Genomic DNA, 72,089 nt, shown 5'->3' with positions numbered 1-72,089 from the left:
AACCTGGACGCCATTCAAGGTCCTTAGAACAATAAACTCCTGAAAACTTTCCAGATGTAAAAGCTATCATAGCTTAAGTTAATCCGAACATTACATCAGAGAGCGAGAAATTTAATACAGATTTTAAGTTAAAATACTTTTTCGAACGCTTGTCTCCAACATTTTTCAAAGTTTTAAAGGTGTTTATAAAAACTATTGTGTTTAGAAAAATAAGTTTCTGAGGTAAACATTCTTTATCATTTGTTTAACTGAGCTAATAGACTTTTCTTTGCACTCATCAGACAAATCGAAACAATCTAGCTCGTAGTCATTAACTTTCCTTTTATCAATTGAAACAGGATACCCTGCGGTACAATTAAAATAAGTTGTTTCAGAGCAATACTTTTCGTCAGACTGGTCATTACAGTAAAAATTAAAGTTGCAAGCTTTTTTAATCTTTGTGAGCTCATACTTATTAGATTCGCACCGAAAATACCAAGGAAAGTTAAGTCTGTTATCTTTACATGTTTTGAACAAATTGTCTTTGTCCGAACCAAAGGCGACTTTTTTAAACTTGTCAGTGAATGACATTTTACTGTTTCCAACAGTTATTGTCTTGTTCAGATCAATTTCAGCAGAAAAATTTTGTCTGGAAAAACCAGATTTTAGTTCTGAGTTATCAAAATAAAACTTGGAAGTTTGCTTTGAACTCAAGTCGTAAGTCTCATTTACAGGGGAATCGATTTCAAGTGAGGGTCCTATGTAGTTTAAATAAAAAAGTTCCGAGTTAGTGAAAAGAAAATTAAAGCATTTTGTTAGATGTAAAAACTGTGAATAAAAAAAATGACGTATCCGTCTGACTTTTCGCACGCACATTCGTCCGACAAGTCCTGGAAATCTACTGTTCCATCGCACACTTGACTTTTGAGGACAGTTGTTCCATCAAAGCATCTAAAACACGTAAGCTTTCCATACCGATCGAAACAGCTGTCTCCTTGATTAATACAATACGTATTGTTTTTGTAGAAGGGAAATTTAGGATGGGGTACTATGAAGTTTTTAAAAATGTAGCCAAGGTCTAAAATATCCTTAGTGATTGATTCACACTTCAAGCCAAATATGTTCGTTGAAACAAACTTTTTGTTTCTTTCAAGCATCTTGCTTTGGTCTAAACGAACTATATCAGAAAAAGACTCATTAGTAAACTTTATTATAAAGCTAGACCAAGCATAAATAAAAGCCTTGTTAGATGCAAAATAACGAAGATATTGTTACGTTTGGTTGTACTTATAACCTTCTATTACGTCGGATCCATCAATGCAGTTTGCGTATCCGTTGCATTTTAGTTTCTTCGGTAAGCAACTACTTTGATCTATGCACAAAAACAACTGGTCGTGCGTGCAGTTTGTTATAAATAAATATGTTTCTTCTATTCCAAACGGGTAGTCGGAATAAGCATCTCCGACCATTTCGTAAGAAAGACACCTGTTGTGTGTGACTGCGTGGTATTTTCCTGTTTTTAAACCAAAGTAATTTTATTACAACTAATATAACTGATTTATAAGCTAATGAAATCGTATTTTAACCTCCATTTAAGTCTGCAATTAGATCATTGTTTATTGTACAACTAAACTCGTATTCAATCCACAAAAAATTTTCAACGTTTTCATCCGACCCGTCACTGCAGTCTTGTATGTTGTTGTTGACGGAACTCCTAAGAACGCACTTTGTTTTGCCTGATTTGCACTCAAACTCGAATCCATGTTCACATTCTATCCGTGAAGCCTATTATTTGACTCTTTTTTGAAGATGTCAATAGCAAATTAGATAAGTTCTTATAAGAATTAACTTCAACAGGTAAGTTTTAAAAAACGATTTAAGCACAGTGAGTTTACTTTTTGTATGATATAAGTTTGATATAAATATTAACTTTGTGATAGTCACAACTTGCTGCAAGTTTGTCTTGAAAAGATTTTTTACTTCCATTTTTGTTAATTTTTTAACTCAATACAGTTAAAATTCCAACGAGATTCCTTATTCTTGCATGTATAACAACTAAAAATAGTTACTTTTAAAATGTTTTCCTAAACAGTTAAATCTAAATGCATACAGTTTGACCGAGTTTGAAGTTTTTTTTAGTATTAAATATACATTTAAACAGCTCTGATATTTGATGTACATATTTACCGAAGAAATTCGGAGCAGTTCACAAAATTTTTGTCGGCAGCCATCTCTGTTATGTACATGTCGTTGCCATCGCACATGCGGTACGGGTATTCCGCACAAGCCACCCGCATTGTTTTTCTTCAGTACAGATTTGTCGTCCGTAAGTGTTCCTGCATCGTATCTCGTTTTCAATTCAATTTCTTTTTGGAATGAAATTTTCATATTTTGTAAAAGTATGGCAAAACTTGGTGTTATTTCAGTCATTATTTTTTGTTCTTTTATACGTTTGTTTTTATGGTAAAGTAAAACTTATTTCGACTAAATATAATACATACAAAGACAAAATTCAAAAACATGGTGTTGTTGCAAAAATAAAAAAATATAGATTGTTCTTGCAATCAATTATCGATAGTTCTTATACTTAAAATAGAATAAATGAAAACTGTTGTTGTTAGGTACTTGGAGTTGGGTAGTACTCAAATAAATCGCACTTTAAATCATTATCTTTTTGTGTTGATAGATAACTTTTGATCAACAAAGTGAAAACTACTAAAAATACAAGCTGATAGTAGGACATGTAAATTTTTATTTCGAGTTTGGTTCCCTTATATGTTTAAAAATATAAAACCTGTAGAATATTTAAATAGTTATAGGATAATACATAACAAAATACTTAATCTATAATTTTTTGTTAAAAATATTTAAATAACTTTTTGAGTGCCAATAAGAATAATACAAAATATATATTATTATATTTCTTGAGTTTTTGCTCATACAAGTAACTGTTTTTACCATTGGTACAGTTAAAAAGTTTCGTAAAGTATGATTTAAACTTATAAAAAATATTTGTAAATATTTATTTATCTTTAAGAAAAACAACTAATAAAAGAATTATAACTACATTGTTATTTTTATTCTAAATTAATTGATATTTAAATCGTAGTTTTTGATAAATATTAAACAAGTTACATAAGAATAAAAAGAAACTAACAATATGAAATGAAATAAAAAAACATTTTCAAGTTGTTTTGTCTGTTGATAAAACTATTTCTACTTAATTCTAATTATGTTAACCAGGGGTCAACAGCCTTTTATAGTGGACGGGCGAGATTTTCTAAAAATTATTTTGCGGTCATAATAAATGAAAAAAGTCTGATACTTTTAGTATAAAATGTTTAGCAAAAATTTTTGGCCCGAAACATATAATTTTAGAAACTTTCGGCTGACCACAGTTGGTCGCGGTCAGTTTGACAACCTTTGAGTTAAAACAAAATGACTTTTTAAAAAGTTTAAAGTTCATTGTTAGAATGGCCTAGTAACATTATTAAATATTTTAGCCGTATATTAAAGTAATTAAACAGGTAAAAACAATGCTGAAAATTTTTTTTAATTTTAATTTTAACCAGAATAAATAAAGTTGTAGCTTGTACTAGTTTTTCTCTGAAACAATATTTATTTTCCAACCATTTTTTATAAAACTCAATGATATAGCTTTGTATAAAATAAAAATTAAAATACATAGCTTTTAGTAGAATCAAATGTAATCAACATTGTTAGATCCAGCGTAAATAACTTATTAACAAAATTCCAAAGTATAGCAAAACTATAATTCAAAAAAATGCTTAGAATATAGACGACAAAATTTAAAGATTAATTATTCCTGTTTACAACCTAAGTTATGTAAACAGAGCTATTTTGACTATAACGTCTCTTTATTTAGTATAACTACTTTCTCACAGTTTGATATTTGTTTGCTATTTGTTGATTAATCATTCATTTTTGTTACAATAAAAAATCTTGTTTGGTTTGTATATATTTGAAGATAAAACAACTCAATGTTCTAGTTTAAAGGAAAAACTTTTTTAAGGTTAAACACGTAAACATGAAACAAACAACTCTAACATATACATTTTGAGCTAAATATTTATTGATATTTTAACTTAAAAAATATGACACTGAGTTAACAAATTACTTTTATCAAACAACCTCATAAAATTATAAAAAGCGTTTAAGTAATTTGAACTTTTTATATAAAGTAATTTTTAAGTTAGCTGTTTTAATAATAATTTTTTTTCATTTTAGTAATTTAGCGTGTGAATTTGAATGAAGTAATTTTGTTCAACAAAAATGAGTCAAATAATTTTTCTCAGAAACGTTAAAGTTTAATTGTTTACATCATTACATTTTAACAATAGATAATAACCTTGTATAGAATTAATTTAATATAAATATATTTTATTTTTATAAATCTATATACTTAGATTTTTGAATCGTGTCTTCGGTTCTTTGTCAAAAGTTAAATTAATTGCAAATAATTTTGCAAAATGTTAAAGTTTTAAATTTAAACTTATTTTCTATACATAACTATACAATGTTATAAAAGTTAAGCTTATAAAAACGCATAGAAAATACGAACTCGAAAAGTTTTAAGTATACAAATTTATCAAAATCAAAAGTGTAGGTAAAAAAAGTATTTAACTAGCTTATTTTTTTTATAACCAGATAACTAAAGATATACTCAGTCTTAAGTTATAGTACACAAAACCTATTTTATATACAGAAAAAAAGGCTGCATAAAAATAAGTGAACGGCTTAAGTATACAAGTAGACATTATAAATTTGTTACCTTTGTGTTTTGAACTCGGAGACTTTACCAATAAAGAATATATTCTATATGAAGTTTCTATGTGAAGCTTTCAACAGAGTTTGTAACAATTTTGTGATGTTAAAATAAAAAACATCAAAATTATTTAAAAACGTATCTAGAACCTGTTTTAAACGTAATTTAAGTTTAGTAATCGGCTATGGAACAAAAGTTTTACTACATGACTTAAAAACAGTGGTCGAAACTTACACTGTAAGAAGTTCCAATGAAGGTATTTTAAATAATTTGTTTTAGCCAATATTTATTTCTGCCATCATCAACAAAGTTGAGATGTTCTCGTCATCAACAATGAACTATGAACTTCACCACACGACCAAAAACATGAGCATCTGATACTGTCTCAATTGATGTTGTTGTTGGTCGTAATAATTAAAAAATTAAAAAAAAACAATCCGTGCAAAAATGTTAAGTCTCCGTGCAAAATTGTCTTCGTGCAAAAGTGACGCTTCGTGCAAATGAACTTCCTGCAATTTTATCTTCGTGCAATTCTATCCCCTCATGCATAAGTGTCTTCGTGCAATTTTGTGCCTTCGTGCAATTTTGTCCCATCCTGCAACTTTGTACGCTCGTGAAAATTTGACAACTACCCATAAAAAATTTACACTGAAAACTTACAGTCAGGTACAAGTTAAAAGACTATTATTTTTTAGTACCCTATTTCTGTATATTATTAAAATTTTATTGTGCTACGCTGAAACTAGGATCAAAACCTTTGTCTTGTCTAACTGAAATATTTATAACAAAGAGACAATAAAAAACTACATTATTTCACCATTTTGGTTTAAAGTTAATTTTTATAACAATAACTACAACTATTTTAGAATAGTTGAGGCACGAGATAGACTTTGTTCTATATATATATATATATATATATATATATATATATATTAAAGGTTTTATACAAAGTTCTGATCGATAGTGCTCGACAAATCAAATTGGAGCTTAATATTTATTTATTTAATTATAAAAAAACTATAATTCAAACAGCTGTTTCACACATTGAAATGTAAAATTTCATGTGATCTTCAGTGAGTTGTAGTTTATTATAATAGTGAACAGAAATTTCGATTTTAGAATTTTTTATAGTATCCATTATCAAAAATACTTTTTTAACAAAATTAAAACCAACTAAATATTAAAACAAAATAAAATCGAAGCGGCAAACACGAGTATTTTATAGCATTTTATAATATTTTTCCCAACAGCCTAAAAAATTTTTCTAATAGCTTAAAACATTTTTCCAAAATAACCTTTTTAAACTTTCCTAAAAAGCATAGAATAACATTTACAGCGTATTTCAAATTCAACTAATCGTACAATAAACTGTACCATTACTACGTCATAATTACTATAAAAAATTCTAAAATCGAAATTTCTGTTCACTATTATAATAAACTACAACTCACTGAAGATCACATGAAATTTTACATTTCAATGTGTGAAACAGCTGTTTGAATTATAGTTTTTTTATAATTAAATAAATAAATAAATATATATATATATATATATATATTTATATATATATATATATATATATATATATATATATATATATTTATATATATATATATATTAGCAATTTTTTCTAGAAAAACTAGTCAGCAACTTATAAAAGACTGCCAGCTTTTTTATAAAATAGTGCACTTTTTTTAAGTAAAATTTATAACTGTGTTTATCTACGTCAGCGGTTCTTAACCTTTTTTAGGTTTTACCCCTTTTCGGAAGGTTATTACAAAATTTACCCCAATGTACAAAAAAGTGTTGAGTTTTTAAGAAAACAGATTTTTTGAACTTTTAGCGTATTGAATATAAATAATCTTATTTTAAAAGTGTATATTTATTTTAAAGAAATAGAGTTAAATACTAGCTTATAAATTAAAATGGCAATTAAAAAACATTAATTTGCATAACTTGTAATAAAGAAATTTTATCCCTTAAAACAGAGGAATTTACCCCAGCTTAAGAATCGCCGATCAACATTTTTACAACGATGATAAGCAGATTGATTCAGCTATATTTATTGAAATTTGTTAAATTAATCTTAATTTTACTTTCACACTACATAAATAGTTTTAAAAGGTAAAAATAACAACTAAAACTTTCCTATTAGTCAATGTTTTTTAAACATAAATTACAAAAAGGTTAAAATTCATACTTTTTTTTCATTAAAACATGCAAATGTATCAAAAACTACTTCGCAGCTTTAGTAATAGCTTACAAAGTTTCACAACTGACATATAAGTAATAACTTATTTGAAAAGAAATAAGGTGTTTTAGATGCATGTCTTTTTTATAAACAAATGTTTTATAATATTTGTTATCTTCTTATACAAGATAATTTGGTTATAAATGTTCTATTAATTAAGAACATAAAGCACTAATACGACAATAAAAATGGTTTAGTTATTGAGCTTTTATTTTACTTAAAATTTAAGCTTAAAAGCGCTAGTATTTTTATAAAGGAATAAAAACAGTCAGAATTGTGATTCTTTATAGTACCAAAATTTTAATTAATATATAAGCTAAGAAAAATCTTTAAGTTTTACTTAGTATAAAAAAAAATGTAACGATTTATTCAAAGAAATTAATCTGAGGCATAAAGCGATAATTATGTTTTGTTACGTCAAAGACGTCTTTAGACCATTTATCTTTTTCTACGTCATAATATAAAGCTGTCAATGAATTAGGACCAATCGTGACAAATTTACTTCCGATGGAGAAAATGTATTTCATAAAAGCTAATTCTTTTAAGCTGTATGCCATTGAAGTAGGTTATTGCTGCAGAAAAACAAACTTTTTACTGTTAAAATCAAAAATTTCACATAGTTCACTTCCTCTTCCTTCATAACTTCCATAATAAACAATTTAGCAACTTAACTTTCGTTCCACTTAAGTTCTGCCTATTTCATCCACCACAACTTTTCCTTCATATACTGTACTAGCTGAACAAAATCTAGCATTATTCATTCTTGCAACTTCATACCATTTGTTATCTCTTATATAAAATCTTTTACAAGATTCAAAAGGTATTCCTCGTATATCTGTCCCTCCGTTATAAAAATTTGATCCATAAAATCACTAATACAAAAACAATATTGCTCATCCAGCATATAATTACATCTTCCCAAGTTTTAGTCATCAAAGAATACTTTTTAACAGTTTTTACAGATTGAAGATTTTTATCGGAACACTTTTTGATAGGCATTGAATGTTTGTTATTCGTATTAAAACGGCCAAGTACATAAATTTCTCCTCTACAAGAAACTGATTTGTGGTATGCTCGTCTTCTTTTCTTTTGAGCAATATCTCTACCATCGTTAAAGTTTTTAATATAAACTTTTTCGATGCCGTTAGTCTTTTGAATAATACTATTTAGTTTTATAGTGCAATCACCCACTTATGGTTATATTACACCTTTTTTGATTACAATATCTGCTTATACTGTTTTGAACAGAGGTTTTAATGTTTTACAAAACGCTTGTCAGCATTTTAACACAACCATTAATTTTACTGAATGACAGACCACTGTCTAACACACTGTTTAAAACATCAACTGATAACAAATTGAGACGAATTTTTGACAAAAGCCTACTTGATAAATTGCTTCTTTCTTCGAAATCATAATTGATCCAATTGTCAATTGCATTTGATATTTCAATTTCAGAATCAACACATAATTCAAAACTAGGAATAGTTTTTTCCATGATGACAAAATCTAAAGTTTTAAAGTTACATTTTTCACAAACTACATGAAACAACGTTTGATGCAGCATAAAGTATGTTTAGAAAGTTACGTTAAGTTAAAATACTGGCAATTTGGTAAAACATAACCACATTTATATTTCTGATTCTCTTTTTGCTTTGTTTGAAATGTTTGTTTCCCACACCATTAAGTAACAAAATTTTATTTGCATTTAAGATCATTGTTAAACTGTTTTGTCGTATATAAAAAAATATTAAAACAAAAACTAATTTAAAACTGATTTTCTATGTTTTTTACATATAAAGTTCGAATTAAACATTTACAGTTATCAATTTTACTTATAATATTTGACTTCATACAGTTTTATAATTTTCACAAAGTAAATTCTACTTTACAAGGAAAAACTTATTGAAAACAAGCTGACAAACACTTTTATAAGTTTTGAATATTTTTTTTTGGTTGATTAATTTTAAACCAGAATTTCCCAAACTAGTTTTCGTAATTGCCCTTTAGACAAAAGTTAAAAATAAGTAGAATATTCCTCTCTGAATCCAAACTGGGAATTATTTAAAACTTTATTTTTAGAAAAAAATTGTACAGGCGATTATAGATTACTTTTTCAACTATTTTATTTAAAGTAGTTGGAAGAGAAATGAGTCTAGAATTTCTTGGTAATGTTTTTAGTCCTGATTTAAAAATTAGAATTACTTTTGCAAGTTTTAGGCTACTTGGATAAACACATTCATAAAATGTTTGGTTAATTAATTTGCTTAGCATTTGGGATATAAAATTATTTACTTTCTAAAGAATCTTTGCAGATATACTATCCTCTTCACTGGCTTTGTTTGGATCTAAACTCTTAATAATATTAAATACTTTAGTTTCCGTAACATTAAAGCTAAAAAAAAACTATTACTAACACTTTTTAGATTGCCAGTAAAACCTAGTGGGTTACATTTTTTTGTTGATGTTTGTTATCAAATTCCAATGTTAGAAAATTAATGTTAAGTTTGTTTACTATATCTATTGGTTTTGTATAAGATTTTTGATCCACTCCTTGTCTATGTGAAAAATGGCTGTCTTTTTTCTTTCTATTAGTAATTTATTTATTACTTTCCAAATTTTAGATGTATTTTTGTAAGAATTCTTATAATATAGTATGTTATTTTAGAATTTGTTATTGATTTTGTAAGTTTATTTCGTTTATTTGTAAAAACAAATAAAAAAGTTAGTTGCTATATCATAAATGAACACAATAAAAACCTCAAATGTTCTTGATTGTATTCTTTTTATTTTTATTTTCAGAAATGGATTGCCAAGCTCTTATATTAATTAATCTTTACTATAAACTCTACAAAAATATTTTTTTATAAAATTGCAGTTGTTAAAGTTGAATCAATAGTTCGAATTTTATAAATAGATTTTAAAAAGTTATATTTTAAAAATATTTGTTTTCCTTTTTAAACTATTTTAATACGTTTGTAACATTAAAAAGAAAACTGTCTTTATATATTTGGTAAAGGAGTTTGACTGAGAAAAATGAAGTTATAAATATAAAATGAAAACTACAACTTTAATGACAGATTAATAAACAAAAAATAAATGCACGAACCATTTTTATAAATCTTTTTTTTTGATTACAACTGTACAATATTGTGTACATCAGCTTCAGTATGGAATACCGTTTTTGATTTTATGTAAAATTAGCTAAACTCTATGACCTATTAGTTAATTCCTAACACTTTGGTGTGATGTGAAGTTTAAATAAATTAAATGTTTTAAATAAACTTTGGTGGGTCACTTTTGCACGACGTCACTTTAGTACTGTGGGTCAATTTAGAACGGAGAGTCACTTTCGCATGACGTCACTTTAGCACGTCTTTATTTTAGCACGTTGCGTCACTTTAGCACACTGGGTCACTTTTGCATAGAGTGTAACTTTTGCACGGCGTCAGAATAAAGAATTGATATATATTATACATAAATTACAAAATCAGTTACTAAAATTACACTAAAAGTCTCTAAAACAGACTTTAAATTGTTTTTAAATAATTTTGCTACTTTGTATTCTTGACTTTTTTTACAAAAGTTTAAAAAGTCTCAGCTTTCTTATAATTATAAAAACATATTATCGTATTGATTAATTTTTATATTAACTATATTATTGTATTATTTTTTAGTTTAAAATGTATATGATTATTAAGTAACTAACTTGAAAATTTTTAGGTTTCATATTAAATAGTGTTAAAACATCTAATACTATTACATCTACAAAATACTAGAAAATATAAAAGTAAGTTTTCCTTAAAAAACTTATAGAAAAATCAAAAAAAATAATCAAAGCCTAAAAATCTTACAAATTTAGAGTATTAACATTTATTTTTCATCAGTCTAATAAAAATTTTGTTAAATCCTCCTATTAAAAGTTTTAGTAAAAAATAAGGCAACGTGCAAAATTGACCCAGTGTGCTAAAGTGACACCATGCAAAAGTGACCCTCCGTGCTAAAGTGACCCATAAAGCTACAGTGACGCACCGTGCTAAAATAATGCCGTACAAAAGTGACCCTCTTGGAAAAGTAACGCCGTGCAAAAGTGACTCACTATAGTAACCCATTGTGCTAAAGTGGCGCACAGTGCTAAATTGACGACCCGTGCCAAAGTGACGCCGTGTTTTTCTGACACCCAACAAGTAATTTAAGGCTGTATTAATATTTTTTGAATATAGGTTCTATTTTCAAAAGATATGTTATTTTTTTAGGAAATAAAAATTGTATATATTTCTAACAATTTATCTTGAGTTAGTACTATTTTAGTAAGTAGTTAAAATTAAATAAGAGTAATTTGTTTCAGTTATTTCTGATATACGCAGTAAACAACTAGAAACTTAATCTAAATTAAAACTTAATATATAATTAATTTCTGTATTATACAAAATATTTATGCAACAAAAAATAACTACCGTTTATTTTATCTTAAAATTTAGTTCATATTTATGTTATTTACTCTTTCAATACTACGCAACTACTGTGTTTTATTATTAGTAAAAATAAATATTTTAAGGTTCAAGTTATTGTAAACTATTAAAGTAACTGTAAAAGGGAGTGACTTTTCATATAGATTTTATAAACATGTGAAAACAACAACAATCGGTAAATATCAATCGATCGGTTTCTACTTACCTCGTTTTAGTTTAATCTTTTTCGCGTTGTGTAGTAGATAACAGACTCGTCACGTTTAAACTGAAAGTTTTTTGCACCACAAAAAACGTGTACTTGCTTATTGAATTAATCTAAACTCATATATGTACTGATGTACTGAACTATAAATTTTTGATTAAAACAATCTATCATTAGTTTTCAATAAACTTAGATTCCTTTTTTGTAATTTATTGTTGATATGACAAACTAGTATAACTTTTTTTCAAAACTATTTAAATGCTCATAGACTATGAAAAACAAAAAATAAACATTAAGTAAAGTATTTTAGTGTAACTCTATATAAAATTTTTTTAATCATAATTTTTTGTTGAAATTTAAAGCGTAAGCAGCTTTTATTTTTTACTATTTTTCATGAAAAATGAATTTGTTTAAAAATAAAAGCTAAAAAAAGTACTTAACTTTCTAATTTTGTTTTAAAAAACTTAAGTTTTTAATAATTCAAATAACTTGAAAATAAAGCTGTAGTTATTAGTGTAGGTCATCTACTTTTTACGCTTATAAATAGTTTAGTTTTCGTCTCTCTAGAATCTAGCTAGATCAATCCAAAAGTTATCAACTTCGAGCTTAAACGATAAACCATTAGTTTAAAATTCTTTTTATAGTTTGAGAATAATGTGAAGTTTTAAAAATCGTTATTTATTATAAACTTAAGTTATTTAAGCAAGATAAAAAATGAAAGTTTAGGTGTTATTAACTGTTTTGAATACTATTTTAGATTCTGATTCTGAAAATTCTGGAAATTCTGATTTAAAATCAATCAACCAAAAAAAAATTCAATACTTATAAAAGTGTGTGTCAGCTTGTTTTCAATAAGTTTTTCCTTGTAAAGTAGAATTTACTTTGTGAAAATTATAAAACTGTATGAAGTCAAACATTATAAGTAAAATTGATAACTGTTATTGTTTAATTCGAACTTTCTATGTAAAAAACATAGAAAATCAGTTTTAAATTAGTTTTTGTTTTAATATTATTTTATATACGACAAAACAGTTTAACAATGATCTTAAATGCAAATAAAATTTTGTTACTTAATGGTGTAGGAAACAAAGATTTCAAACGAAGCAAAAAGTAAATCAGAAATATAAATGTGGTTATGTTTTACCAAATTGCCAGTATTTTAATTTAACATAACTTTTTAAACATACTTTATGCTATATCAAACGTTGTTTCACATTAGTTTGTGAAAAATGTAACTTTAAAACTTTATGTCATTATGGAAAAAATTATTCCTATTTATGAATTATGTCTTGATTCTGAAATTGAAATATTAAATGCAATTGATAATTGGATCAATTATGATTTCGAAGAAAGAAGCAATTTATCAAGTAGGCTTTTGTCAAAAATTCGTCTCAATTTGTTATCAGTTGATTTTTTAAACACTGTGTTAGACAGTGGTCTGTCATTCAGTAAAGTTGTGTTAAAATGCTGACAAGCGTTTTGAAAAACATTAAAACCTCTGTTCAAAACAGTATAAGCAGATATTGTAATCAAAAAGGTGTAATATAACCATAAGTGGATGATTGCACTATAAAACTAAATAGTATTATTCAAAAGACTAACGGCATCGAAAAAGTTTATATTAAAAACTTTAACGATGGTAAAGACAAGCATACCACAAATCAGTTTATTGTAGAGGAGAAATTTATGGATTTGGCCCTTTTAGTATGAATATCAAACATTCAATGCCTATCAAAAAGTGTTCCGATAAAAATCTTCAATCTGTAAAAACTGTTAAAAAGTATTCTTTGATGACTAAAACTTGGGAAGATGTAATTTTTATGCTAGATGAGCGATATTGTTTTTGTATCAGTGGTTTTATGGATCAAATTTTTATTTTAGGAGGAATATATACAATGAATACCTTTTGATTATAGTAAAACATTTGATTAAAGAGATAACAAATGGTTTGAAGTTGCAAGAATGAACAATGCTAGATTTTGTTCAGCTAGTACAGTATATGAAGGAAAAGTTGTGGTGGATGAAATAGGCAGAACTTAAGTGGAGTGAACATTGTTTAGGCTTATGATCATGTAGCTAATAAATAGTTATCAATGTCAAATATGATTAAAATAAGATACCATCACAGTTCAGTTGCTATGATAAATAAATTGTTTATTATGGAAGTTATTAAGAAAGAGGAAGTGAACTATTTGAAATTTTTGATTCTAACAGTAAAAAGTTTGTTTTTCTGCAGCAAAAACCTACTTCGATTGCATGCAGCTTTAAAGAATTAGCTTTTACGAAATACATTTTCTCCATCGGAGGTAAATTTGTCACGATTGGTCCTAATTCATTAACAGCATTATACTATGAAGTAGAAAAAGATGGATGGTCTAAATAAGTCTTTGACGTAACAAAACATAATTATCGCTTTATGCACATTTATACCTCAGATTAATTTCTTTGAATACACCGTTACATTTTTTCTAATTTTTAAGTAAAACTTAAAGATTTTTCTTAGTTTATAGATAAATTAAAATTTTGTACTAAAATCAATCACAATTCTGACTGCTTTTATTCCTTTACAAAAATACTAGCTGTTAAAAAATTTTAAGTAAAATTAAAGCTCAATAGTTAAGCCATTTTATTGTCGTAATAGTGCTTTATAATGTTAATTAATAGAACATTTGTAACCAAATTTTCTTGTATGTTTTAAAAAGATAATAAATACTTTAAAATATTAGTTAAAAAAAAACATGCATCTTAAACACCTTATTTCTTTTCAAACAAGTTATTACTTATATGTCAGTTGTGAAACTTTGTAAGCTAATACTAAAGCTGCGAAGTAGTTTTTGATACATTTGCATGTTTTAATGAAACAAAAGTATAAATTTTAACCTTGTTTTTATTCATGACAAAATATATATATATACATTGACTAATAGGAAAGTTTTAGTTGCTGTTTTTACCTTGTAAAACTATTTATGTAGTGTGAAAGTAAACTTAAGATTAATTTAACAAATTTCAATGAATATAGCTTAACCAATATTCTTATCATCGTAGTAAAAATGTTGATCGGCGTATATTAGTTATTAGTGTTACATAACAACTTAGTAAATGAAGAGGTAAAAAACATATCAAAATATAATTTAAAAAAAACTTTTTTTTTTAATAAAAAGGCCGTTTAATATCAAACGACATGAAACACTACGTTTTTTCTTTGTATTGTTGTATAAAATAATAGAAAAATATTTAAGTTTAATAAGTTTAAAAAACATATTTATTTAAGTTACACTAATAAAAAACATTTTTTAATGATCTAAATAACTGATTTTTGTATGCTTTGATTTAATAATGAAAATATCTATACAGATTTTTTACAAGTTTGAAAAATATCTTATGAAATGTCAAAAGACCAAAATACATAAAAATATCTTATGTTATCTTACTATCGATATTAAAAACTATATAACTACCTCCTAAGTTGTAGTTTAATATTTTTTATTCTCACATAACAAATTTAATTTAGTTAAAGTCAACTTATTCTACTAAATTGTGAAGTACAGAAAAACTTAGTGTTTTTTAGTAATAATCTATAAATAAGTTTAAGTAATATTTTAAACTACGTTCTAACAATACGACTGTTTTGTTAAATGTCTGCCGAATTTATAATTGGTCCTTTTTATCTAACCTTGATCAACTTAACATATATTGAGGAATAAAAACTACAAACAATCCTTCGAAAAACTAAGTTTTACAAACAACTTACTTTTTATCAAAATAGATAAATCTCGCAAACGTAAATAAATAATTTTCAAATAATAAAATTGCGTTTATTTTTTACATAAAGATTCGTTAACAAATTGTGCACAATAAACTTATTGTGGAAATAATTTAAAAATATTATATATTATTTTAGCTAGTTTTGTTGCGAGATACTTTAAGAGCTTTTTCGTTCAGAAAGTTGCTGATTTTGAAATACTAAATTGAAAATTATTGGTATTATTTGTAATAACTAAACGTTTAAAAGTAACATTAGTTTATGCTTTGCTTGTTTTTACACTTTACTTTATTAAAGTTAATAGAAAGTATTAAAATATTTATCAAAGGTTTATGTTAAAACAAAAGGACGTTTTAAGTCGAAAATATATTTACACAAAGATATTGATATTTATAGTAAACAACTATATTTTTTATATAATATAGAAAATAATTTTCATGATCCCAGTAATATAAAAATATTTATGGAACTACATAAATGAACTATGTTTTCAAGTTAAATATAAGTTTTATTTTCTTCAAATGTTTTTACTTTTAAAGTAAAAAATCAAGTTTTTCGTTTTACATATTGTAAAACTTAGCACTTTAAGGTTTTATTGATTGTAAAATGTTTAAGCAACTGAAAAGGTCAGGAAAATTCAAAAAGTTTTTATATATATTAAAAGTATAACAACAAAAACAATCGGTAAATATCAATCGATCTACTTATCTCGTTTTAGTTGAATCTTTTTCGCGTTGTGTAGTAGATAACAGACTCGTCATGTTTAAACTGAAAGTTTTTGCACCACAAAAAACGTGTACTTGCTTATTGAATTAATCTAAACTCATATATGTACTGATGTACTGAACTATAAACTTTTGATTAAAACAATCTATAATTAGTTTTCAATAAACTTAGATTCCTTTTTTATAAATTATTGTTGATATTAAAAACTAGTATAACTTTTTATCAAAACTATCGAAATGCTCATAAACTATAAAAAACAAAAATAAACATTAAGTAAACAATTTTAGTGTAACTCTATAAAAAAAAAATTTAAGTCATTATTTTTTATTAAAAATTTAAAGCGTAAGCAGCTTTTATTTTTTACTTTTTTTCTTAAAAACAGAATTTAGTTAAATATAAAAGCTAAAAAAAAGTGCTTAACTGTTAAATTTTATTTCTAAAAACTTAAATTTTTAATTCTTCAAATAACTCGAAAATAAATCTTTAGTTATTAGTGTAGGTCATCTACTTTTTACGCTTAGTTTTCTCTTAGTCAAGAATAGATCAATCCAAAAGTTAACAAATTCGAGCTTAAACAATAAACCATCAATTGAAAATTTTTTTTTTGAGTTTCTTTGAAATTTTAAAAATCGTTATTAATTATAAACTTAAGCTATTTAAGCAAGACAAAAAAATTGAAAGTTTAAGTGTTAATAACTGTTTTGAATACTATTTAAAGTTAAACTTAATTTAAAAAATATAACTGTTTAAGTTATGTTGTTATATTGAAATTAACAATTAGTACATACAGGAAAATATTGTTGTAAAATGTATATACACATATACTCATCCTAATTAAGTACGATGTAATAAGTTTAGCTACTATATTTCACTTCCTATCACGATTTTAGATACAATGAGAATTTAACGTTTTTAGATAGAGAATTTTAATCTTTAAAATCCAAAAAGATTAGTAAATAACAAACGTTAAAAGTACAAAAAGCATATTTTTGATCCTTACCAACTTATTTAAAGTGGTATTTAGTAGGAAACTCAAATAAAAACACAACATCAACCAATTTAACTTAAAACTGAACATTAAGAAAATATTGTAAGAATTTGAGAACTTTTTTTATGAATACAGATAAACTAGTATGTTAACAAAAAATACTGTACTAAGTTGTAAGTTTTTTAAGAAGAGATATTAGTTTATAAATATTTATGATTTTTTTTAGTTCATAAAAATGAGTATTAAGCACATTTTAAAGTATTGATATTGCTTATTTAAAAAACAATTTTGATTTCATTTTGTATAAATTGAACAGTTTAAATTTTTTTTAATGTCTGTACAACAAATGGCACCAACGTATTTTGGATTACAATAGTATTACTGCAAGATAAATTTAGAAAATCGAAATGAATGTATTAACATGCAACAATTAGAACGGATTAGACGATTGTTTCTTCAACTGCTTTTTGCACGTTAAAGGTGTGCGGAAATGAACTCGAGTTTTTCTTGGCCTTCTTGAATACTTGGTAATAGACTGTCTGCAGAATTGAAACTGCCAGGCTCGATAATTTTGTTCGAACCTCATAGCAAGCTCGTTTTAAAACTGGATAGGTTTGAAAATTCTTGAAAAAACGTAAACTCGACACAACAGTCCTTTTTGATGTTTCCACACTAGAAGTATGGAGTTTTGATGGCCAGGTATTGTGTTGCAGTAAACTATCTTGTTTATAGGAATCACGTTTGTGTTCACTTGTGATGGTAGAAAAACTGTCACACTGTTATTTATTTTATCCATTGTTTTCTGTTTATTAAACGTATTGAATATGCTGTAAAGATGGTTTTTATTTCTGGCAACTGGTTTTGTTTGTGAATAGGTTCGTGTGTTGTTTGATGGAACTACTATTTCTTCCTGGTTGACTGTTATTTGAACCTTATTGAGACATTTGAACGTTTTCAAATTATCCAACATTGGTTTAACGTGGTTAAAACAGTCTAAAGGATTGAGTTTGTTAATTTGAAACTCCGTGAAAAACCTCTTAAAGTATTATTCGGCATAATAAAATTTTATTTAAATTGAAAGAACTTTAAAGTTTATGCATTTGTCAGTTATTTTTAGAAGAGGTTATACAAATTTTTTTTTCTTAATAAATAAAATTATACCTGCATTTGTAAACTATATCTTCAAACTTTTGATTTGCATCAACTTTTCCAACAAATGCTTTCTTCCAATTCAAGTCAAATTCATCATGGTTATTGTGCAGCATTACCACTTTGATCTCATTGACAATTTTGTCCAGTTTCTTGCGGATATTGTCGCACAAATCTACAGAAATTTCTCTTGCTTGAGCCAACATACTTTTGTGATATGAAACAAGTCTTCTATCAGTGTAAAACTTATACTTAAAAAAGCGAGAGAATACAGATAAAAAGGCTTACAAGAAATGGAGATATTGGTTGAATTTACAAAATGCAGAATCTACTCTTGAAGTTATATAAGCATTTTACTTACCTCCTGTATTGATAAAATATTTATTTTATTTTCAAGTATTTAATTTCAATATGCCAATATCAATCAACTGCTGAATTAATAATTTTTTTATAAATGGCAAAACATTATATAGGAAAAATTTCTCTTTTCTTTAATTATTGGATATGAATCATCCACTCTTATGTAAAAACTTTAACCTATTTCCGGTCGTTATGTTTATATTTATGCTTTATCTTTACTTCAAATTGGTATTTCAAATAAAAATACATTTTTTATAGTAGGAGTTTTTTAGTGATATAACTTTTAAATTAGAATACTTATTTTGATAAAACCAAAATACAATAAAAATACTTGTATAAAAAACTATTTTATTTATCATCATTCTCAGAACAAAATTTTCTTCGATAATAAACGTTGTTTTTCTATTGTTAATTATTAGAAACATAAAGTTGTTACAAAACTAATAAAACACTTAAATTTAAGACTATTATTTTTGTATTAAATTTACACATATAAATTTCAATCAATAATCAAAAGGTAAGTGTTATAGAATTTAATTTGTTTAAAAAAATTATAAACAAGATGGTAAATAATAAATTTCTAGGCACATTTATAAAATAAATATATATACCAAACAAGTATATTTTATTTTCTTTTTTTACTATCTGGTTTAAAGAACTCAACTTTACTAAAAAAGCAACATATATAAATTAGGTATACCTATTAACAAATACACAAAAATGTTATAAACCTTTTTGATAGTTTAATAAAAAGAATAATTTGAAATTATTTAAAGTTCATAAAGGTGCTACGAATATAATTGAAATATTTTTATTACAACAGCAAATCTAAGACTTTACTAAAGTAAACATGTTCTATTCAATTATATTTATTGAACGCTTAAAATAACAAGCTACTTATTTTAAGTCTAAAGCTCGTTAAGTTGAATGTAATCAAAACATATATTAAACTGTTATTTCTTTCTATATTTAAATGAGTTTTTTAGGTGTAGTCATTTTTTAGCAAGTAGACAATCTTCTACTGTTATTTATTCGTGCGTTTACTTGTTTATTCTGTAGCTTTACTGTCAGCTGCACAAGCAATTATCAAAAAATTGAAGATGTATTATTTTAACTCCTAAACTTTATAAAAAGGTTAGTATACTTACAACTCTCTCCCGCGCACAATCCCCATTCAATTTTTTTTTCCTTGTTAATTTTTTTGATATCACTATTTTTAATTTTTTTGATTATAAATTTTACCCTTCAACCTTAACCTTGGTCGGTAAGCGGTTCTCAGATGTGATCACGTGAAAATTGTGCGGGTGAGAATTGATCACGGATTGAAGCTGAGGCGGTTTCAAAAGGTTCGTACTAACTATTTAAACCAACTTTTTTTAAATTCGGAAAAAAAAAATATAATAATGCTTGTCAAACAAAAAGATTTATCTTTACTTAAAATAGTACTGATAAAATATGCTGTATATTTCATCGACTTATTATCAGGATCTAACGCTAATACTAAGACTATACATTAGTAAGTTGTATTGTAAAACAATCTATTAGTCAATGAAAATCTACTTAAATTATATGTCAAATAAATCTTTAGTACTTGAGTTTTTTACCACTTGTTATTTTTGATAATCACAGTTTTTAAATGAAGTACTTGATTAAATATAAAGAAAAACATTTTATAAACAAGTATCCAACACCTTAGTAAACGGTCTATAATCTAGATCATTAATCTAATCTGTAGGTAAACAACGTTGAGATTTTTATTTCTTTTTTTAAGTATTTCGTTTACGTTAAGTGTTTATAACGTTTTTATGTATTTATTGTTATGTATACCTGATTCATACATGTTGCTTTTTTAGTAAAGTTGAGCTCTTTAAACCAGATTGCAATAAAAGAAAATAAAATTTACTTGTTTGTTTTAAACTTGTTTAGTATATATATATTTATTTTATAAATGTGCCTAGAAATTTATTACTTACAATCTTGTTTATAATTGCTTTAAACAAAATTAAAATCTATAACATTAAGCTTTTGATTATTGATTGAAATTTATATGTGTAAATTTAATACAGAAGTAATCTTTTTAAATTTAAGTATTTTATTAGTTTGGTAACAACTTTATGTTTCTAATAATTTACAAAGTAAAAAAACGTTTATTATCGAAGAAAATTTTGTTCTGAGAATTATGATAAACAAATTTAGTTTTTTATACAAGTATTTTTATTTTATTTTGGATTTATCAAAATAAGTATTCTAATTTAAATTTATATTACTAAAAAACTCCTACTATGAAAAATATATTTCAATTTAAAATACCAATTTTAAGTAAAGATAAAGCATAAATATAAACATAACGACCGGAAATAGGTTAAAGTTTTTACATAAGAGTGCATGATTCATATTCAATAATTAAAAGGAAGAGTAAATTTTTTCCTATATAATGTTTTGTCATTGATGAAAAAAATGTCACTTCAGCAGTTGATTGATATTGGCATATTTAAATTAAATACTTGAAAAAAAATAAATATTTTATCAATACAGGAGGTAAGTAAAATGCTTATATAACTTCAAGAGTAGATTCTGCATTTTGTAAACTCCACCGACATCTCCATTTCTTGTAAGCCTTTTTATCTACATTCTCTCGCTTTTTTAAATATAAATTTCTCACTGATCGCAGACTTGTTTCATTATTGTCATTATATATATAAATTGTCAAAAGACTAAACTACATTAAAATATCTTATGTTATCTTACTATTGATATTAAAAAACTAAACAATCACCTCTCAAGTTGTTGTTTAATACTTTTTATTCTCACAAAACTAATTTAGTTTAGTTAAAGTAAACTTATTCTACTAAATTGTGTAGTACAGAAAAACTTAGTGTTTTAGTATTAATCTATAAATAAATTTAACTTATATTTCTAAAGTACGTTCTAACAATACGACTGTTTTGTTAAATTTTTGCTAAATTAACACTTGGTCCATTTTATTTAACCTAGATCAACTTAATATATAATGAGTAATAAAAACTACAAACAATACTTCGAAAAAATTAAGTCTTACAAACAACTTACTTTTTATCAAAGTAGATAAATCTCGCAAACGTAAATAAATAATTTTCAAAAAATAAAATTCCATTTTTTTTTACATAAAGATTCGTTAACAAATTGTGCACAACAAAATTGTTGTGGAAATAATTAAAAAATATATATACTATTTTAGCTAGTTTTGTTGCGAGATACTTTAAGAGCTTTTTTAATGTTCTAAATTTTTCGATTAGAAAATTGCTGACTTTAAAAAACTAAAATAAATAAAATTAAAAATAAAAATTTCTGGTTATATTTTTCATAATTAAACGTTTAAAAGTAACATTAGTTTATGCTTTGCTTACTTTTACACTTTACTTTATTAAAGTTAATAGAAAGTATTAAAATATTGACCAAAGGTTTATGTTGAAACAAAAGGACGTTTTAAGTCGAAAATATATTTACACAAAGGTTTGATAATTATAGTAAACAACTATATTTTTTATATAACATAGAAAATAATTTTTATGATCCCGGTAATATAAAAACATTTATGGAACTACATAAATAAACTATGTTTTTAAGTTAAATATAAGTTTTATTTTCTTCAAATTTTTTTACTTTTAAAGTAAACAATCAAGTTTTTTATTTTACATCTAGTAAAACTTAGCACTTTAAGGTTTTATTGATTGTAAAATGTTTAAGCAACTGAAAAGTTCAGGAAATTCAGATAGTTTTTATACATATTAACAGTATAAAAACAACAACAATCGGTAAATATCAATCGATCGGTTTCTACTTGTCTCGTTTTAGGTAAATCTTTTTCGCGTTGTGTAGTAGATAACAGACTCGTCATGTTTAAACTGAAAGTTTTTGCACCACAAAATGGTTTTCTTAGTTCATAAAAATGAGTATTAAGCACATTTTAAAGTATTGATATTGCTTATTTAAAAAACAATTTTGATTTCATTTAGTAAAAATTGAACAGCTTGAATTTTTTTTATTGTCTGTACAATAAATGGCAACAACGTATTTTGGATTACAATAGTATTACTGCAAGATTAATTTAAAAAATCGAATGAATGTATTAACATGCAACAATTAGAACGGATTAGACGGTTGCTTCTTCAACTGCTTTTTGCACGTTAAAGGTGCGCGAAAATGAACTCGAACTTTTCTAGGCCTTCTTGAATACTTCGTAATAGACTGTCTGCAGAATTGAAACTGCCAGGCTCGATAATTTTGTTCGAACCTCATAGCAAGCTCGTTTTTAAACTGAGTAGATTTGAAAACTTTTGAAAAAACGTAAACTCGACACAACAGTCCTTTTTGATGTTTCCACACTAGAAGTATGTAGTTTTGATGGCCAGGTATTGTGTTGCAGTAAACTATCTTGTTTATGGGAATAACGTTTGTGTTCACTTGTGATGGTAGAAAAACTGTCACACTGTTATTTATTTTATCCATTGTTTTCTGTTTATTAAACGTATTGAATATGCTGTAAAGATGGTTTTTATTTCTGGCAACTGGTTTTGTTTGTGAATAGGTTCGTGTGTTGTTTGATGGAACTACTATTTCTTCCTGGTTGACTGTCATTTGAACCTTATTGAGACATTTGAACGTTTTCAAATTATTCAACATTGGTTTAACGTGGTTGAAACAGTCTAAAGGATTGAGTTTGTTAATTTCAAACTCCGTGAAAAACCTGTAAAATATCATTCGGTCTAATAAAACTTTATTTAAATTAAAAGAACTTTAAAGTTTATGCATTTGTCACTTATTTTTAGAAGATGTTGTACAAATTTGTATTTCTAAATAAATAAAACTATACCTGCATTTGTAAACTTTATCTTCAAACTTTTGATATGCATCAACTTTTCCAACAAATGCTTTCTTCCAATTCAAGTCAAATTCATCATGGTTATTGTGCAGCATTACCAATTTGATCTCATTGACAATTTTGTCCAGTTTCTTGCGAATATTGTCGCACAAATCTACAGAAATTTCTCTTGCTTGAGCCAACATACTTTTGTGATATGAAACAAGTCTGCGATCAGTGAGAAATTTATATTTAAAAAAGCGAGAGAATGTAGATAAAAAGGCTTACAAGAAATGGAGATGTCGGTGGAGTTTACAAAATGCAGAATCTACTCTTGAAGTTATATAAGCATTTTACTTACCTCCTGTATTGATAAAATATTTTTTTTTTTTCAAGTATTTAATTTAAATATGCCAATATCAATCAACTGCTGAAGTGACATTTTTTTTATCAATGACAAAACATTATATAGGAAAAAATTTACTCTTCCTTTTAATTATTGAATATGAATCATGCACTCTTATGTAAAAATTTTAACCTATTTCCGGTCGTTCAGTTTATATTTATGCTTTATCTTTACTTCTAATTGGTATTTTAAAATTGAAATATATTTTTCATAGTAGGAGTTTTTTAGTAATATAATTTTTAAATTAGAATACTTATTTTTTTTAAACCAAAATAAAATAAAAATACTTGTATAAAAAATTTAATTTTTTTATCATCATTCTCAGAACAAAATTTTCTTCGATAATAAACGTTTTTTTACTTTGTAAATTATTAGAAACATAAAGTTGTTACAAAACTAATAAAACACTTAAATTTAAAAAGATTACATTTGTATAAAATTTACACATATAAATTTCAATAAATAATCAAAAGCTAAATGTTATAGATTTTAATTTTGTTTAAAGCAATTATAAACAAGATTGTAAGTAATAAATTTCTAGGCACATTTATAAAATAAATATATATATACTAAACAAGTTTAAACCAAACAAGTATATTTTATTTTCTTTTATTGCAATCTGGTTTAAAGAGCTCAACTTTACTAAAAAAGCAACATGTATGAATCAGGTATACATAACATTAAATACATAAAAACGTTATAAACACTTAACGTAAACGAAATACTTAAAAAAAGAAATAAAAATCTCAACGTTGTTTACCTACAGATTAGATTAATGATCTAGATTATAGACCGTTTACTAAGGTGTTGGATACTTGTTTATAAAATGTTTTTCTTTATATTTAATCAAGTACTTCATTTAAAAACTGTGATTATCAAAAATAACAAGTGGTAAAAAACTCAAGTACTAAAGATTTATTTGACATATAATTTAAGTAGATTTTCATTGATTAATAGATTGTTTTACAATACAACTTACTAATGTATAGTCTTAGTATTAGCGTTAGATCCTGATAATAAGTCGATGAAATATACAGCATATTTTATCAGTACTATTTTAAGTAAAGATAAATCTTTTTGTTTGACAAGCATTATTATATATTTTTTTTTTTTCCGAATTTAAAAAAATTTTGGTTTAAATAGTTAGTACGACCCTTTTGAAACCGCCTCAGCTTCAATCCGTGATCAATTCTCACCCGCACAATTTCCACATGATCACATCTGAGAACCGCTTTCCGACCAAGGTTAAGGTTGAAGGGTAAAATTTATAATCAAAAAAATTAAAAATAGTGATATCAAAAAAATTAACAAGGAAAAAAAAATTGAATGGGGATTGTGCGCGGGAGAGAGTTGTAAGTATACTAACCTTTTTATAAAGTTTAGGAGTTAAAATAATACATCTTCAATTTTTTGATAATTGCTTGTGCAGCTGACAGTAAAGCTACAGAATAAACAAGTAAACGCACGAATAAATAACAGTAGAAGATTGTCTACTTGCTAAAAAATGACTACACCTAAAAAACTCATTTAAATATAGAAAGAAAAAACAGTTTAATATATGTTTTGATTACATTCAACTTAACGAGCTTTAGACTTAAAATAAGTAGCTTGTTATTTTAAGCGTTCAATAAATATAATTGAATAGAACATGTTTACTTTAGTAAAGTCTTAGATTTGCTGTTGTAATAAAAATATTTCAATTATATTCGTAGCACCTTTATGAACTTTAAATAATTTCAAATTATTCTTTTTATTAAACTATCAAAAAGGTTTATAACATTTTTGTGTATTTGTTAATAGGTATACCTAATTTATATATGTTGCTTTTTTAGTAAAGTTGAGTTCTTTAAACCAGATAGTAAATAAAGAAAATAAAATATACTTGTTTGGTATATATATTTATTTTATAAATGTGCCTAGAAATTTATTATTTACCATCTTGTTTATAATTTTTTTAAACAAATTAAATTCTATAACACTTACCTTTTGATTATTGATTGAAATTTATATGTGTAAATTTAATACAAAAGTAATAGTCTTAAATTTAAGTGTTTTATTAGTTTTGTAACAACTTTATGTTTCTAATAATTAACAATAGTAAAACAACGTTTATTATCGAAGAAAATTTTGTTCTGAGAATGATGATAAATGAAATAGTTTTTTATACAAGTATTTTTATTGTATTTTGTTTTTATCAAAATAAGTATTCTAATTTAAAAGTTATATTACTAAAAAACTCCTACTAGAAAAAATATATTTTTATTTGAAATACCAATTTGAAGTAAAGATAAAGCATAAATATAAACATAACGACCGGAAATAGGTTAAAGTTTTTACATAAGAGTGGATGATTCATATCCAATAATTAAAGAAAAGAGAAATTTTTCCTATATAATGTTTTGCCATTTATAAAAAAATTATTAATTCAGCAGTTGATTGATATTGGCATATTGAAATTAAATACTTGAAAATAAAATAAATATTTTATCAATACAGGAGGTAAGTAAAATACTTATATAACTTCAAGAGTAGATTCTGCATTTTGTAAAATCAACCAATATCTCCATTTCTTGTAAGCCTTTTTATCTGTATTCTCTCGCTTTTTTAAGTATAAGTTTTACACTGATAGAAGACTGTTTCATATCACAAAAGTATGTTGGCTCAAACAAGAGAAATTTCTGTAGATTTGTGCGACAATATCCGCAAGAAACTGGACAAAATTGTCAATGAGATCAAAGTGGTAATGCTGCACAATAACCATGATGAATTTGACTTGAATTGGAAGAAAGCATTTGTTGGAAAAGTTGATGCAAATCAAAAGTTTGAAGATATAGTTTACAAATGCAGGTATAATTTTATTTATTAAGAAAAAAAAATTTGTATAACCTCTTCTAAAAATAACTGACAAATGCATAAACTTTAAAGTTCTTTAAATTTAAATAAAATTTTATTATGCCGAATAATACTTTAAGAGGTTTTTCACGGAGTTTCAAATTAACAAACTCAATCCTTTAGACTGTTTTAACCACGTTAAACCAATGCTGGATAATTTGAAAACGTTCTTATGTCTCAATAAGGTTCAAATGACAGTCAACCAGGAAGAAATAGTAGTTCCATCAAACAACACACGAACCTATTCACAAACAAAACCAGTTGCCAGAAATAAAAACCATCTTTACAGCATATTCAATACGTTTAATAAACAGAAAACAATGGATAAAATAAATAACAGTGTGACAGTTTTTCTACCATCACAAGTGAACACAAACGTTATTCCTATAAACAAGATAGTTTACTGCAACACAATACCTGGCCATCAAAACTCCATACTTCTAGTGTGGAAACATCAAAAAGGACTGTTGTGTCGAGTTTACGTTTTTTTAAGAGTTTTCAAATCTACTCAGTTTAAAAACGAGCTTGCTATGAGGTTCGAACAAAATTATCGAGCCTGGCAGTTTCAATTCTGCAGACAGTCTATTACCAAGTATTCAAGAAGGCCAAGAAAAGTTCGAGTTCATTTCCGCACACCTTTAACGTGCAAAAAGCAGTTGAAGAAACAATCGTCTAATCCGTTCTAATTGTTGCATGTTAATACATTCATTTCGATTTTCTAAATTTATCTTGCAGTAATACTATTGTAATCCAAAATACGTTGGTGCCATTTGTTGTACAGACATAAAAAAAAATTTAAACTGTTCAATTTATACAAAATGAAATCAAAATTGTTTTTTAAATAAGCAATATCAATACTTTAAAATGTGCTTAATACTCATTTTTATGAACTAAGAAAAATCATAAATATTTATAAACTAATATCTCTTCTTAAAAAACTTACAACTTAGTACAGTATTTTTTGTTAACATACTAGTTTATCTGTATTCATAAAAAAAGTTCTCGAATTACTTACAATATTTTCTTAATGTTCAGTTTTAAGTTAAATTGGTTGATGTTGTGTTTTTATTTGAGTTTCCTACTAAATACAACTTTAAATAAGTTGGTAAAGATCAAAAATATGCTTTTTGTACTTTTAACGTTTGTTATTTACTAATCTTTTTGGATTTTAAAGATTAAAATTCTCTATCTAAAAACGTTAAATTCTCATTGTATCTAAAATCGTGATAGGAAGTGAAATATAGTAGCTAAACTTATTACATTGTACTTAATTGTTAGGATGAGTATATGTGTATATACATTAGAACAATTTTTTCCAGTATGTACTAATTGTTAATTTCAATATAACAATATAACTTAAACAGTTATTTTATATATCGTTGTAATAAAAAAACAGTCCTTTATTTAATTAACTTAAGTTTAACTTAAAATAGTATTCAAAACAGTAATTAACATTCAAACTTTCAATTTTTTTGGCTTGCTTAAATAACTTAAGTTTATAATAAAAAACGATTTTCAAAATTTGAAAGAAACTCAAAGTAAGAATTTTCAACTGATGGTTTATTGTTTAAGCTCGAAGTTGTTAAATTTTGGATTGATCTATTCTAGACTTAGAGAAAACTAAACTATTTATAAGCGCAAAAAGTAGATGACCTACACTAATAACTAAAGCTTTATTTTCGAGTTATTTGAAGAATTAAAAAATTAAGTTTTTAGAAATAAAATTAAAAAGTTAAGCATTTTTTTAGCTTTTATTTTTAACTAAATTCTGTTTTTAAGAAAAATTGTAAAAAATAAAAACTGCTTACGCTTTAAATTTTTAATAAAAAATAATGACTTAAATTTTTTTTTTATAGAGTTACACTAAAGTTATTTACTTAATGTTTATTTTTGTTTTTCATAGTCAATGCGCATTTAAATAGTTTTGAAAAAAAGTCATACTAGTTTGTCATATCAACAATAGTTTATAAAAAAGGAACCTAAGTTTATTGAAAACTAATGATAGAATGATTTAATCAAAAATTTATAGTTCAGTATATCAGTACATATATGAGTTTAGATTAATTCAATAAGCAAGTACACGTTTTTTGTGGTGCAAAAACTTTCAGTTTAAACATGACGAGTCTGTTATCTACTACACAACGCGAAAAAGATTTACCTAAAACGAGACAAGTAGAAACCGATCGATTGATATTTACCGATTGTTGTTGTTTTTATACTTTTAATATGTATAAAAACTATCTGAATTTCCTGAACTTTTCAGTTGCTTAAACATTTTACAATCAATAAAACCTTAAAGTGCTAAGTTTTACTAGATGTAAAATAAAAAACTTGATTGTTTACTTTAAAAGTAAAAACATTTGAAGAAAATAAAACTTATATTTAACTTAAAAACATAGTTTATTTATGTAGTTCCATAAATGTTTTTATATTACCGGGATCATAAAAATTATTTTCTATGTTATATAAAAAATATAGTTGTTTACTATAATTATCAATAACTTTGTGTAAATATATTTTCGACTTAAAACGTCCTTTTGTTTCAACATAAACCTTTGGTCAATATTTTAATACTTTCTATTAACTTTAATAAAGTAAAGTGTAAAAGTAAGCAAAGCATAAACTAATGTTACTTTTAAACGTTTAATTATGAAAAATATAACCAGAAATTTTTATTTTTAATTTTATTTATTTTAGTTTTTTAAAGTCAGCAATTTTCTAATCGAAAAATTTAGAACATTAAAAAAGCTCTTAAAGTATCTCGCAACAAAACTAGCTAAAATAGTATATATATTTTTTTAATTATTTCCACAACAATTTTGTTGTGCACAATTTGTTAACGAATCTTTATGTAAAAAAAAATGGAATTTTATTTTTTGAAAATTATTTATTTACGTTTGCGAGATTTATCTACTTTGATAAAAAGTAAGTTGTTTGTAAGACTTAATTTTTTCGAAGTATTGTTTGTAGTTTTTATTACTCATTATATATTAAGTTGATCTAGGTTAAATAAAATGGACCAAGTGTTAATTTAGCAAAAATTTAACAAAACAGTCGTATTGTTAGAACGTACTTTAGAAATATAAGTTAAATCTATTTATAGATTAATACTAAAACACTAAGTTTTTCTGTACTACACAATTTAGTAGAATAAGTTTACTTTAACTAAATTAAATTAGTTTTGTGAGAATAAAAAGTATTAAACAACAACTTGAGAGGTGATTGTTTAGTTTTTTAATATCAATAGTAAGATAACATAAGATATTTTAATGTAGTTTAGTCTTTCGACAATTCATAAGACGTTTTTCAAACTTGTAAAAAATCTGTATAGATATTTTCATTATTAAATCAACGCATATAAAAATAAGTTATTTAAATCATAAAAAAAATTTTTTAATGTAACTTAAATAAATATGTTTTTTAAACTTATTAAAATTAAGTAACATTTTTATTATTTTATACAACTATACAAAGAAAAAACGTAGTGTCTCATGTCGTTTGATATTAAACTGCCTTTTTATTGAAAAAAAAAGTTTTGTTTTTTAAAACTATATTTTAACATCTTTTTTACCTCTTTATTTACTTATTTTTTATGTGACACTGATAACTAACTTACGTGTTTAAGTTCATTAGTGCTGCTTCTAACAGGTAGACTACATATTAAACTGTATATACGTCTATTGTAGACAATGCATCGGTAAAATTGGTGTTAAAAAAATATTTTTTTTAATCTTTATACAAATTTTAAAAGTTGTTTAAAGTTTAAACATTTTTAATATAAAATCATAAACAATTTTGGTTTACTTATGCGTTCAAGTCACCACAAAATTAAGCAACTAGCTAAAAAATAAAGTTTTAAACATAATAATTTCAAACCAACTGCAATTTACATTGCATTTTTTTTTCCATCAATATACGAACATTTACGTGAAGAACAGACAAAACTTTTCAAATATAAATTATCATAAGTATTAATTTAGCATTTTTCGTAAATTTGTGCTATATTTAATTTGAACGTTATATAACAAGGACTATTTCTGGATAAAATCAAATAATAATTTCAAGATTTTATATTTTTTTGTGAACTATTTTAAGGGATAACATACGTCAAACCAAAAGTTTTACTACTTTTCCTTTTCGTTTTAGTGAAAAATAACTTTATTAATAAACTTTCTCGGAATTGAAAATTATTTAACTTACTCTCGCATATGAAATAATTAAAGTTATACAAAAGTATAGGAAATATAGGTATAGTATTATTATTATAACCCATATAGATAAGTTCCTTAATTACCGGTGTTTATACGTTTATGGTGTCTACTTATGCGTATAAAAATCACAATAAATCAGTAAAATTATAAAAAATACCATTTATTTTATATGACATTTTAGTCAAACTTTAGTTTTTATGTCGTTAAGAAATCTTTTAACCGTTTACAGAACTTTTTTATTGTTAATATTTTTCAAATTCCAAAATAGAGTCTTTACTAAATTGGTTAGTTTTTTTGATATATTTATCTAGTTTTATAAAGTACATCTAATATAATATACATATGCTTTCCTTCTATTATGAAGTATTGAGCACTTAAAACTAAATAAAACAAAACATTGTTAGTGTTGTTTATCTATACGTAATATTATAATAAATAAGTTTAAAAGTTTATTACGTTAACATCTAATTACTAATTTTATTAAAACTAAACCAAATTAAGCTTTTGCTGTCTTTGAATCATTTTTAAAACGTTTAATGTGTTTTAACTTAATATAAAAGTTGTTCTTAAGTTTGATTTTTTTTTTCATTTCTTAAAGTTTCAGGTAAAAAATCTAAATTACGAACAGTTTTCTGTGGTATACTGTTTCACTTTGCTAAGTGAATTTATTTAACAAATGACAAAAATTAATCAAGTATTTTTTTATCAAATGTATATCAACTAGCTGCTTTCAATTTTTTCTACAAATTAAGTAACATCAGTGTTTTAGGTTTTGTAAACTGTAGATATATCTAAGATGATCTTTGTGTGCTGTGAGTTTAAAGCGTATATAAAACACAAACTACTAATTGTTTTAAGATTAAATAAAATTACAGTATTTTTAATGCAAAAGTAAAAAAGTTTCAACAGTGTAAAACTAAGATTTTTTTTGAATTAAACTTTATTGTTGCTAAAAAGTTATTTTTGAAACTTTTTCCATCTAAAAACCCTACATTTGCAAAAGTAAAAATAGTGTATTTAAAATTGATTGTTAATTGTTGCTGTTGAGCTTAAATATAAGTTTAAAGATTAAATTTATTCAAAAACTTATACATATCGAAAATATTTTAATTGAATGGAAAAAAATAAAAATAAAAGTTTTACAGCAAATTCAATACTAAAATGCTTGATGAAACATTTAAGTAACAAATTAAAATACTTTATTCTAAGTAGAAGATCTACTCACAAAAGTTTAATCGGTATATGCATAAATAAAAGGAAAACTTTATTTGTAAACAAATAAAAAGCTTTAACTATCTAGAAAACTGGTTAAAATTTTTATGTAATAAACAATAGTGTGACTCTAATGGTGAATTTGGTATAAATTGCAAATTTAACAGACAACAAAACATTTGTACATATATAAATGTTGTTACTAATAATCATTAGAACCAAATTAGTAAACTCAACGAAACTAGTTTTAGGTTATAAAAATATATTTTTAGTAATAAAGCTTTAAATAAATCTCTAAAAAAATTTAATCCGTTTACTTCTAAATATGGGTGTTTTTGTAGGCGTCTTAGTATTTCAAGATATAGATACAATTAAAACACAGAAAATATTTCTTTAAACAAAACAGGTTTATTAATCACTAAAACGATAGAAATTACTTTATAAAACCAAGACTGGTAGAATTAATTTTTGTAAGAAGGTTTTTAAGTTTTATCTATTTTTTAATAATTCATTTTGTTATTTGCAAAATAAAAAAGAAAAAATTGATACTAGTCTTTTACGTAAACAAAGTTAGTTTTAATTAACTTAAAATATTTTTTTAGTATGTATTGTAAGTAAACTATAAGTAACTGCTTGTTTTAAAAGCGCCTCAATCAATTCTGCAAACGAATACTTATCAAGTTTCTTATAAAATACAATAAATAAATCATAGTACCTAAACAGTGTAATCCACTTAATTAAATATTTAAATATAAAACATAAATAACATTTGCTAAAGTTCTAGTTAAAAGTCAAAGTACATGACTTTTAATCATTCAATGTTAATATTACATAAGTTTGTTTTTAAGTATATATATTATAATCTGAAATAAATTGTTCAAAAAAATGAAGGGTTTGTTGATACGTTGTCATTTAACACTTATTACATTTTTAAATTATATCTGAAAAAATTCTTCATAACTTCTTATTTTTATAACAAAATATTGTTGATTGTTATTTTAATAACGCCTATAGTTTAACATTAACTTTTTATCAGGATACTAAATTTAACAAACGTATCAATGTTAAGAAAGTAGTGGTTCTAGTTATAGGCGTCTTATAGATGTAATAGCTTTGAAACATACTTTTAGATATATATTTGAAATATTGGTGAGAATCTTAGGTTACGTTAAGGATAATTTGCGTATACAGAAAGTTATTTTATGTTGAGAGAGGAATTTATTATCATACAGTTTACCGTATGACAATCAAACAACATTTTCAACATTTCACTTAAGTAGGTAAATTTGAGTTTATACATTTTAAAGTTAGATAAGAGTAAAAGAAAGTTATGCTTAAAATACTTTTTATAAATTATTTTCGTATTTCGATTAGAATAAATGTTATATTTCAAATGATTGCTTAAAAAAATAAAAAAGTTATTGTTTTTAAAACTCTTGTTTACGTAGATGAGCAATTTTAAACGGCTTTTAAAACCTAAACAAGCAAAACAAGCGAAAAAACAAAAAATTAAAAACAATTTTAGTGTCAGAAATTTTTTTAATATTTTTTTATAATCTAAATTTTTGTTTACACCAAATCAGAAAATTTTTAAATTTTCTGCAATCAAGTTTAACACATTTTATGATAAACAAATTGCATGCATATATTTTATTGTAAATATTATTCAAAATGATTTATAGTTAAAATTTTAATGTAACTTATTTAACAAAAGTGTAAGCTATATATTTTTTTTTAATTAAAGTGTTAAGAATAGAAACTGTTTAATATTTTTTTTTATCTAATAAGTTATGTTTAAAATTATATTCAAACTTTTTAACTTATTTATACTATTATGATCAGAAATTTTAAAGTGATTTTAAGTTTAAAACCTCTAAAGTATAATATCAGTGTTCTTCTTAGTTTAAAGTTTATGACAATTGAAATAGCTTATGATTTGCTTCATAATCTTTTAAAATATAAATTATTACATATTAAAAACGTTTATTCTTCAAATCTGCATTTCTGAAAATTTTCAAAGATAAAACATTACAAAATATTAAATCCATTACCTAAAACTACAACTGTTTATTAATTGTTTTAAATGGGCTTTAAAAAATTATTTTATGTTAAAAGAATTTAACTAACACATTTTATTGTTTTAAGTAAAAGAGATTTTGGATGAAAAATAAAATTTATCGAATATTAGGAAATAACATTTTATAAGATAAATGTCTTGTTAAAAAATTAATTAACCTATTAAAAAAAAACTGATCAAACGAGCACAGATTATAGTCTAACAATAAGCTGACAATGTCTAAGAAGTTGAACTGTGAATTATTAATCTGTGTCATTTTTTCAACTCTACCAACAAACGTTGCTTCAGTGCTCTTTTCTGAAAACCGTCTTTTAACATCTCGATAGCGGTTTCTTGCGACTATGCCTGTCTTTGCCTGTCTTGCGACTATGCCGTTTTTTCCTAATAAGGACGAAACCGGTCGTAGGTTGTCTCAGATGCTGTTGTTGTTTATTGTTTGGTGAAGTTCAATATTTACTAAATTATATTGCTAAGTTTTATTAAACTGTTTAATTTCTCTAAGTAAAAACGTATGAATTATTTGTCAAATATTTTCTATTGCTAAAATAGTACTTCTGTGTATTATTTTATAAGAGGGGTCAGCTAACTTTTGTAAGTCGGGGCAAAGTTTTCATAAAAAAAAATTTCTGTATAAAATAAAACTTCTGCGGACCGCAGCTTTCTTTAAATAAATGTAATAAATAACAAAACAATTTAAACCAAGATGTGGCAAAATATGCATTATCAGAGAACTGAAGTAGTAAATACTTTAATAAAAGCCTAATTATACTTTTTAAGTCAAAAAATAATAATTAACAAGTTCATTTTTAGCTGATAACTACACCGCGAACACAGTTTTTTGACCAAATTCTAAAACAACAGTTAAAAATTTGTGATATTATAAAAGTTGTAATTGATCTTTTGCTTATACATTGTTTCATTATTAAAGTTAACTAACTAAAGAAAACGTCCCTATTATTAAAAAAGGCTTAAAAATTCTCTTTTACAGCATAAATATAACGAATAGAATGCTTGGGTAAAAGAGTCATTACTTTTATCAATGTATAATTTTTATTTTTTACTTAAGATTAAATCTAATAACTTTCAATAAAATTAATCTAGGGGTAGACAATATATGGCCCGCGAACCGGATCTGGCCCGCAAAGGTAAATACTTTTTTTTTTTCTGTATCATATTTTACAAAACTAAACTGTAAGAGTTTGACTTTAAAAGATGTTTAAAATTTTTTTTTCAATTTAATTTTCTACTGAGAAAAACATCATTTTGTCTTAATATTTTGTGTTGTTCTAACTTAGTTGGAATATACTTTTGTCAAATTACCCCAAGCAAAGTGTTTATTCAAATCTGATATTTCACATACCTACCTTTATCATCAACCATGTCAATTCTTCTGTAGACATTATATAAACATTTGACATGTCTCAATATACATCTTAAGTTGTCAAACTTAAGAAGTTTTTGTGAGTTTGAAGTATTCAGAAAAGCGATCAACCGTATCCATAAAACTTCGGCCGGATCTTAAACCTTTGTTTAAATTAGAATCCGACCGGATCTAGATTTAAAACTAGTATTCAGTCGGATTTGAATAGTATTTTGAATTTAGGATCCGGCATGATCCAGAAATAAAAAGGTATTTCCGGCTAGATCCGGATACTGGATCCGGTAAGTCACTAACTCGAAATGCTTCGGCCAACCAAAGACTAAAATTTTCTGGACCGGGCCCACCGACAAAAAACGGTGCCCACCCCTAAACTAACTAAAAGTTACTGATTTTAGCAAAATAGTTCTAATAAACTGGACTAACTTCAATAAAATGCTGTCAAATGTATAGTTACCGAAAACTTTATAAAAAAAATTCAAACTAGATTACAAACTTTAAAGTGGTGTTTGGCTTTTAGCTAAACCAAATCTATAGAATAGAAAATGTCTTAGAACTGCAGGTTGATTTTATTTGTTTGTTATATGTAATCGAGAATGTTTAGCACTGAATAAAAAGAGATTTTATGATACTTAAGTCAATATACTATGGTTGACAATATAAAAAAAAAAAAAATTATGTTAATTATTTAAAAACATAGTTTTAAAAGATAATTTTGTAGTTTAGAAATATCTTATGACAAAAAAAAAAGAAAAAACTTTTATTTTTGAAACTTAACTCTGAAAAAATGTTCATTAAACTTTTTGTTTTCAGACTTTGCTATAAAAAAATTAATTTTCTTTAAAAAGCAATTACAAACACATGTACTATACATTTTTTATCTAACCTTGTTTATCTAAGGTCATTGACATATTTTCTTTAAAAAAGTTTGAGAAATGTTTTCTGACACACCGACCAGCTTGTACGTGACTGGAAGGTATTTTTTTAAATCTAAAGCTAAAATAAACTTTAAATTGTATTGATTAACCTTAAATAAAGATTTCAAAATATTTTTAACTGTCAACAAGCGTGGCTAATTACTAAATAGAACTTTGTAATTGCATAAAAAACTTTAAGTATAAAAAACGTAAATTTAAAATAAAAGATATCATAAAAAGTACAAAAAAACTATAAAAAAATCAATCTATTCTGAGTTTTGAAATAAACTTTAAATAAGATGACTAATAAAAAAAAAAATATCTTAAAGCAATGTGTCAATGTTTACATTTAATCTATAACTCGCACATGAATTTCAATAATCTTATATTTTTTTCAAACTCTATAAACACAACGCAAAAAAAGAACTGGTAAAAACAAAAATTTTAAGTAATAGTTTCATTAATCTATATTTAAATCTGTATTTACTTCTTTTATATTAAAATCGGAGAAAAGATATATTAACTTAATAAAATACCAGATAAATTAACTAATAAGTTTTAAAACCAATTAAACTTAACACTTAAATATACTACTAACAAAACTCTGTAAATTCATTATGATCATATTATCACTAATGTTTTAAATAATCGAAACCACTTTATTAGTATGTTTTAAATATACTTGAATAAAAAAAGTTTTTGCATCTTATGTTGTTGCTAATAGTTTTTTGGTTACAACTGGTCATTATAAAAATCCATCTGCTGTAATAAAGTTTGACCTGCAGAATATTTCTAATAAAATTTCTTAATTAGTTCCAATTAGTAAAACCAGAAACATTTAATTATATATAGATGTATTCTTTGTTTTATTTCTTTAAATTATTATATTTGAAACAGAATGGCTAGCCTAAAATTTTTGTTTTATACAATAATTAACACTGGCCAAAAAAATAAATACTGTTAATCAACCTTGTATTCTGACAAACTTAATATAAATTGTATAGACTGTCCTGGATATGACGTTATACTGTTCTGGTGTACGACTCGATAACTGAAAAGTTTTTCTGTCCTGGACCAAAATTTATGAGCGTATTTTATTGTCGTTCAATTAACAATACAATTTTTATATTACAACAAAACATGAAGCTTTGAAAAAGTTCATTAAGACTAGCATAAAATTTCAAACATATTCAATATTTGCCATTGTAGCCTGGATTTTAATTAAAAATCAACAAACATTGAGTTTTTTAAGCTTCTTAAATTAAATGAAAACAAAAAGTAAATTTCAATTGTTTAATGAAATCGTTGTTTTTACTTATTTTAGTAGACCTGTTTGTAATCTCGTACTAAAGTTTTTTTTTAGATATAGTGTATAAACAATCAAAAGCCATAACAACATATAAAAACATTAAGTACATAGTTGTACTATTGTAATTCACTTTTGTGTTGTGAGCTGTTAAGAAACAGCTTATAAAAGTTTGAAAAAACAATTTCTTTATGTTTATATAATAAATTTGTAACTTTAAAGAGCTTGTTTACAAAAAAAAACTTTCAACTGATTTATGCTTTATTTTAAACTAAATATTGCAGTTTTACTTTATTTTATATAGTTATTAAACTTAAACTACACTTTTTAAATAGAAGAATAAATGTATGTAAACCAAAGTTTTGATTATTTATAATGTTGAAACTAAAATTAACATATATTAAAGAAGTTTTTTACTTATAATTAAGCATGTTTTTGTTATTCTTTTTATTTTCAGGTTTTGATTCTTTAAATCTCCAAAAACTGCTCATGTCTTTTAAAACCTCTACTACGACTTAATACTGTATTTCAAAAAAATGTCTTTTTAACGTGCTTATTGAGATAGACACTGTTCATGAAAAAATATCTTTATAAAATAACTATTAAAATATAGATACATAAATAAAGAACATGTTTCTTATAGTTAAGGATAAATTCTATGAATACTTACTTACATTAAAATGTTTTTTAACATTTCAGTAGATATTTACATTACTTTTAAAAGTTCCTTATTAGAGGTTAATATGGAAACAACTTATTATTAAACAAAATCAAAATTGTGCTAGCCAAATTAATATACGCCTTTGACATCGGATATTCGCAGCTCTTAAAAAGAAAACACTTAAAAACAAGCTATAAAACTTAATTGTGTTTTTCGCATTAGAATTAAAAAAAACATTAACAAATAAATAAATACACATTAACAATCTAAAAGCTGTAACAGTTCCGTGTTTAAATAGTTAATGAGGTACAGTACAGAAAAATGTTTGATTTATTTCATTAGTAGTTATATTGAAACGAGATAACGCACCGACACTTAAATCTTTATCCTACAAATTTTACTTAAGTCTTTCAGTCTATACCTAGCCTGATAAAAGGGATTGCTATATTTACTCGAACTTGAAGTTACTAACATACAGGGGTTTCAAGTTGTTCGCTTCGGGTTAAAGGGGTAGCAAACCAATTTTAAAACTTCGACAAAGTTCTTTTCAACGACTTTATTAAATTGTTTTAAAAAACTATCAACGAATATCTGTAATTTTATTCTTTGAAGACATAACTCTGAACAACTACTAAAACATTTCTGTAGAAATGTTACCAAGTTATTGGAAGCACAAAATTATTAAACAAAATATGTATGAAATAAAACTTTGAACCCCATTAACCTTTAAAAAAAAATTAAATAATTATTAAATGCAACTAGCTCAACTTTGGTAAGATGTTGCAAGGAAACATTTTCTTTTTGTTGAGTTTCCAAGCTGAAAAATTTCTTAGCTACTACAAAAGTTACATTTTTGAAGTGCCCCAAACGCACTAACAAAAAAATAGAAAGTATAATTCAACCTTAAACGCTAGATCCGGATGATCCTAGTTTCCGAATGAACTCATCGTATGAGTGATAGTGATGTTCTTTAAGGATAATAGATGAATGACATAAAATTTATTATCGTTTTACTAACAATAAAAGTCAGTTTTAACAGGTTCTAATTATTATCAATTATGAACTATGGTATGATCAGCTTATTTTTTTGATGATCCTTTAATTAAATACTAAAACAAATTGTATATATAATAGAATACAACAAAATATCTGAAAAAAAATATGAACAGCTACTCGTCAAACATGTCAGATTTTTTTAAAACTAGGTTCTGTTTTTTAGGAGCCCTTTTCACAGAAATTGTCACAGGTTTTTCTGCCGGCACGTAAAGCTTCTCCCTCTCTCGTTCCAGTCTCATTTTCTCTTCTTTCTCTCGCTTAATTCTCTCCTCTTCAGCCACTTTCTTGTCCAATGCAGCTCGCTTTTCCGCTTCAACGCTTTCCAGAAGCCTCACCATCCTGTCGTGGTCGCTGATGTTTGGCGCGCTTTTTTCACCGTCGATTTCGGCCGTTTTCGATTTGTGCTGCTGGTAGTAGGAGGAGGGAGGGGCGAAGCTGGAGTTCCTGCTTTCTCGGGGGTTTTGCCACGTCATCGGCGCTTTCTTCGGTTGAGCGGGCAGCCACAGAGTTTCTGACAAAAATTAACGTGCGTCAGGTTTTTTTTGCAAGACTTTTGAATGAAAATTAGTTAAGCGCAATACAGAACAATAAAAAATAGTCAAATTAAACTTTAGTAGACTAAAAACAATACTTTCAATAAATGTTATGACTAATACTGTAACACACCGGTTTTGTTTTTGTCCCATTCTCTAATTTCGTCGGGTCCAGTTGTTTTTGCTGGCTTCAAAACGTCACCAACCGAAATGTTTGTTTTAATTTCCACTGGTTTTTCCTGAAAGTATTGTTTTTTTAGTTTTTATTAATTTTTTTTTTATTCACTTAGGTTAGAAAAAATGTTAGAAAAAAACTATTTTAACATAGTATAAAAATATTTTTTGATGAGAAACACGTCTATTCTTGGGTTTTAATTAAACCCATTTTTTAGTTTAACAAATGTTCAATATGACATATGTATCGTATAACATTTATAAAAGCAACTAAGGTTATTAAAATTAAAAATAAGAAATTAATTTATAACTATTAATAAAAAATCAAACCCGAATCAAATCATAACAGTGAAGTTGCTTTATCATTAAATTAATAGAATAGAAACTAAAGCACGACTATTCATGTAAAACAGTATTGTATGTGTTAGGTATCTTAACATTAAAAAACGTCATTAAAACTAACAATACTAACAGCTTTGTATAAAAATACCAACTTAAAAAACATATCCATTTATTTCTCTAGAATACTTGTTAAGGCTTTTGTAGAGAATTTTATAGTCAGTTTTTACGAAAAAAGTTTTGTGTTTAATTCAATAATCAACTAGACAAAAAATTATATTATGCTGTTGCGCAAACAGCTATATAGGACAAACTTCTAGGCATTTAGAAACAAGAATAAAAGAGCACGTACCTAAGTGCGTGAAAGACCATATCAAAAATCAACCGAAGAAAATGAGTAATGCAACCTTAAACGCAACAAAAAGATCATCAATTTCAGAGCACTTAGTAAAAAATCCTAAATGTGGTAATAATTACAGTGAGACAAAGTTCAAAGTTTTAAGAAGTTGCACGAACATTTTTGATTTAATTAAAATAGAAGCTATTTATATTCACTTAAACAAGCCAGAATTATGCAAACAAAGAGAATTTGATTACTCATTATCCTTGTTTAAATTAGACTAATTTTGTTTTGTTTTAAATTGTTACAGTTAATTACGTTTTCCTTGTTGTTTTTAATTTTTTTTTTGTTATAGTTTAGGGTTTTTTTTGCTAATTGATTGATAATTTCTCATATAATTAAAAAGGCTATATAAGTTTAAAATTTGTTTTACCTTGTTACAATTGTAATCACACTGAAGAAAATTGTTGAAATATATATGTGTTGTTGAAAAAGACTTGTTTTATGTATAAAAAATTAAAATTAGCAGACATATGTTTAAAACTTTAAAAAATTATATGTTATTTATACTTTTATAAATTAAATTTTTACATCTATAAATTCTAATTATAATAATACTTCGAATTTGCAAGAACAGTTATAAAATATTGACTCAATTCTTTTTACCAGGTACATAAAAACTGTTTTAACCAGAATTATTCAGATATTCTGATTTTTTTTAGGCTTATATTCTCCTCGAGTTTATATCGATAATGTTTAAAAGTTTGAAAAAAATATATATATTGAGGACAGATTTCATTGTAAGACTAATGATATCATGATAGACTGGTTAAACTCAAAATAGTTTATTTAAATTATCAGTGTTCTAAAAATTTCATAACTTATTTTCAAAAATACTGAATGGTTTTTCTTAATAAAACTTCTAACATTTTCTACGTTACTGCTAGTTAATTGAAAAAAGGCAACAAGAAAAAATTGCAAGTAACACTTTACCAGAAAATTTCAGTATTTATATTTTTTTTGCTCGTTCATTTTTTATCATTTAAATAATTTTTAATGAAACTAAAAAAAAAATAATAACAACAGAAAATAGAGAATGTTTTTTTCTTAATTTTAAAAAGTTTACTATGTTGCATTAAATTACTATGAACGACTTTGATATACAATTTTTAAAGTGTGAGTTTGGAATTTCCTACATATTAAAAAAAACCTTAGACGAAATTGCATCTGATACCTTATTATACTAATCTACCTTAGATTTTATTTTATTGAAAATTTAAAATTAATCAACCATTTATCTCCGAGTATATTTTCTTCCAAAATTTTTGAACAACAAAAACTTTAGATTCATAACTTCTATATTTTTACTATGTTAAAAATATTTTTTAAACTATGCAAAAATACAAGAAAACCATTAAGTAAAATTAATATGAACGTAATTCACAAATTTTGCACATTAAAAATGGTTTTATTAAAATAATAAAGTTTTAACCTCGTCATCATTAGCTTCTTCTTTTATTTCAATTGGTTTCAGCAGTTTGGCTGGAATATTTTTACCAAGCTTTTTCAATTTCTCAATTTTTCTCAACCTTATTTTTTCTAAGCGGGCGCGTAAGGCATTCTGCAGTAAATGATCATTTTCAATTTTAAAGGATTAAAATGATATATTTATAAAATAAGTTAAATTTCAACTACTTACGAATGAAACTTTAGATTTTATTGGTAAAAAATTTAAAGAAAACTGTACCGATAATGTTTTACTTATAAAAAACAGTATAATAGATTATTTTAAAGCAGGGTTGCCGAGAGAAGTAATAATTGTAAGAGAGCAAAGTTTTTTTTTTCTGCCAAAGGGGGCGATTATGAAAGTGAGTTGAAAACCCTGCTTTTAGTCTTAATATAACTTAGTTGCTTACAAAAAAAGTTAACATTAAACATTAAAAAGTAAAAACTATGGTGTTAACAAGATGATGATAAAAAAATTCTAATAACAAAAAATGAATTATATCAACACCATGTAATAATGAACTTTTAAAGTGTGTGCACTTTTCTAGCTGAAACAAATTTTAAACACTTGAGCTATGAAAAAAAACACATAAACTTATATAATTAGTACAACATAGTTTTAGTCATTAAAAACATAATTAATAAACTTGAATATAAAATTTTATATTTTTTTTCTGTATAATAAAACTTAGTACTTTTTTCATTTTAATTTAAAACTTTGTTACAATGTAAGTTTATTCATTTAATTAAGAGCATGATTTTCCTAACTTTCTTTCACAGGCCCTCGATGAAATAAAAAAAGAAATAGCCAATTCAATAAGGCTTAATCTCATTTAAACTAAAAAACTGCCCATTATGCGCCTTAGACCTATTTTTTTGCATTTTATCATAACATCAGAATATCTAGTGTAAGTCTCAAATTATGACCTCTTACTAGTCATGAATTTGGCGCCTTTGCAGCTTATGGCCCACTTTGGGAAACGCTGTTTTATAGCATTGCTTAAATTCCTTTGATAATAACACAAGAATCACAACAGGGTTGCCGCTCGTTTATTTAAAATTTTCTCCAGGTTTTCAAAACTTCCTCTAGGTTTTTAAAAGTACACATTTTTTAGGTCTATTTTTAGTTTAAAGTTAAATTTAAAGTAAGAAACTGTGTTAAATAATATAAAAACATTTAAAAGATACTTTAAAGCTACTTTAAATCTGTTTTTTAATAAAAACATGTTGAAATTGTTAAAAACTTCGGTTTTTTTTTTGCTTAAATTGTCAAATTCCAGGTTTCCAGGTAAAGTGGCAACCCTGTCACAAGTAAAAAAAATGCGATATCTATTTATAATAGATAAATTTTAAAAACTATTTCTTTTCAAGATTAAAAAAAACTTTTTATACCATTTTTTTTACTCTTACATGGTATTCCTTTCATAAACCTTAAAAAACTTAAAACTATTAATCGCTTAAAAAATCTTACCCCTTCCTTTTATCTAAAATATACAATTACAACCACTTTTCAAAGCGTTTAAATATTAAAACAAAATTGTTCAACCTGTTCTTTCTTCTTCTCCTCTTTATGCTTCTTCTTGGCATCGATCGTTTCCTGTCGCAGCTTCTCCAGTCTTTCCATTTCCTCCTTGCGCGTGGCTCCATCTTGCGAAAACTTGAAATAACCAACTCCCAACTCTCGCACTTCTGTTGAACATTTCACGATTTAAATATACTCTTTAAAACCTTCGAGTCAGCTCGATTGTTCTAATAGATTTTCTTTACTTCTGTCATTTTGAATTTCAATCTTTTATCAATAGCCATGTAAAGTAGAAAAAAATTATAAATAAAGCCATAACTTTTCATCATTTATAACGAAAAGCCAAACAAAACTTTAAACGTTTAATTTGGAAAGTTCAATGTTTACAGTTCAATGTTTTAAAGTCAGCTTCTGTGATGTACTTCAAATAACTTTTTGCAGTGAATCAAGGTTGCCAAAGGTTTTTTGATTTTTTTTCCAGGATTTCTATATTACTTCGAGGTTTTTGAAAGTACAAGTTTCTTTTAGAACAGGGTTGCCACTCTTTGAGTCAAAAAATCTTACCTAAGTGACCAGATTCCCTGAGTAACCTTAAACTTTCCCTGAGTTTTTTTTCAAATCCTAAAAAAATTATTTTTTATTAAAAAATTACAATGTTAACACAAGAATATGGAAGAACTAGCCGCAAGGCTAAAAATTTTCTATATAAGTACTTAAAAATAAATAAAATTAACATTTTTGAACAAAATATTGAAGTTGGATTAACTAAATCTCATTTTAGATCTGAAAAAAAAATTCCCTGAGATTTAAAAAAGTATCTTAAAATTTTCCTGAAATTTTTAGAAAAAACCAAAACTGCCTTGAGTTTCTCTGAGTTAAAAAAAAAAAGAATCAAAATTCCCTGAGTTTCCCAGAGATTTTCTACAATTTGAAAATTCCCTGAGTTTTCCTGAACTCCCTGAGTGTGTGGCAACCCTGTTAGAATGAAAACAAACTTAAGGTAAAAAATTATCTTAAAAAGGATACAAATAGAGTGCTATAGTTTATTTTGTTTAACAACAGCTGTTTCGAAAGACATATAGTCAATCTCTTCAGGCTTCAACAAAATAAGAATAAGCACGTTTTAGGCAACTATTAATAAATACAAAATAACTATTCATGCGTAAAAAGAAAGTAAATGAAAGTAAAAAGAGAGAGAAAAAAGAGAGAGAGAAAGTAGAAATGCTTTTTGTTAATTATTTTGATTAGATTAAGTTAGCAATTAGAAAAATATATTGTATTGTAATTATAATAATAATATCAGAATGTTTGATTATAGTTAAAGGTTTTGGCAAAAGGATTGGCTTTAATTCTTAATATACTTCGAAATAAAACAAAACATTAAAAAGCAACATATTAACTAGTAATGGTTAAACACAATGCATGAATTTAAGTTGAAACGGAATATTTAACATTTAACAAAACAAAATAATAAAAAACAACAAATAAAACTCAAAATTCAAAACCCTAATTTGAACATTTGTTATGCTAGCTAATTGCTTGCTTCCAATTCATCAACAGAAATTTGTTCCTATGTCTGCAACTGCCCATAAGTTCGGATTTTTTGTTGATACAGTTGTTACTTGCTTGTAATATCTTGAGGGCTTCTTTCAAGCAAAGCTTGCATGTTGTTTTTCCTGGTTGGTGTTTGTTTACTTTTTCTAGGATCTTCCAATTTAATTTGTAATCCTCTCCTTCGTTTTTTAATTTGTGAATTAGTTTTGATAGTTCTGTTGAATTAACGTATTTATTGTAGTTTCTGTTATCAGGTTTGCAATTGATTGTTGTATTGTGCGTTTAAATTCTTTTCTTTAATTGGTTTGCTGTTATTCCAATATATGTTTTGGTTTCGTTTTTTGCGCTTACTGAAGCTTCATATATGACGTTTTCAGTTCTACAATTGCCACCTTTCAGGGGGCATTTATTTTTGTCCCTGCAATTGCACGTCTCATCTGTGATTTTTTCTTTATTCAACAGTTTTTTGTTGTGGCTTTTGATTGTCATTTCGATATTTGGCATACAGCTGTAACTTAGCTTTATGCAGTTGCTGTTGACATATTTATTTAGTTTGCTTTCTTTGCTAAAATGCTTCTTTATTATTTTTAAGAATTTGTTTCCCACATTTGTTTTCACTGAACAGCAAAACGGTGGGTTGAACCATATACATTTTCTTTTTCTTTTTCTCTTTTTCACAGTTGTTTCATTGGTTATTTTTGTATAATTTATGTCATGACTGTATCCATTTAGTTTTAACGCTTCATTATATTCTTTTTTTATACTGTCAAATAGTTTTTTGCTGCTTGAATTTTTGGCTAATCTATTTTCTATCATCTTTGGGATTTGTTTGATAATTGCTGGTGGATGGTTAGAATTTGCATTTACATAATTGATTCTGTTGTTTGGTTTTCTGTATGGGAAGAAGCTGTGTTTTTTTAGATTTAAGTTTAGGTCCAGGAAGTTTATTTGAAACGCTGGGTTTTCGATGATTATTTTTATTTTTATTGATTTAGCAAATTTATGTAGTTCTTTTTTTATAGTTCTTTTTTTATTTTTTCTATTTCAACATTGCTTGTTGATTTGTCTAAAGCTATTAGTCCATCATCTCTATAGATTCCTATTATTTTATCAGGTAGTGTTTGCTTTAGGCCTTGGAGTATATAAAGTCCAACTAGTTCACTTATTTCAGCTCCATGTCTGCTCCCCATTGTTATGTCAAACAGCTCATTATCTTTCTCACTTATGCTTTTTTTTGTCCAAATTTCTTCTTTGTCTACTAAAACAGATTTTGCAGCATTGTCTATTATGGATTTATCTTGTTCAGTGATTGTTTCGTAGTTGCTTGCAAATTCAATTGCTTTATTTAGAAGTGCTTTGGTTATGCTGGGATAGAAATCTTTAATATCAAATTTCATTAATTTGTATTTGTTCTTTTCCAAATTTTTATAACTTCTTCTGTACTAGTCCATTGGTTAAATTCTTTTGTTCTTCTGATTGATTTGTTGACTTTTTCAATTATAATTTTGCTGATTTGTCCAATGTCTGAATTTGATGGATTTATTAGTCTTGTTTCTGGCTTTGAGAAGAAGTTGTCTTTGTGGTCTTTGAGTGTTACATAACAATCTTTTAATGGTAGTTGGTTGATTAGCTTCTTATCAAGCTTTAATTTTTTGACTATTTGTTTAGCTTCCTTATTTATACTGTCAATTACAGTATAATTGTTCTTTTTGTATGTTTTTCTGATGGAATTTTCCTTTAATTTTATGTATTCATTTTGTTCAATTTATAATAATTTGTTGTTTTGTCTGCGGCCACATAGATTTGCTTGCTGTTTCTTATTGTTTTTACATCTTTTTGAATTTTTTCTTGGAATTTATTGTTTATCCTTCTGAATTTTAATAGTCTAACAATGTCAAACATATCACTTTCAAAAAGTTTGAGTTCTTCTTCTTGTTTTGGTAGGAATTCTGATTTAAATCCAAAAGTTTCTATTTTTTCCTCATTTTCATACATACTTTCATTTTCTTCTTTGTTTGTGCAGTAGAAAACTTTCAATCTAATTCGCCTGCAGAAGTTTCTTATCTTGTCAATTAGCTTAAGCTTGTATTCGTTTTGGCTGCATATAGGAATATTTTTTGTTGAATAATGGAAGTTGATTTTTTCAAAGTGTGCCATTATTAATAGTAAAATGTGTAGTTGGCTCAACAGAGATTTTCTGGGGCCTTGCTGTACTTATTCTTAAAAAGGATAAAAATATTGAAAAGATAGTGCAATGTAACTTTACTTGAATTTTTTAATAAATAAAAATCTAAATGATACAAGAGAAAATGCTGTATATGATTGGTTTATTGTACCTAATGAAAATTTCATCATTTTACATTTGAAAATTGATAAACATTCCGATGTTTTTCGTCATTTTTGTTCAAAATTTGAGGTTTTTGGCCTAAATTGTGAAACTCCAGGTTTTTCCAAGATTCTAGGTCTTTTAGTAACTGTGAGTTAATACTACTGCTACTTCAAAAATATTAGTAGTATTACCAATATATAAAAAAATATAAACAATAAAATTACTCGTTTTAAAAACTAGTATACTGAAATTCAATTATAGTTTTTCAAAAAACATAATGTTGAAAATACCACAACAGCAAAAAAATTAAAAGTAGTATCATAATAACTTTTCTCAAAACTGAATAAATAATTAAAAAGGCTACCGGTACCGAAACTTCATTTTAACTAAACAGAATTTGATAACGTTTAAAGCAGTTACATCATGTTTAATACTACAACACCAAAATTACAAACTTCTATTTTATGAAATAAAATTAATTTTATGTAGACTTTGAAATTTAGTTTTTATGTTTGAAATCATTGACTTACCAAAGTCGTTTAAATTAAAGAAGGCCGCTAAAAATTGATGTGTTAGCAATATTATGTTAGAGAAAAAAAAAAAATAATAATAATTTAAACTTGTGATCAGCAAAAATGAGTTTTAAATTATCAGGGTTGCTACTCATTTTTTCAAAAATTTTTCCAGGTTTTCTAAATTTCTTCCAGGTTTTTAAAAGTACACATTATTAGGTCTATTTTTAGTTTAAAGTTAAGTTTATTGTTAGAAACTGTATTAAATAGTATTAAACATTGAAAACATGCTGTAAAGCTACTGTAAATATGTTTTAAAATAAAAAAAATTCTGATGATGACAAATTATTTTTTATTATTATGATAGATTTTTTGAGTCAAAACGAAATTTTACGACTGAACATTTGAAAATTGTTAAAATTCCAGGTTTTTTCTAAAATATCTCAAATTCTTTGTTTTTCCAGGTTTTTTTCGCCTAAATTGTCAAATTCCAGGTTTTTCCAGGTTTTCAGGTAAAGTGGCAACCCTGAATTATGTATTTTTTTATATAAAAAAACCTAGATGAATCATACAACTTTTTTTAAGTTATATTAGTTGTTTAGCACAAATCTCATTTATTAACTTTCCCATAGATCAAACACTATTAGCTTTTAATTAAACGCATAACAAATATAAAACACTTTCTAAAGTTTTTTTTGATATTTTAAGAAGTATTTCTCTACTTTTCATCATAAACTTACAGTAGAACAGAACATAAAATTATAAATAGCTTTTTCCTAAAAAAAAAAAAGTTAAAACTAACCAAGTAATTAGCGCAATAAATAATCAGTGTAAAGTAATAATTAATTAAACTAAAGTACTACTAAGGGAAACAAAATGGATAACTTAACTAAATAAAGACACTTTTTTATCAAGTTCGTTTTGTTTGCACAATTCTGGTTTATATAAAAACATAGAAATAGCCTCTAACTTAACGAGATCAAATACACTATTACAATGATGAATTATCTTAAATCTGTATATGTCATATTTCCTAGTACAAATTAGTAAAACCTGAAATTACGTGTTGAAATTTATTGAAAAAGAACCTGAATTAAGACAGCGGCAACCAAAAACGCAGCTAAAAGATCTTCAGTTACAGAATATTTAAAAAATAAAAGATATTGTTCTAGGAATATAAGATATATAGATTTAAAATAATTCATCATTGTAATAGTGAATTTGATCTCGTTAAGTTAGAGGATATCTCTATATTTTTATAGAAACCAGAATTGTGCAAACAAAAAGAACTTGATAAAAAAGTGTCTTTATTTAGTTAAATTATCCATTTTGGTTCCGTTGATAGTATTTTAGTTTAATTAATTATTAATTTACACTGATTATTTATTGCGCTAATTACTTTGTTAGTTTTTATTTTTTTGTTTTTAGGAAAAAAAAAACTCACAATTTTATGTTCTGTACTACTGTTAGTTTCTGATGAAAAGTAGAGAAATACGTATTTAACTATTACAAAAAGAAATTTAGAGAGTGTTTTATACTTGTTATGTATTTCCCATAGTTCTTATTTTCAAGAGTTTATTAAAATTAAGTTATAAACAAAACTTTCACAAATTCCCAAAAAAAATAACTCTTACTAAATGAACTTCGGAAACTATTTTTAAACTTTTTAGCAGTCAAATGAATTTTAAACAACCTGAATCACGGAAATCTTCATAAAACATCTCATCTTTTTTTAATCCACCATCAGCATTATCAGGTTCTCTGTCGAAAAAAGACGACTGACTCTGATGAGGTGTTTCTTCCTATATAAGAATATTAACATTAAAATAAATTAAAAACTCATAAAAGCTGTTAAAAAATTTTATTTCAAAATTTGTCATAAAATATCTTTTTTTAAAGCTATAAACACTTTCATCGTAAACAAAAAATTTTTCGAAAACGTAAAATATTTTTTAGGAAACGGAAGGATTTTTCGAGACGCACTAAAATCCAGATTAACCAAGATCTTCTTTTTGGCGAAAAACACTACATTAAAAAAAAATAGCAACTCTTTATTTGTTTTAAAAGAACAATTATCACCTGATTTGGTTTGAGCTTCTCATCAATTTTTTGCAACTTATCTAGTTCACTTTTCTTACAACTTCTAGTTCTGCCCAAAACATCGACATACTCGACCCTTTGATTTTTTTCATTAGTTAGAAACTTAAAATTAAATAAAACTATATAAATTTTTAACTTCGACAAACTAACGTTATGTAAGCTTAACCACTATGTATCAATAATTTTTATTTATTTTTAATTAACAGCAAAATTGTAGTAAATAAAAATTAAATTATTTACTGGAGTATAAAATATTGTACAAGTTGTAAAAGTAATTTTTTTTAATACAAAAAATAACCATTCATCGCCTTTGCTTTTGTCTACTTTTTCAGATTTTACCAGGTCTTTTAAATTCACATCAATTGCTGGTTGTGATGCAGAAATACCTGAAAGTGACTCAGTTCAAGAAATATATTTGAAATAAGTGTTAAGAAAAACTACCACACTAAAAAAAGTAGACTAGTGATCTATAATAATATACAACATTATAAATACCAACAACTCAAATAAAAAAACAACAACCTTTCTCTCTTTTATCTCTCCAAGCATCAACCGATTTTTGTTCGAAGTCAACAAGAAACATCTGAAAACAACTAAAACTATTTAGACTTAACAGTACGTTTTAAGCAATTTTTTTAACCATAATAGATATTTTAAAGATTTATTCTATAAACAATTGTAATACTTACAAAGTTTTAAAACATATATTATTATTGGAGTTTATTGTGCGAAGATGGATTCGGGCATTAAAACCTGAGCCGCTTAAACAGTACACACGAAAAAAGAAAGAAACAAATTACATTCAATGAAAAAACTAAACATATCATAGTAAAAAATTACAAACAAATAGTCCTGTATGATCAAACATAACTTAGTATGCACAAAAAACAAAAACTCCATATATAAACTTATGTATTGACTATAAAAGATTACACATTTACAAAAATTATGTATATAAACTTATAATCTGTAGGGTGAAGGCGTAGGAAAGAAAAATTATATTAGTGATACTAATACTTTAAAATAAGTAAATAAAAAATACTTGAAACCATCATTATAACTAATTTTTATCGACAACCACTGTATTTTACTGGTGTTTATATTATTTAAATCTTTTATTTTTAGTTTTAATCTAAAATGTTCCACCCTCCTACACGAAACCACATCCTGCGGTAACTTATTCCACATATTCATTGTTCTGCAGAAAAAAAGAACTTTGCCACTGACTGTTATTAAATTATATTAACATTTCATTTTTTTATAATTTCCTCTCAAATTATAATTTGCCTGAGGAAAAACAAAAATATAGATTTAAAAATTCTTTATATTTACCATTAATAATTTTAAAAAGTATTATTAAATCAAACTGCCATCTTTTATATTCTAGAGCAGGGGTCGGCAGCCTTATATAAGTAGCGGGCCAATTTTATTACAAAAATTTGCTCGCGGGCCGCACTATACAGAAAAAAGTCTTCGCGGGCCGCAGTTTATAGTAAGTTATTGTAATAAATAATACAAAAATACTATTTAAACCAAAAATTGGGACAAAATAAGCTATACAACAGCACTAGTAATGAGTAATTACTTAAATTAAAACCTATTTGTAAGTTTTCACCACCAAAATTTTTTTTTATATTGTTTTAAAAAAGAATGTTTTTAGCTGAAATGTACCTCGCGGGCCGCAGATTTTGTCTTCAAGGGCCGCATTTGGCCCGTGGGCCGCAGTTTGCCGACCCCTGTTCTAGAGACTCCAATCCGAGTTTTACCAATCTATCTTTGTATGAGGTTTTTTAAATGTTGCATCTATTACAAACAAAACGGGTAAAATTTCTCTGCACAGACTCAATCCTGATAATGTCTTTTTTTAAATAGGGGGACCATATTAAGGTATTGTATTCAAGTTTAAGGCGAACATAGATTTTATATAATTTAGTAATAAAACTAGCAGAATTGGTCTTAAAACTTTCAAGTATTTGATAAGATGAATTTTGAGCAATTTTATGTAAGCAATTTACATGTTCGTTCCATTTAAGATTTCCAGATATATAAATTACTAAGTCTTTAAAAAATATTACTGCTGGTATTTTAGTTTTATTAATTTAAAGGTTAATAGGGAAGAGTTTATTTTTATTGATGGTTAGAACTTGGCATTTTTTCAGATTTAAATCAAGTTTTCTTGTTTTTAGCTATTTGTGAATATTTCTTAATGTTAATTGTAAAGAAGCTTCTGACTTGCTAAATACTTTTGCGTTATATGAAAATAGACTTATTTGCTTTGAATGTGAGTATTTAAAGTAATATCGTTGATGTAAATTGAAAAAAGAAGAGGACCAATGACTCCACCTTGTGGTACTCCACTGTGATTTTCCAGAGGATCTAATAATGTGTTGTTAATGAGCACTCTTTGTGATCTATTATTTTATAAGTAAGTTATTAACCAAGTATGGAAACATACCAATAGTTGAATTCCTTATGATTGGTGGGGAACAAAGCCAAATTGTTTTGGTGTTAATAAATTAAAGTTGAAGAAGTGATTCAATATTTTTTGAGAATTAATGTGTTCAAAAATTCGGAAATATAAAAATTGCTGAAAACGTACTTTTAGTCTAAGTAAGTTGTTCACGATAGTTAGAATAAATTAATTAAAATATATTACATAATAATATTAGTTGTGGTTTGACTTCTAACTGTAAAAATTAAAATTTAAATGTTAAGGTAGACAATAAATTCTTAATTAAAAATTCCAATCTTATACAAATTTAGAGCTTTCTAAAAGTTTATTTAAAGTTAAAATTCAGGACCATTTAGTTAAATCTTATCACTTGTAAATTAAAATTAATCATAATAGACACTATAGAAATGTCACAATTAAAAAACACAATTAAAAAAATCAACAACCTTCACATTTAAAGGAAGTTAATACTTATTTTAATGCAATGTAAATTTCAAATGTGACTAAACGACTTTTTTTAAAGAGAAGCAAACGTTTGATGCGTCAGCTTGGAAAACAAGGACTACTGCATTCAAAATTTTCATTATGTTTTTGTTGTTGTTGCTACTTACCACTGGTTTTTTACAATACTCTGTCGAACTTTTTGATTTTCTTCCAGGTTTTTATAAGTAGAAATTTAATTTTTTATTTATAGTAGAAAATTAAATTTAAGGTTAAGATACTTTTTGAAATTATTAATCAGACAATATAATGCTACTTTAAATGTATTTTATAATAAATCGAATTCTAAATGGTATACTATTTTCAATTTAGTACTTGTTACTTAATCGAAAATTCGTGAATTTACATATAAAATTCCATGTTTTTCAAAGTTTTTTACATGAATTATCAGACTCCAGGTTTTTCTAAATTATTTTTACCTAACTTTTCAAATTCTAGGTAATTCTGGGTTTGTAAAGAATTCCAGGTTAAATGGCAACCCTGTACTTAAGCAATACACTTTTTTTAACTAATTTAGAGAACTAGGTCACAATATTGTGGCTGTTTTTTTTTAACAGTTGGTTCAAAAGTTTAACTTTATCAGTAATCAAGTTCCATAAGCACAAGGAACAAAATAAAAAGTAGTGACATTTTGCTATTTTCTGGCTTAAAAATTATGACTTTTCCTGAAAATTACATAAAAGGGGTGTACAAACTGCTATGTATTATTCAGTGAAAAACATAGTTTTTAAAAACAATAAAAGTGTTGTTTTCGTAAAAATCTTACATTCAATTTAATCAAATTTACTAGTCCTCTATAATTGCTTATTTAATCGAAATTTTAGTTTTAATTAGTATTTATTTATAACGCTTTTTTTCAATAATTGCAGCCTATGAGCGAAATTTTATAGAAAAACTCGACCGCGACTTATAAAAGGTTGTTGACCCCTGTTATATAATATGTCAGTTACAACTAACAGGGTTGCCACTCGTTTTTCAAATTTTTCTCCAGGTTTTCCAAACTTCTTCCAGGTTTTTAAAAGTAAACATTTTTGGTCTATTTTTAGTTTAAAGTTAAATTTAATGTAAGAAACTGTGTTAAATAGTATAAAAAGATTGAAAAGATACTGTAAAACTACTTTAAATATGTTTTTAAGTTTAAAAAAAAAATAATGATGACAAAAAAATTTTATTTATATGATAGAATTTTTGAGTCAAATCAAAATTTTACAACTGAACATGTGAAAATTGTTAAAATTCCAGGTTTTTGTAGTGATTTTTGTTCAAAATTCCAGGCTTTTCCACGATTCCAGGTAAAGTGGCAACCCTGCAACTAATTCTACTTTAAAACTGATTTTTGTAATTAATTGATAAATTATACTTATTTCTAGCTATTGTTGTCCATAGAAATATTGATTTATTACTATTTATAATACTTGGATCCTATGATTATCTTCACTTGAAAAAAAAAACAGTTTTTAGTAAACTGTGGATATTAAAATAAAAATTAAAAGTTATTTTGTGTTTAGAGCAGATGGTAATTTTATAGTTGTAAAAAAGAGTTAAATTTCAGAAAACTCAGCCAATAATTTTTTGACTTAAAAATTTAAGGATTTTGTTTAATTCAACATGTTTGCGTAGGTGGGTTATAAGTAGAAAATTAAAGCAAGACAGTTTTAATTATTAAAACCTCAATTGCTTTAAAGTTTTTTTAATATCAATTCGTGGTCCTTATTAAGACAGTTATTTTTTTTCTTATTAATAATTGTGTAGTTGGTTACTGTCTTCATTATTACACAAGTAAATTTTTCAGTAAAGTAGAAAAAAAACTATTAGTTTAATTGATACATCTTTTTAATTTTGGCTATTTTCATACATATGTAAGCTTAAATTTTAATTATAAAATTCAAAGACAGCTAAATTAATATCAAAACTATTGCTGTATTATATTATGTTTGTAGATCTAGTACAATATATTAAACTAAAATGCTATCATAAAAACTATATTTTTAACAGGAATATCATACAGAAAATTTCCTTTTACTTTTTAACTTAAAATTTATTCTGCCTATAGAGTAAAAATGCATTTCGAATTTGTTTCCTACTTTTCATATATTTCATTAAGAGTTTATTTTATACTTATTTATAATTTTTAAAAGCCTATTTGACTTTAAACAAATTTTTAAGTCGTGACGCCCTGACTATGCTCACTTGAAAACTGATGATGTTGATTTAAATGTAGTTCATAAACATACTAAGACTAGACGTGTTCTTTCGGGTGCTAAGTATATTGTCTTTCTCTAAACAAAGGTCATACTTAACCAAAAAAATCATGTCATAACTCTTATTTTAATATTTATAACGTTATGTATTTTTGATGTACAAGCATTTGATAAAAATTTATATACTATTTGTTTTCTGTACATCTTGGATATTTAGTGATCAAGAAAATAACCAGAGGTCAAACTAAGATGTTCAGTTATAACATTTAAAAAAGCAACCAATAAATTTGTTAAGCTCAATAAATTTTAGATTTACATTTTAAAGTTGTTTCAATTATAGTAGGTAAAGCTTCTGTGCCGTCGTACAAAGGTACAGTGCTATAACGAATTAAGCTAACAACAAGTTAAAAGACTACAGCACAGACTTTACTTAACTAGTTTTAACAATGAGAAATTTTCACACTTGTTTAGGAGAACTTTAAAGGGTTGATCATGCCAATTCGATCATCAGACCACAAGTCTGAATAGACTGTCTACCGAGACTTGTGGTCTGATGATCGAATTGGCATGATCAACCCTTTAAAGTTAAACTTGAGCTTGTCTCACGGCAAACGAAAGTCCGGGCTTCTGCTCTGCTGACTTTCGTCGATGTATTTTGTTGATTGTTTAGGAGAATGATTGTAAAAGAGAGCTAAGTTTTTATAAATATAAATCTTGACCTAATTACACCATTTTACATTAAAAAAAGTATTTAAATATCCGAATAAACATATGTCTAGCATTGACTGATCAATATTTTTGCAGGTGAAGAACAGTTTATGCTATTTTATTTTCTCATATTTCATTAACTTTATCGTTATAAACTTAGATATTATGACTTAAACTATTTTCAAAAACTAATATAATAATTTATAAATTTATAGAAAACGATTATTTATATTAAGTCAGCAGAAATGTAAGACTATAAAGTAAGCTGTTAAAACTAAGTTGCATACTAAATGAGAAGTTGATTATAATTTTATAAAACAAACAAACTTCTGAAGATTGAGAGTCTAATATTACTTCCCCTGAAGTCATTTTATCGTACAGCTTACTTTTTGCTTCCAAAATTTCTCTGTAAGAAACAAGTAATAAACATCAGCATTGCACACTAATTTTCTTTTACTAAAGTCACAGTAAATCTGTGTTTTTTTTTTTTAAATATTCAGTAGTACTTAATTGTTTTAAATATGTTCTTCAACAATAAAACTTGTTTAAGAAGATTACTAGTGGGAATGGGTCAAAATTGCACGAAGACAAATTTGCACCAAAAGTCAATTTTGCATGAGATACAATTTTGCACGGAGGGTAATTTTTGCACGAGAGTAAAAAAAGAGAAAATATATAAATTAAAAAATAAAAGATAAATTAATAAAAAAACAAAAAGTTATTAATCGAGAGTAAGGGTTAGGGCTAACAGTGATAGTAAAAAAAATAATCTATAAAAACTATTATTAAAAAAAAACGGAAAAACTAATAAATATAAAAAAATAATTAAAAAGAAAAAAAAGCTACCGACCGAGGGTAAGGGTTAGGGGTAACAGTGATAGTAAAATAAATAAATAAACTAAATTTAATTAATAAAATAAAAAAAAGTTAGAATATATAAAAAAAAAAAAAAAATAAAAAATAAATAAAAAACTTAACCCGTGCAAAAATATCTCCGTGCAATTTTTTTTTGCTCGTGCAAAAGTGTCTTCGTGCAATTTAGTCCCCTCGTGCAAATTTGACACCTACCCTTATCTAGTTGATACTAAGCTTAATTCAACAGAAAAAAAAATCAATAGTTAATAAAAGATTATTTTAGGAACATTTCAAATCTAACTAGCACAATTTTGATTAAAAAGTTCAAACTATCATATTTTTTAAAGAATTAAGCTATGTATATGTACTAAGGGTTACATGACAATTTAAATTACGAGAACTCAAATTCTTAAAAAAAATTTAAAGGGCCACAATTAAAAAAGTGTTATATGTTTAAAAAATGCGTATGTAAGTCTAATTAATAAGAATATTATAGCATTAAAAAAAATACATTTAAAAATAATATTAGAAATTACTATACATTTGAAAATGTTATTCATATCTTTAAAACTTTTTTAAATTTTACAAAATAAGTATTTGTAAGAAGTAGTTAGATACACATTTTTTTTCAACTATACATTACTTTTTTATTTGTGGACCATTAAACACTTTTTAAGAATTTGAATACTTGTGCAGTGCATCCGTATTAAGTTAGACATAGAGACTATGATTACTGATTGTATTAATTTCAGTATTTTTTAATGATTTTTGAGAGCTATGACCTCAAAATTACCGGTCAAGGTTACTAAAAGTCAAACTTTAAAGGACTGAGTTGAAGTTTTCAATTGTCATACCATCGAGAGCTTATTGATAATAGGTTTAAGTAGGTGTAGTAACAATCTATACAAGTCTGACATTTATAAGTTGTTGAGATTAAAATTTGCAAATAGAAATTAGTGGTTAAGCTTAAAACATCAAGAAAATTAGTTGTATTTAAAAATTAAAAGAAAATTGCCCATAAAAACTTCAAACATAAAATATCATATATTTGTTTTACTTTACATAATTTAAATAAAATAAATTTTAAAAATTAAACCTTGACTTTTGATGTTTATCGACTTCATCCATAGACATTTCTAGTTTGTCCTTTTTATTTCTCATCTCTACTCCTTTGTTTTTACTTGAAAATGACTTAGGCTTCTTGGGTAAACCTGTAAAAATATTTTTCATTTAAAACTAGGTTTTAAACTTTTTATTTTATATGAAAAAAGCTACGTTGATAACTTATTGAACAAACCTATTTTAAAAATTGTAACTTTAATTTTTTATCGGTACAATCTATAATTCTGGGTTAAAATTTTACCAAATGGCAGAAAGCTTAATTTATACAAATTTTAGTTCATATAACATTTTTCCTAAAGCATTCTACTTATAAGGAAATACTTTGTTTCTAAAATTATAACAGTAAAAATATTTAATCTCTATGTTGTGGTATAAAAGTTGTGCGAAGGTTTTTAAAAATTTGTCAAAGTTTATAAACAATTAAGAAACGCATATGTAAAATAAAGCAATTTCAAATTAATTCTCAACTAAACAAACATAAACTTTAAATATTTGACTTGTTAAACTAAAATAAATTATTAAAGTTTATCTAAATTAATTTTTTTTTAAGAATTTTCTATAGACTATGGGTGATAAAACCTATTTAATGGTCAAATTAGTTTATCAAACATAGTAACAAACTAGGTATTTTACTGCTTGATGAATTTTGTGCCCTTTTCCGATTATATTCTCTCTCTTTCTTTTCAATCTCAGCTTTCAAAGACAACATTGTAACTGATTAATCAAAAACAAGGAATAGTATTATAATTATCCTAAAAGTTTCAATAATTCATTTCATCACCAGTCTATTAAGAAGGTTTTGATAAAACAATTTCTGTTTACAATAAAAAATAAACTAGAACTTTTATTAAACAAAATAAGCTATAAAAACTTCAAAATCCTACAAAGACTTTTTGGAGTACTTCAAAGTAGTTTTTGCCAGTTAACAAAAACAACTTTTACCATAATTATAACTTATTATAAAAAACTAAATAAAAAAATTTTAAACGTTAACAAATAATCTATACCAATTGTAAACAAAAAAAAGTGATTTAAAAAATTAACAACATTAAATTTTTGTAAATATTAAAATAAAGATGTGCCGATTAAATACTTTATTTACAACTAGGTTTCGGTGGCAAAAAAATTGCGACCTTTTCTAGTATAATAAAATAGTAAATTGAGCAATCTTTTTTAATTGAGACAAATAACTATATAAATATTAAAATACAAAACAATAATATTTTGTTCATATGTTTTATACTAGGTAAGAAAAGATGTTGCACTTAAAATTTTTTTTATAGGTAAATTATTTATTATATGTAGATAAAATACTTAAAAGTTTTTATTTGCTTTTATTTTTAGCTAAGTTTATTTGCATAATCAATAAAGCAAATGAAAAATGCTAATAATCCAGCAAGGAAATGCGGTGAAAATTGAAGCAAAATTAGTTCTAAAAAAAACACTTACGTACAAAAAACTTACTCAAACTTACTACAACCATAAACATAGTTTATATTAAATTACTTTGTCTAATTTTTATTTAAGGTGTAGAAACACGTACTATAGTTTTATAGTTTATCATCATGTAAGTTTGTTATGACAGTGTGGGTTTGTTCTTAGGTTTTTTAGCAAAAATAATTGGTTGCATATGTATAAATATTAAATAGCTAGGAATAACTTGCAAACAATGCAAAACATATCAAGTAATTTTAATCATCCTTATTTTGTCACGATTTTAAGCAAGTGTGGTACTTAAAAAAACAAACATTCATTTCAATTCAACAAAATCAGTTTTGTTCAAGTTTCTTTGTAAACTAAGTCTGATAACTTAACAGGCTAAATGATAAAACATTTCTAATCACTACTTGCCTTGCCTACTTGAAACTGATCTACTTTTAAGTACAGGGTTGCCACTTATTTTTGGGAAAAATCTAGTAGGGTTACTGAATTTCTTGAATTTTTAGTTTAAGGTCGAGTTTGATGTCAAAAACTGTGTTAAATAATTAAAAAACATTAAAAAGATACTGTAAGGCTTCTTTAAAATTGTTTTTTATTTAAAAATATTTTTGACATTGACAAATTGTTTTTATCTATACTAGAGATTTTTGTGTAAAATCAAAATTTTAATACTTAACATGTAAAAATTGTTTAAAATTCCAGGTGTTTTTTTACAAAACTTGTCAAATTCCAGGTTTTTTAGAATTCAAGGTTTTGTGGCAACCATGTATAGATAAACACAAAAATATACTTTAAGTAAATAAAGTACTACAAAGCTTTAATTTTAAAACTTTAGAAAAATAACGTATTAAACTTTAGATTTGTATGTATATTAACATTATATAAGATATAACGTAACAAGACGTTAAACTACAGAGTTAACAAGCAAAGCTTGTTAAATAACCTAGTAATTATAAGGCTGTAAGTCAGTAACAAAACTAAATTTGTTTCATCAATTAATTAAATCATAAAAAACGCTAAACTAACAAATATTCTTATTAAAAACTATCATTCAGTTTATTGTTTCTTTTAAAATCATCCTGCAAGAATTTTCCATTCTTTTGAACACATTTTAATTTATTAACTTTAATAATTTAACTGTAAATATGAATACAATGATTTGCTTTTTAATTGAGATGTGGTGAATAAAAAACATTTTAAAATAGTACTTAGAAATACAAAAACAAGTTTAATATGAATGACAAATTAAAACACACAACAAAATATTTGTTGAAAACTTATAGGCATTACTCAATAACTGTATCTAAATTATAAGGTTTGAAACTTTAAAATATAAAAATATAAAATTTTACTTTCTTTTAAAAAAAATCTAAAAATACAATTTTTTTATTCAACAAGCTCATTGAATTTTTTTTTAATATTGGTAAAATTCAAAGATTATTTGTAAAATAGCTGTAATTTGTTATCATGCTTACTTGCAGACTGCACTATGTATGATAGAATAGTATGCTTAAAGAAATCTTGTCTTAACAAAATAGCATGCTTTTTTATACTGAAAAAACAAAAAATGTAAGAAAACTTACAAAGTAATACATAAATACAAGTAGTTTTAAAAAACATGTAGAATAATTTTTTTATACTGTAAATTCTATTGCACCATTTAAAATAATTTCACTTAAAGACAGCATTTTATAATTTGTAGACAATACTTGCTAATGTTTTTATTTGTTATGATACGTATAATTACTTTTAAAAGAGTATTCAAATTATAAAAAATTAGTCATTTGATTTAAGAGTAAATGTAAAAATATTAAATATTATATATTTTGTAAAAAAATATTTAAAAACAAGTTATACTAAATATAAAAAATAATTTGAATCATTTGCATTACGAGATTGCTATAAAAAAGTTAATATTTGTTAACATGAACACATTAGTTAGTCATTACTTTGTAACATTAAGAGTTCTTTTTCAAGAGAGTCATCAATAACAACCAGACTAGAATCTTTAGAAGTTTTCCTGACCGGTTTGTGAGTGTTATTCGATGTGAAAATTCCCTTTGAAAAATAACTTGCAATGTGCTGGTAGGGATCACTCGACTCTTTCAAACCTCTCATAAAGTCCTTGTGCATTTGAGTTGGGTTTGCCAGCATTCTCTGCTGCTGCTGAATGGCTTCAGTCAGCTTTCTGTTCTTCTCCATGCAAATCGGGCACTCGGAAACGTCGTAACTTTCAAAACAAGTCTGGTGAAAGGCATGGCCGCATAGAAAGTAAATTGTGGGCAGTTCCAAGCTACCACTGCAAATGCTGCATTTTGTTTCTTGCAGGACTGTTGCCTCCGTTTTTAACTGGTGAATTTGCTTCTCCAAAGCTTCAGTTTCAGCTTTTCTCTTGTCAATAGAGGCTTGGTACTTATCTATTTCATTTTGTCCTCCTTTCACTCTTTTTAACAGGTAACTTTTCACTAAACCAAGCGTGGCACAAGGGCTTTCTGAAAGAATTTTGATCACCACCAGAGGAGGAATAACATCTTGTTTGTCGATGAAAGCCAATACTTGCTGCAGGTAGTCATAGCTGTTTGGTTGCTGCGTAAAATAAGTCAGCGCCTTCTCCCATAGTGAAGCATCATTTTCACTATACTTAGTGCATGTTTCAATGACTTTGTCAAAAGACTTTATTTGCATGTAATAACGAAGCAAGGACTCATACGAATTTAAACTCTCATACAAAAAAACTATGCCTTCTTCGAAATTATTCAGCGTGCAAAGTGTAGTAGCTCTTTCTGTATCTTTGGGGTGCTTTTTAAATAAATCTTTTAAAAGGTCTAAAGTTTTATCTTTTATGTCAAAAACACTTCCATCTGAAACTTCTTCTCTTTTGATTTTGTTTAGATAAAACTCTAGAAGATCATTAAATACAAACAAAGAGGGCTGTTCTTCAACTTCAGTTAGATGTTCAAGGAATTTAACCAACATATCTGAGCTGTTGTTCTGGAAAATATGAATAAAGTCTTCTCCTTTACAAGAACTTTTCTTTGAACTGAGAGACAACTCAGTGGAAAATTGAATCAAAAGATCTGTTGTTTCAAATGGTAAACTGTTCATCAAAGTTTGACCATATTGATTTAAAGCATTTTCAATGCAGCTAAAGGAAAGCTTTTTTATGTATTTTAAAGCCTTTTTATATTTGTTTGTGTCTTCCAAAACAATTTTCAAAAACCACTTGTGTTTCTGATGCTTTTCAGCAAGTTGCAAAGCTTGTTTAAAATAATGTGCTTGCCTACAAACTTTTATTGCAGTCTCAACATCAAAATGCAGATTGCAATCAGGTTTCATTATAAAAGTGTTCAAATTAGTTTCATCCTTAAGTTTGGTAAAGCAGTTTAAAAGCAAGGTAGTGTGATCCTCGTTAGCAAGTCCTTTTTCATGCATTTCTTGCAAATAAAGTGTGAGGTTTCCAATTTGCTGAGCATCAAGAAATTTTCTTATTATGTAACTTGGCTCTAAATTGCCTATAGTTTTTATGTATTGAGCTATTGACTTGTCAAACTCGTTTTTAGTATAGAGGTGATCTCCATACAACTTGAATATCTCCATCATTCCTTCACTGCCTAGACCCTGACTCTCTGCAATGCTTATTGCAAGAGTGTATTGATTTTTACTGAACAACTTGTTTAGTTTTTCATAAATATCAATTTCTTGCAGCCTTATCAAGTTATTTGCTTTGGACAAAACATAAAAAGCTCCCCACTCAAACATAAAGTGACGCACTTGCGGTAGTAATGATGAATAAACAGTCATGTTCTGCTTTAAGTCAACAATCTTAACAACATTTTTTTCACCAAACTCTGATATTGAAGAAGACAGTTTTACTTTGTCTTTGTAAACAACCACTAAATAACCGTTGAGATATTTTATCATTTGCTTCTTTCCTTCAAAATGCACATCAGTGCTAAATGAATCTTTAACTTTAAACAAACTGATTTTTTCTGGTCCACCAACAGCTAGCTTATAATCACAAGTAGAGTCAGTCAAAGCACTGCAATTCATCTCACAGCCATTATTTTGACTTAAAAACGTTTTTTTCAAAAATTTCTCATTCAAACTATACCCAAACACTTCATTCTGTGTACTAACATTCAAAAATATTTCCTTTCCACTTGCTACAAAATGTAATCCAGTAATCATGTCCTTGCTTGAAGTCTGAATGGGAATTGATTTGTTTCCCCTTCTGTCTTTTGTTACATCTCCCTTGTAGACCATGCAAGACCCCTGATCAAAACCCACTGCCATTGTAGACAAACTTTCATGAACTGCAAAGCAAGACACATATGAAGGGTTGTTATCTTCAGGAATGGCTTTTTGAACTCTGCTGCAAAACGGCACACCCTGCTTGTTAGTGTTGTCCAAGTTGTACACTTTGATCACAGGGTTGATGCCTTCTTCATCTATACCACACGCTGCTAGTATATTGTAGCTTTGCAACTGAACCAAATGGGTCACGGTGCACTTGAAAGCTTGGAATGAAGTCACATTGAACGCGTGGTTTATTTTGTGAATGTTTCCAGCTGAATCTCCAAACAAGATGTGGCCACGCCCACATGCTGAGCATGTGACATCAATGTCCTCTCTGATGGAATTCCAGCTGCTTTCTAATGGTAGCACATTGTGTTCGGTCTTGAAAAAATTGAAAACTCTCCACTGTGAGTTCATATCAAATTTTAAAAATTGAAACCTGAAAGAGACAAATTAAAGACTTCATCAAAAAAAAATTGATTACAAAAGCTAAAAAGAAAACTTTTATACAGTTATTACAGAATTAGTCTAGACTAGAATCTAATATATATACAACTTTAGGAGATTAAAACTTTGTCAACAAACTATTATTTAATTATTAAAATAAAGAATCTTCTTTTAGAGTAACTACAAACTTTTCAAAAATATATAGTTCTTGGTTTAATAATACAAATGTTTGTGCACTACTTTGTTTAAATACCAGGTTTTGGTGAGCATGAGCTGACTTTGTCAAATAACAACAAAAAAGTTTCTAAGTTCTTATTTTTTAAGTTCTTGGTTTAAACAACCTTTAAACATTTTAAGATACTATATTTAATTGAAAAATAAAAAAATACCACCATATACTTGTACTTAAAACTTTTTTTAAATGACCATATTTTTAAAACAGTAACAAATATAAATGCTCGTAAAACCTACTTGTAGCTTTTATTAAAAAATTAAAACTATATTTTTATCTAATTTTGCTTACACCTCCTTTGAACCAGGGTTTCCGAACTCAATTTCATAAACAACCCTTGGCAGAAATTTAGAAATAATCATCCTCATTTATTAGATATTGCCCCTTTACTAGTTAATTACCGATCTACTCTTTTGCTGCATTACTAAATTATCACCCTCTGATAGCCGAATAGCCTTTAAAGGGTAATATTTCCCTAATTTAGGAAACCCTTCTCTAAACTCTAGAACAGGGAGAGCAAGCATTGGTGGTCAGGGCCACCAGAATATCTAGAACAATTTAGGCTTAGCGGGTCAGACTTACATGGTTGTAGGCTATGAAGTTTCCAAATCTCTGATTTGTAGTCTTAACTAAAGAATATATAAATTTTGTTCAATACATAAAAATACCATTGCTTATGTAATACTATTGTTTTATTTAGTTTTAAAACATCAGCTCACCTCAACAAAGCTAGTAATTTTGAGACATTAAACATTTTAACTTTGTTAATCTAAGTTTACTTTTATAAGCTAAATCAAAATTTTAAACACTTGTTCATTAACTTATTTTACAAAAAATACACTAGTTTTCTTTTATTAATTTCTTTTAATTCTCTAATACTTAGTAGTAACCTTTTTGTCATCTTTGGCATTGCCAAGACACCTTCCTGCTATACTAATTAATACAAAACCAAGTTACAGTATGTAACACGTATTATTGTTTATGGTTTTGTGGTTAAGTTTAATGAACATGTTATAATATAGAGGTGGGAAAAGTTGACAAAATTTTAAGTCAGCGGGCCAGATGTTGAAAAAGTTAGTCCTTTGCGGACAGGAGTGTTTTAGTTTCATTTATTTGACAAGAATTGCTCAACTAACCAATAAATTAGAAAAATCTAAGTGACCTTTTTTAGAATTTCTTAAATAAGTAAAACCTATGAATTATAACAAGATCTCATTTTTTACTCTTCATTTCAAATTACTGCATCTCCATTTTTTAAAATTTTGTTTAGTAATCTAGATTCCAATTAAATTTTGTAAACTTTGGTGGGCTGGTCAATTTATCTCTGGGGGTCTTGTTTAGCCCGCAGGCTGTACTACACCTATTATGGAACAAAATTTAAATTTTTCAAATTAAGTTTATAACATCTGACAATTTCTTTTTAAGTCTTAAACTTTATTAGACACTTTTATAAGTAATAGACACCTTTTAGAAGTATACTACAAATTAACAATAAATCAAATGAAATAAAATTATGACAATAGTTATAATCTTAAATGACAAATAATTAGATATATAAAAACAACAAACAAAAATACAATTTATCACTTAATAAATATATAAAGTTTTAGAACCTAAAAAAAGGGTTATTTTGGAAAATTTCTCCATGATTTCAGATTTAGTTCTAGGTTGATAAAGTACAAGTTCTGTTGTCTTTTTTAAGTGTACAGAAAACTTCAAGTAACAGGATGTTTTACTAATTTTACTAAAAATGCACTGTATTCAGGGTGGCACTGTATTTGGCCATGTATTGTAAAATGCACTGTTTTTGGGTTTTATAAATTTTCAAAATTTTCTAATTTCTTTCAGAATAAAAATATTGTCTAGACACTGTAAAACTTTTAAAAAATATATTGTATAATAAATATTTGATTTCTAATTCAAGTTTTATGAATTTTTATGTGAAGTTGTTCAACAATCTATATTTTTCTAGGTTTTTTAGTGATTTTTTTTTTAATTCCAGGTTTTTTTTTCCTTATTTTTAACTCCATGATATTCGAGGTTAAATAATCACCTTGTATATTGCATTTGTAGTTGTTTTTTAGCATATTGCAATATATTTTAAATTTTTTTAACCAACTTTTGAGCAGCTTTAATAGACTGTTGGTTTTAACAGGGTGGCCTTTCACCTTTTAACAGTAGTGGTTTTTTTTTCTTATTTCCTGCTTTTTCCAGGTTTTGTAAAGGATGTATTTGAAACTTTGTATCTACATATTTTATATGTTTTAAAAGTAAAAATTTTCAAATACTGAATTTAAGGTAAAAAATTATTTTGAATAGTTAATGAATATTGTAGTGCGATTTAAATGTGTTTTATAGTAAATAAAACTCTCTGATAGGATTGCACATAGACTTTTTAAACAACTTAGACTAGTTTGGATTTTTTAAACACTCATAGTAGTTTTTTTATGACTTTAGATCATTACTTCTTGAAAACTACGTTTTTACTAAGTCCTTTTGTTACTATAAGTGTTTAAGCCTTTTATTCAGAGTTAGATTTCAAGCTTATATCACTTTTTTAACAATTTTTCATAAATTCGTGCTAGTTTTAGGTCACTGAGACTAATTTTTTTGCTTAAAAAATTGGGAATTCTATATTGAATTATATATATTGTTTTATAAATACAGTAATCACTTTTTTTATTGTATCTAAAATTCATTATTTTACATAAAAAATTCCTCAAACTTCAAAGTTTTTCCTGTTTTTTTTAAATTAAAAAAATTTAGGTTTTCATATAAAATTACAACTCCTACTAAGCCTTAACTGTTTTACAGATCTTTTAGAAAAAGAAATAAATTTAAGGGCATAGGGAGTCCTACATTTTTTCCAAAATTGGCTCTTATATGAAAGCTTTAAGTACAAACTACAAACCAGTTTTTATAGAATTAAAAAAAAAATTTAACCTTTGAGATTTTGTAATTTTGTAAAAATTTTCAGATACAAAGGTATAGTCTGCAAAATTTCAGGGTTAATTTTCTTGGATACTTTAAAAATCACAAAAATATATCTTTTCTTTAATTCTTTAAGCTAGAGTCCTCAGACTTTCAGGAAACGTTCCTTTTATAGTTTAAAAGACTTTGAACGTTGCAATCTTTTATAAAGAAAAAACTAAAATTTAACAAATAAAATAATAATAAGTGGTTTTATTAATAATTTTTATATTTTAGGAAATTTTTTTGCATTCGACCTAATTCAAATTTCAGTAATGGACTTTCTGTGAAAATTTGAAGATTGGTTTGAAAGTGAAGGAGAAGTTAAATATTTACTGAAATAGTCTTTTATAATGTTATTGATTTGTGCTTTCCATTAGGAACCTATTGAGTATACCAACTTTGATGGCTTATTATTATTATTATTATTGGAGTTTATTGTGCAAAGATGGACTCGGGCATTAAAACCCGAGCCGCTTAAACGATACACACGAGAAAAGAAACAAACAAATTACATTCAATGAAAATTAAAATCTAAAAACAACACAGTAAAAAAAAATAAATAAATAAAATTACAAACAAATAGTCCTGTACGATAAATAATAACTTAGTATGCACATAGAACAAAACAAAATAAATTCTCATATCTTTGATTTTTAAAGTGTTCAAATAAGTCTGATAGCTCAGATAAAACTCTAAAAAATAAATCAAGCTTGTAAAAATCAAGACCATTCCCAAAATGTACACAAAGCTAACCGTACATATAATTAGATAAACACATGACAAATACCAACTATAACAATAAAGCAATCTGCATGCAACACAAACTATAATATATTGAAAGCATTCTAAATTTAGTCAGCATTCTAGCTTAACAAGAATACTTTAAACTTTATTTAAACTTATCTTTTTTGAGATTTTCTGGAATACTAAACAATTGAAAAAAATCATTTTGAAGTTTAATTTTCATATTTTTTTAGTAGAAAAACTTCAGTTTTACTCTTACATGTACTGTACAATAATAAACCATACTAAAAGTCAAGCAAGTAAGTTACATCATAATAAATTCTATTAGCCCTTATAAAACTTTAATATTAACTTATCATAATTTTTTTAAGGACATAGGGGTGAGGGGGGTTAATCTTTTTTTTTCACAATTTAGTCTTATTTTATATAGATGTGATAAGCTACAAAATTATTTTTACAGATTTCTAAATTTCAATTTTATTTTTGAGATATACCAGGTCAATTATAGAGGTTACAATAGATTCATTATAGGAGGGGCAAACTAAAAGGCAAAAAAAGTTTATTTTACTAAAAATCTATCTTAATCTACATTTTTAGAGATAAAAAGCTGAAAATTTCAGAACATAATATAATAACACTGAAAATATACTTAAGCTACTTTAAATGTATTTTTCAACGAATAAAGTTTTAAATGGTGCAAGAAATTTATTGAATCTAATACAAATTTTATTGTTTTATATGTAAAGAACTTAAAAATTTCTGGCTTTTCAAAGGTTTCAGCTTGAAATCCAAGAATTTTTGTTTCAAATTCAAGGTTTTTCCTGACTTTTGTTTTGCCTAAATTCTCAAATTCCAATTTTATTGGCAGACCTTTAGTATATAAAAAAAAACTATAAATATAGAATTAATGCAAATAAACAGTTTTTTTTTAATTAAGACTTAGGGGAAAGAACAAATAACTGCAAGAAAAATTTATACAGGATTTTTTTAACATTTCTTTGTAAAAACTTCAATAAATTTATTTTGTTTAGCCAAATCAAAAAGTAATTTTGTTTAAATTTGTTTTCTGTAAGGTAAGAACAGCCTTAATATTTACTAACAGTTTTGTATTAGGGAAGTCTGTAAAATGTAAACAAACAGCTTAATTTTGATTTACTCTGTCAGGGAGAGAATATCTTAAGGCCAGTCAATCTAAGCTGGAAAAAAAATTAAGCCACCAATTTTTTTTAAGTTTTTTTTTGTTTTTTTTATATGTATACCGTTTACCTTAACCAACTTGACCCAAACATTTTGAAATTAATTTAAGATAAAATATGATAACCAAAACAAAAAATCTTTAAAAAAAACATTTTTGCTGACTCAGGATTTTTTTCAGCTTAGCTCAGATCAAACTGACATTTGACTATAATAGCCCTACAGTACAATTGACCCGATAGGGAATGAAACAACTTGTGCGAACATCAACAAGTCGTTAAGTTTTTTTAAACAAGTAGTGTCAAGTCAAGTCAATCTTTTTTCAATGACTTTTGCTTTGAAAAATATTTGAAGGGCGTAAAATAAAAAAAGTAAAACTTATCTAGGTAGCTTAAGAAACAGCAAATGGACGTTAAATAAATATGAATTAGACAACTTAAAATTGAGAGTTTTTATTTAACACAGTGTTTCATGCAAACGCAATGATTACGATTTAAAAACTATATAAAGTAAGACAGACAAAGTCATATATACTACTATACTATTACGTGCTAACAATCAGCACTAAATATATTTGAATTAAAACTGATTAAATTAGATAAGTCTGTTAATTTTAAAAAAACCAAAAATGCTTAATGGTCAACTAAATAACTATCAAAGAGCTATTATTCATATAATAATGGGAGTTAGATAAATTTAGATATAAAAAAACTTGCTAGATGTGGTAAAAAAAAAAGAAAGTAAAAATAAATTCAATAAATAAAAATAAATAATAGAAAACACAAATACGATAAAAATACAAGCACAAATGCAATAAACGTATAAAATAGTAAAATTTGCAAATACGGACGTGACAATGTTATGATTTCAAATAAAGTTTAGCGAAGTGCCTGCATTTACCAATTAAGTCAGTTTTAGAGTTAAGGGATGACTTTTGTCAGCAAATGCTGTTTCCAATCTTTCTTCATTGCACAGAGTGCAAATTTTGCTCGGTTTGCGTTGATTAATTTTATGCATTATCGTTAAAAAAATATACTAAACAAGGGTTTAATGCTAATGTAACTAGGGCTAGTTCGAAAGGCTCCTTATAATCATCATACAAACGCAGAGTTCCCATAGGTAGCTATAAAGCACTAAATCTTCGTAAAAAAATTGCTTTTTTGGAAGTTAGCAATGAATACGCTTTTAGCCCTTAAATAATTGCTATAAGTGATTTTTCACTACAAGCTTATAGAAGAAAATAATGTTGTTTTATTGCGGTTTAATTCTTTAAAAAAAACCTTACTTTAAAAGCTTTGAAATTTTGAGTTTCTTAAAATTCTAACATTTAGCTCATTTAATAATAGTTTTATGCTCTAAAACAATTTTTTATAAAAAGTAAAACACAATCAATAACTTAAAAACAGAAATTAATGATGATAATTAAAACTTTGGTTAAAGTGAGTTTTAAATTAACTTAAATTTTAGCTTAATTTTTTTTTAAAAGGTCTTATTGAATGATAAAAGTTAAATTATTACAATCAGTTCTTTCCTTAAAAAAATAAATTAGAGAACTAATTAAAAGCTGCTATTAAAAAGGTTGAGTAAATAATAATCTTATTTATTTGTACAAGATAATAAAAATAGTTCCATTATTAGAATAAAATAGGGGTAGAGTTTGAGACTGATGTTTTTTCATCATAGAGAAAAATATCAAACAGTTTAGTTAATAAGTATATTAGTTGAAAAAAATGTTAATTTTTAAACAAATTGGTTTCCTTATATTCTTTTTCTTACTTTTTGTACCTACCACATCTTCAAAGTCTATTCTTTTTGATAAATAGTATTTTATCTTTAAGTTTTAAACAAATTATTTCTTAAAAGTTGACTTTATAAACTTCAAACACATATTTCTTAAATATTGGTCCATAAGTAACAGACGAGACAAATTTCCAACGTTTGTGACGAGTTTTGAAAATAATATCTGTAAAAACAAACTCTCCCATACGGTGTTGCCGGACTCATTTCGATGCTTCGTAAAACTTGACTTCTATCTAGGGAGTTTTTGAACTTTACATGGCTAGAAAAAAACAGGCTAGCTTTATTTAGTAGCAGTTCAAGTCAAATGTCACAAAAACAACTGTGGTGTGTCCTGCAGTGTCAAAAATCAATCAATTAATGCTGTTTATACCGTTTAACTTTTTAAGAAGATTCATCACTTCCTACAAATACTTTCGCCGTTAATACTAGTAAGGAACTCTTGGTGTTCTACGCTTTCCTGAAACAGAAGCCGTCAATTTTTTTTGCTTTAAAATGCCATCTAGATTCGTCATCCCAACGCACTAGAATGTTTTTTAAAGCGGAAAACTTTTGCTTAACAGTGAAAGAAACTTGTGTAGGGATC

The 72,089-nt window shown here is 25.7% G+C and overlaps 2 protein-coding genes across 3 annotated transcripts; both read right to left on the bottom strand.

Annotated features, from left to right (window-relative positions):
• Window positions 1-39,618: 39,618 nt before the first annotated feature.
• Window positions 39,619-60,958, bottom strand: LOC145834278 (coiled-coil domain-containing protein 174-like). Of its 2 annotated transcripts, none has more exons than XM_082941669.1 (11): window positions 60,847-60,958; window positions 58,355-58,469; window positions 56,731-56,809; window positions 51,064-51,124; window positions 50,840-50,927; window positions 50,521-50,617; window positions 50,135-50,243; window positions 44,071-44,213; window positions 42,511-42,639; window positions 40,299-40,404; window positions 39,619-40,143 (listed from the first exon to the last, which is right to left on the bottom strand). In XM_082941669.1, the coding sequence occupies exons 1-11, from the start codon at window positions 60,869-60,871 to the stop codon at window positions 39,746-39,748; spliced, it is 1,350 nt and encodes a 449-aa protein (XP_082797795.1). In that variant the 5' UTR covers window positions 60,872-60,958; the 3' UTR covers window positions 39,619-39,745. The 2 variants fall into 2 exon arrangements, with proteins under 2 accessions (XP_082797795.1, XP_082797793.1); XM_082941667.1 differs by lacking the exon at window positions 60,847-60,958 and adding an exon at window positions 59,002-59,134.
• Window positions 60,959-61,010: 52 nt separating this feature from the next.
• On the bottom strand, window positions 61,011-64,543 carry LOC145833768 (vacuolar protein sorting-associated protein 11 homolog). The gene has a single exon (XM_082940944.1). It carries the CDS (start codon window positions 64,531-64,533, stop codon window positions 61,759-61,761), a length of 2,775 nt encoding a protein of 924 aa, XP_082797070.1. The 5' UTR covers window positions 64,534-64,543; the 3' UTR covers window positions 61,011-61,758.
• Between the last annotated feature and the right edge of the window lie 7,546 nt (window positions 64,544-72,089).

Source organism: Thalia democratica, chromosome 4, assembly GCF_965202585.1.
Source record: "Thalia democratica chromosome 4, ktThaDemo2.hap1.1, whole genome shotgun sequence".
Taxonomy (NCBI): domain Eukaryota; kingdom Metazoa; phylum Chordata; class Thaliacea; order Salpida; family Salpidae; genus Thalia; species Thalia democratica.
The sequence above is the reverse complement of the archived record's forward strand: the minus strand, read 5'-3'. Positions and strand labels throughout refer to the sequence as shown.

Coding starts and splice junctions, on each gene's coding strand:
- LOC145834278 (XM_082941667.1), bottom strand. CDS start 59,089: ATGTTGTCTTTGAAAGCTGAGATTGAAAAGAAAGAGAGAGAATATAAT. Junction 56,810..58,354: donor GATAAACATCAAAAGTCAAG/GTTTAATTTTTA, acceptor TGTTTCTTACAG/AGAAATTTTGGAAGCAAAAA. Junction 51,125..56,730: donor TAGACTCTCAATCTTCAGAA/GTTTGTTTGTTT, acceptor AGTTGTTTTCAG/ATGTTTCTTGTTGACTTCGA.
- LOC145833768 (XM_082940944.1), bottom strand. CDS start 64,533: ATGAACTCACAGTGGAGAGTTTTCAATTTTTTCAAGACCGAACACAAT.